The 69,912-nt window shown below is 56.6% G+C and overlaps 1 protein-coding gene across 2 annotated transcripts; it reads left to right on the top strand.

Annotated features, from left to right (window-relative positions):
* Window positions 1–17,106: 17,106 nt before the first annotated feature.
* On the top strand, window positions 17,107–66,649 carry IGSF9 (immunoglobulin superfamily member 9). Of its 2 annotated transcripts, none has more exons than XM_032779496.2 (20): window positions 17,107–17,243; window positions 18,346–18,537; window positions 34,402–34,554; window positions 38,362–38,513; window positions 39,632–39,749; window positions 40,214–40,355; window positions 43,063–43,208; window positions 43,745–43,887; window positions 43,980–44,120; window positions 51,543–51,659; window positions 51,991–52,141; window positions 53,238–53,361; window positions 53,688–53,863; window positions 55,113–55,363; window positions 56,200–56,284; window positions 56,594–56,764; window positions 57,722–57,767; window positions 58,132–59,649; window positions 64,475–64,620; window positions 65,947–66,649. In XM_032779496.2, exons 1-20 carry the CDS (start codon window positions 17,186–17,188, stop codon window positions 66,174–66,176), a joined length of 4,260 nt encoding a protein of 1,419 aa, XP_032635387.1. In that variant the 5' UTR covers window positions 17,107–17,185; the 3' UTR covers window positions 66,177–66,649. The 2 variants fall into 2 exon arrangements, with proteins under 2 accessions (XP_032635387.1, XP_032635385.1); XM_032779494.2 differs by having other exon boundaries at window positions 64,472–64,620; window positions 65,947–66,266.
* Window positions 66,650–69,912: the final 3,263 nt, after the last annotated feature.

Here is a 69,912-nt window from a genome sequence, read left to right as displayed (position 1 = left end):
CGTGCTCTGGAGAGGGCAAGACTTGTCCTGGGAGAAGACAGTTCCCCAGCCCCCCCCCCACATCTAGAGCACATCTGTGGGCATTTGCTGATTGGCAGAGCACCGAGGGTGAGGGTATCTGTGCTGGCTTGGGCAGAGCCCACTTCCCCTGTATTTACAACATATGTGTAGCCTGTTCTCTGGGCAGGTGCACTCGCAGCACAGGGCGAGGGCTGCCCCTCTGCTGGCACCGCTGGGAGTTTTCCAGTCTTCCCATGAGGAATTTCTATTCAGTTCAGCAAGGACAGAACCCTGTCTTCCTTCCCCTCCCCGCACCATGCCCTGTGCTTCTTTCCAGGGGGCCTCTGGGCCGGGAGGTGCCAGCAGAGACGGCTCTGGGGAGTTCATGGCATCGGGCCCTTGTGGCCAAAGCTTCTATTCCAATGGCTGGTTACTGCACAGGGCAGACCCATACAGCAGAACTGCTGATGAGGGAAGGAGGGAGGGAATGCCTCGGCCATAGTGTGGTCCCTGTTGCTACCTAGAGTTGACAGCTTTCTATTTGCAGAAAACTGAACACTCTTGCCCCACCCCCTGCCCCACTCTTTCTCTGAGGCCACACACCCCACTCACTCTATTCCCCCTCCCTCCGTCACTCGCTCTCCCCCACTCTTGCTCACTCATTCATTTTAACCAGGCTGGGGCAGGGGGTTGGGATGTGAGAGGGGTGAGGGTTCTGGGGTGGGGCCGGAGATGAGGGGTTTGGGGTGCAGGAGGGGAATCCGGGCTAGAGCAATGGGTCGGAGTGTGGGAGGGGGCTGAGGGCTCTGGCTGGGGGTGCAGGCTCTGGGGTGGAACCAGAGATGAGGCATTCGGGGTGCAGGAGAGGGCTTCAGGCTGAAGCAAGAGCTTGGGATGTGGGAGGGGGATCTGGGCTGGGCAAGGGGTTGGGGTGCAGGGGTGGGGTGAGGGCTCCATCTGGGGGTGCAGGGTCTGGGGTGGGATTGGGCTCAGGGCTGGTGCAGGCAGGGGGTTGGGGTGTGGGAGGGGGTTGGGGGTACAGGCTCCGGGTGGAGCTTACCACCGGCTGCTCCCCGGAAGAAACTACATCTCCTTCCGGCTCCTAGGAAGCAGGTGCGACCATGTGGCTCTGTGCACTGCCTGCAGCTGCAGACACTGCCCCCTCAGCTCCCATTGGCCACAGTTTCTGGTCAATGGGAGCTGCTGAGCTGGCACTGGGGACGGGGACAGTGTGCAGCTGCAGAGACCCCATCGCTGTCTCTCTGCCTAAGAGCCAGAGGGAGATATCGCTGCTTCTTGGGAGTCGTGCAGAACTGGGTAGGGAGCTGCCAGCAGGGGCGGCTCCAGGCACCAGAACGCCAAGCATGTGTCTGGGGTGGTAAGCCACAGGGGGCGCTCTGCCAGTCACCGCGAGGGCGGCAGGCAGGTTGCCTTCGGTGGCATGCCTGCGGAGGGTCCGCTGGTCCTGCAGCTTCAGCAGAACTCCTACAGGCGTGCCGCCAAATCCACGGGACCGGGGACCTCCCGCAGGCAAGCTGCTGAAGGCAGCCTGCCTGCCGTGCTTGGGGCGGCAAAATACCTAGAGCCGCCCTTGCCTGCCAGCCCCTGTGCCAACCGGACTTTTAACTGCCTGATCAGTGGTGCTGACTGGAGCTGCCAGAGTCCCTTTTTGACCGGGCATTCTGGTCAAAAACCAGACACCTGGCAACCCTGCTGTTATAGCCACTCTGCTGCAGTGCTAGGAGCATGTCCTTTTAGTGCTGAAGGACGCAGGTTTCAGCCCTGCTCCTGGCCGTGCTGCCCAATGCAGCCAGGCCCTGAGACTGCACAGAAAAGAGCAAGGCTGCTCAGTGGACTCTGCCTGCAGGGAGGAGGCGCATGCAATGTACCAGCACGGCATGTGAGCACGGTGCCTCAGAGGTTCGTGGGCTGAGGACTGCTGCACCAAGGGGGATGGGTCCATATAACTAAGTGGCAGGAGCCAGGGCCTTTGGAGCCCAAGGTCTGGCGCTCTCCTCCCCAGGACCTGGCACACCATGATGCTGGCTAGCTGGGACAGGCTGTCCATGCATGTATGAGACGTGGGGGAGCTTCCCTCTATCTAATCGGTACCCAGCTATCAGCGTGCTCTGGGCAGCGAATGTCACAGCCTTTCTCCAGTGCAGGGCCTTGTCTGGCCTGTTGTGCTCACGGCAGAGTGGTCAGAGCAATGGTTGTGTGCATGTCCCTTCTGTCCTGTTGTGGCCCCACAATGCAGGGGGTGGTTGGCATTTGCTCTCCAAGGCGTATGCTTCGTCCAGATGACTAGCTGGTAAGGATCTACCCAAGGGCCCAGGTGCTGTGCTTTGGTGGTCAGGAGATAACTCCCCACTGACTGGACAGCGCTGGCATCTGCCTACGCCAGCACGGGTGGGTGGAAGCACTGTGCTGGCAGAGCTATTTGCTGGCCTGTCTGGAGATTTGCTTCTGGGTTTGTGCTACACCTCCGATGGGCTAAGAGAAACCAACAGGCATTTAAGTAGCATTAGTGGCTTGGCTGGAGCCTATCTCCTGACGTGTGTTATCCGTGGCTCTGTATCCCAGGCCAGCATGTCTGTGTGTACCTTCCCAGCAGACACATTACGCTGGGCCTCTGCTTTCATACAGTCCATGTAGTCACTGTCTGGCCTCAGGGGGCTCTCCCATGGCAGGAAACACAGCTGGCTCCATTACGTGTAATTGCTCTTCCAGCTAAACAGGTGCCACTTGGAAGTAGCAGTGCCCAACTTGTGGTGTCACTCTCTGGGCTTGGCTGACAGGAAGCTGGGCTGCCATGTATTGGCTTATGAGCTAGAACCCTGCAGTGGCACTGGGATCCCACTGGTTCTCCGGGACCCGCTGCCATAATAGCGGGAGCAGGTTAAATTTGCTTTATGGGCGGGAGTGGGTGGGGAAAAAAAAACAACCCAGACTGCAGGAGTTTGCAGGGAAAACACTAAATCACTAGTCAGTGTCATAACCAGAATGACAGCAATAGAAAGCAAGTTTTTTTTTCTTTTAAATAAAGATTTTATTACTTAAATTTAAGTGAGGGATAGAAAGAGCCGATGTCTGTTATAACAGGAGTTAAAGTATTTTTACATGGCTTAAGCAAGATTTGTTTTATTCTTTTCATGATAAAAATGATGTCTGAATTCGGTTTATAGATATCAGATATTAACCAACCGTTGGTTTGCGTGTTTTTAGTAGCATGGGGGAATTTGCAGGATCTAAGGGTTTTGCAGGTGGGAGTGGGATAAAACTGCAAGAAACGATGTGCTGGGGGGGAGGGGGAGGGAGTATTGTGGGGTGGTTCAGGAGTGGGATTAAATAAACAGTCTCAGGCAGGGCTCTGCTATGAGGGTCAGGGTGGCTGGACGTTGCTGAGCTGAGAGTATGGCCCATGACAGGCCCCCTCTGCTGGGCCAAAACCACATGCTTTCCCATGGGGTTTCTCTGTTCCCAGGATGACCCCCCACTCCCGGCTCCTTGCCCTGGGCGCACAGAGGCAGTGCCAACCCCTGCTTGGCACATGCATCTCCTGCCCCACAACCTTGTGGATGCCCTCCCATGCTCTGGCTGCAGGGAGCCAGCAGCCGGGTAGCCTCCCCCTGCCCCACCTACGCCTCCCCTTCCCCCACAGACTTCCATGTCCCTGTCCCCCAAAGAGGATGCTGATCTTCTGAGGCTTGTTCCCTCCCAGGCTATGTCTACACTACAAAATTAGGTCAATTTTATAGAAGTCAATTTTTAGAAATCGATTTTATACTGTTGATTGCGTATGTCTCCACTAAGCGCGTTAGGGCGGCAGAGTGCGTCCTCACTAGCGTTGACTTACAGAGCGCTGCACTGTGGGTAGCTATCCCACAGTTCCTGCAGTCTCTGATGCCCATTGAAATTCTGGGTTAAGAGCCCAGTGCCTAATGGGGCAAAAACATTGTCGCAGGTGGTTTTGGGTACATGTCATCAGTCGCCCCTCCCTCCGTGAAAGCAACAGCAGACAATTGTTTCACGCTTTTTTTCCCTGTGGAGATGCCATATCACGGCAAGCATGGAGCCCACTCAGCTCACCGTCACCACTGCTGTTGTGGGTAAGTCTACTGTGGTGGCTGCTGTGATCCAAGTAGCCAGTGCAATCGTTGACATTCTGTTATCAAGGGCAGTGACTCTGGGAAATGTGCGGGCCTTTTTAGATTTTAGGTGCATCATATTCCTGTCCTTTGTCGCTGGTGAAGAAGTCTTGCAGCCGTACATTCCAGTCCAGTCAGCGCTGCAACACCCCATAGCACTTCTGTGGTTGACGCATGTAACAGCTCCAGGGCTCTTGCTCTTTTGCCTTGGCCAGGTACCTTGCCCTACCTGGACCTCCAAGCATTCGACACAGAAGCACCTGCAGCAGCTGGCGTTGCTACACAGCAGCAGCTCCTTGCCTTCACAGCAGAAGGTGCAGTTGGACTGGTACCTGTCCTCATTGGACATGTAGCTTAGCCGGGGGTTCTGGGAACGTCTTCCCTATCCAGCTCCTAGCAACCTCTAGGGCATGGTGTACAGCTCCACCACTTCTCCTGCAACTCTGCTCTCATGCTCTCTTCTCTTCTTTAAGTTTTGTCTCATGGAGATTCAGTCCTGCCTGGAATATCATGCAAGCTGGAGGCTTCTGCCTCAGGCTGCTCTCCCAGCTGGCAGCACTGCGCAGTCGCACCTACCCCTTTCTTCCATGGCTCATGAAGCCTGGACAGTAGAAAGGAGCAGTTCAACTATAGGCTGAGCAAGCACAGAATGGTGGTGGAATGTGCCTTTGGACGTTTAAAAGCTCGCTGGTGCTGTTGGTCAGACCCCAGCGCAGCCAACATTCCCATTGTTATTGCTGCTTGCTGTGTGCTCCATAATCTCTGTGAAAGTAAGGGGGAGACGTTTATGGCGCGGTGGGAGATTGAGGCAAATTGCCTGGTGTCCAATTTTGAGCAGCCAAGCATCAGGGTGATTAGAAGAGCACAGCAAGGTGCGCTGCGCATCAGAGAGGCTTTGAAAACCAGTTTCATAACTGGCCAGGCTTCTGTGTGACAGTTTTGTGTTTCTTCCTGATGCAAATCCGCCCCTTTGTTGATTTTAATTCCCGGTAAGCCAGCCACCCTCCCCTCTTTGAAATAAAGTAACTATTGTTTTGAAACCATGCATTCTTTCTTTATTAATTAAACCAAATGAGATAATGGACAAGGTAGCCTGGGCGGTGGGGGAGGAGGGAAGGACAAGGCCACATTGCTTATTGTAGCCACACTAAAAATAAAACTGTTTGAATGACAGCCTTCTGTTGCTTGGGCCATCCTCTGGAGTGGAGTGGCTGACTGCCCAGACCCTCCTCCCCCCCCCCCACGTTCTTGGGCATCTGGGTGAGGAAGCCATGGAACATGGGGAGGAGGGGAGGTGGTTATACACTGGATGCAGCAGGCATCTCTGCTCTTGTTGGCTTTCCTGCAGCTCCAACAGACACTTCATCACGTACATTTGCTCCCCCAGCAGATGCTTCATTGTGTCTGTTTGCTCCCTCATGAGTCTCAGCATTGATTCCTGCCTCCGCTCTTTGCACTCACTTAATTCTTTCCTGGCCTCTGCCACTGAATGCCTCCATGCATTAAGCTGTGCCCTATCAGTGTGGGAAGACTGCATGAGCTCAGAAAACATGTCATCGTGAACGCATTTTTTTTCGTCTTCTAATCTGCGATAACGTCAGGGACAGAGATGATAGGGGGAGCGTAGAAACATTCTACAGTCTATGATTCTGGGGGGACTGCATGGTCATCTGTGCTGCTGAGTTCGCCACACTGACCAAATAGGAAATGAAATTAAAAAGTTCCCAGAGCTTTTCCCGTGTACCTGGCTAGTGCATCGGAGTTCAAAGTGCTGTCCAGAGTGGTCACAAAGGAGCACTCTGGGATAGCTCCTGGAGGCCAATACCATCAATCAGGACCAGCTTTAGGACATGCGGGGCCCAATTCGAAAGAGCTGGCACCGAAATGTGACTAAAGATGGCAGCAATTCAGCAGTAGCTCAATCAGTTGCCACTGTTTCTGGCAGCACTTCAGCGGAGGGTGCGATGCCCGATTCCTGGGAATTGGGGGAATCGCCCTAAAGCCAGCCCTGCTGTCGATTTACATCCGCACTACCCCAAATTAAACCCAGCAAGGTCGATTTTAGCGCTACTCCCCTCGTCGGGGAGGAGTACAGAAGTCAATTTTAAGAGCCCTTTAAGTTGACAGAACGGAGTTGGTTGTGTGGACACAGTCATTTTTAAGTATCAGAGGGGCAGCCATGTTAGTCTTGCTCTGTAAAAAGCGACAAAGAGTCCTGGGGCACCTTATAGACTAACAGACATATTGGAACATAAGTTTTCATGGGTGACGTGGGTATTCACCCACGAAAGCTTATGCTCCAATACGTCTGTTAGTCTATGAGGTGTCACAGGATCTTTGTCACTTTTTTCAGTCATTTTTAAATCAACCTAACGTGGCTAAATTCGACCTAACCCCATAGTGTAGACCAGGCCCCATTTAGTGACATCATAATTAATCCTGTGTCCACTGCATCGCAGCTGTGACCTGGCTGAATGGATCTGACAGGATGAGGAGGCAGCTTGTTGGCAGAGGGGCTGCTTCTGTTTAGCCCCGGTTCCCCAGACCACGTGCCCTAGGGGTTTAGGGAAGGTTGTGACCGGAGGGAAGGCCGTGAGAAGGGCAGGGCTGAGCCAGAAGTCATTCCACAAGCAGCCTGTAAGCCCGCAGAGCTGCCTGACTCACATGGGCCAGGAGATGCAGGAAAGCTGCTTACCCGCAGTATTAGTTACTCTTAACTCCTCTAACTGGAGCTCTGTCCTTAATAGTCTCCTGGGCTCAGAGTGATGGGCAGGGCAGTGACGCAGGGAGGGCCGGGCAGCGGCTGCTGCCCACTGCAGGGCAAGGCATGAGCCACTGTGTGGTGTGCCCCTGGCTCCACTCTCAGACCTGCCATGCGTGCAGATGGGCTGGACAGGGTGTGCAGCGGAAGCAGCGTTACAAACACTGCCCGTTGTGCTGGAGCAGCCAGTGCCCACAGTTCACAACAGCTTCCACATCAATTCAACTCCAGCACTAAGCAGCGCCCAGACCACACACGAGCACAGCCTAGCTGCCACCCTACACATATAGATACCCCCCCCCCCCACACACAAACACACGCGCCCATCCTGCATGCACATGGACACACAGAGACGTGCAAACCTCCTGCACACAAACACACAATAGCAATTCTGTTCAGGACCAGATCCTTTCCCTGTAACAGCTCCATGATTAGGCCCTTGCATTTGCTCCACTGGCTGGATCAGAGCCCAAGGCCACACTCCCTCCCAGAACTGGGGCAAGAACCCAGGAATCCTGACTCCCAGCTTTCCTCTCCCCCACTCCAATCTGCAGACTGCCCTCCTACCTTTTGGGAATCCCTTTCTCCTTCCTTTTTGCATCTGATGAGAAAAAGAAAGAAAGAAAGAAAGAAAGAAAGAAAGAAGAATTGAGAGTGGAGGCTGAGATCTCAGTCCCATCAGCAGTGGGGCCATCACCCCACTTCCACCTTCGGAGCTTCCAGCCCACTCACAACTCCCTGGAACACTTTGAACCCAGGTGATAGGGTGCCAAACCTTCTAGTTCTGCACCATCGCTGCGCCCAGGGAGCCACTGGCAGCACCTGTGCCCATCTGTCCTGGTTGCTAGGCCCAGAAGGATAGGGTGCGGCAGGAGCAATAGTCCCCTCTCCCTGCAGAGCCATGTAAGAGGGGACTATGCAGGAACTTCCTTGGAACAGCAAAGATCAGTGAACAGGGAGGTGCGGCAACGGGCACCGCACAGCCATTCACGACCCTGGGGACAAAGCGGACACTCACAGCTCCGGAGGGGGCACTCAGAGCCCTAGGGATGGGGGGGGGGGCAGGGCAAAGAGTCACTCACAGCCTCAGAGATGGGGGCAGGGACAATCACAGCCGCAGGGGACTGGGGGGGCACTCACAGGCCAGGGGGGCGAGGGGAGCGGTCACAGGGGGCACTACTATCCTTGGGGGCAGGGGGGCACTCACAGCCCCCAGGGGAGGGAGGGAGTGCTCACAGCACCAGGGGGCACTCCCATCTCCGGGGACATAAGAATGGCGAGACTGGGTCAGACCAAAGGTCCATCTAGCCCAGTATCCTGTCTACCGACAGTGGCCAATGTCAGGTGCCCCAGAGGAAATTACGGTAACAGAACAGGCAATTACCAAGTGATCAATCCACTGCAGACAGAGGCTAGGGACACCATTGTCATTGATGTCCTTATTCTCCAGGAACTTATCTATTTCTTTTTGGTACCCTGTTATAGTCTTGGCCTTCACAACATCCTCTGGCAAGGAATTCCAGAGGCTGACTGTGAGTTGTGTGAAGAAATACTTTTGTTTGTTTTAAACCTGCTGCCTATTCATTTCATTTGGTGACCCCTAGTTCTTGTGTTATGAGAAGGAGTAAATAACACTTCCTTATTTACTTTCTCCACACCAGTCATGATTTTATAGACCTCTAACATATCCTCCCTTAGTCATCTCTTTTCCAGACTGAAAAGTCCCGGTCTTATTAATCTTTCCTCATATGGCAGCCATTCCATACCCTTAAATCATTTTTGTTGCCTTTTTCTGTACCTTTTCCAATTCCGATTTCCTTTTTTTGAGATGGGGCAACCACATCTGTACACAGTATTCAAGATGTGCACGTACCATGGATTTATATAGAGGCAATATGATATTTTTTGTCTTATTATCTATCCCTTTCTTAAAGATTCCCAACATTCTCTTCACTTTTTTGACGGCCGCTGCACACTGAGTGGATATTTTTAGAGAACTATCCACTTTGAGCCCAAGATCTCTTTCTTGAGTGGTAACAGCTAATTTAGACCAAATCATTTTATATGTAATGTTGGGATTATGTTTTCCAATGTGCATTACTTCATCTGCCATTTTGTTGCCCAGTCACCCAGTTTTGTGAGATTCCTTTCTAACTCTTCGCAGTCTGCTTTGGACCTAATGATCTTGAGTAGTTTTGTATCATCTGCAAATTTTGCCCCTCGCTGTTTATCCCTTTTTCCAGATTAGGGGTTCTCAGGACAAATTTTTAGGTGGCCTGAGAGTGCTGCCACCAACTCTTGCTGGTGGCTGCTCTCATATTTTTTTCCTAAAATACTTGATTAGCTTTAGGAAAAACTAATAAATATGCACATACACATGTCCAAATGATTGTAATTTATTCATTGCTAGGTAGTAAGTCTGTTGTGAAAAGTGATACCTGTATGTTTGTTAATATCACTTTTCACAGCAGACTTACTCAACCCTAGCAAGCTTGGGGACAAATTAAACCCTAGATGGGGGGCACTCAGCCCCAGAGACAGGAGTACTCCCTGCCTGGGGGGGGCACTCCCAGTCTGCGGGGGGGGACGACACTCCCATCCCTCGGGACAGGGGGCATTCACAGTTCCCAGGAGATGGGGGGAGCACTCACAGGCCCAGGGATAGGGAGGGGCACTCACAACCCCAGGTGATGGAGCCGCTCACAGCCCCAGGGGGAGGGCACTCCCATCCCTGGGGTTGGGGGGGGCGCTCACAGCCCCAGGGATAGGCGTCGTGGCAGGGTATCCCAGCCCCAGCAGATCTGCAGGAGGTGATCCTGGCCCCAGGAGGAAGGCAGGCTGATCAAGGGTTCTGTGCTTCCCTGGGGCGCATGGCCAGGTGGGATATGAGTCTCAGGGGCTGTCTGAGGCATACGGCCCTCCCAAGGCTGTAGCACAGGAGCCTGCTCCTGTGGGCCTTACAAAGTGCTCAGCAGAAATGGGCAGCACCTGTCTCTGGTCAGAAACCCCAAGCTCTCAGCTGCCCAAGCTCACTGCCCCCTGCTGCTCGGTACATCACAGGCTCAGGCTGAAATTCTCAGGGAAAGGATGTGATCTTTGGGAGTAGGAAGAAGTCAGCTGCCCCCTGCCTTCCACCTCTCCCCATAGCCCTGTATCTCCTGAGGAAAGCAGGGCAACCCACTCCAACGCACCAAAGGCAACCAGGGAGTGCACCCGCTGCTTCAGCCCTTGGGAGGGCAATGGCCCTGTGCTGCACTCCCCACCCTGGGAGAGGCAAGGGGAGGGCTGACCTCTCTGCAGCATGCTGACTCAGGTAGATCCAACATGCCAGGCTTTGCTGGGTACTGCGCTGCCCCGCTGGGGAGATTTGGTCATGGAACTCACTTCCCCTAAGCAGCTGCTTCTGAAAATGCATCTACTCTCTTCTGCTTAGACAGGCTGGCAGCACCAGGAAGGATGCTGCTACCAAAGTCACCAGGGCACATTGAAACGTTCCACCTGGGCCTGGCCTCACCTGGCCATTGCAGCCAAATGGTTGCAGCTGTTCCAGAACCCCTCCAAGGCCCAGTTGTGCCAAGTGCATGGCATGTCACGTGCAACCTGACACATCGCTGCTATCTCCCATCTCTGCTCTGGGAAGGAAAACGGGTCACGGCTCTGCTGAGCACAGCACCTAGATCTACACTGGGAATAGCTGCTAGGGTGCTGATGTTGCTGGAGTGGTAAAGTTGCAACCCTGTCACCCTACCCTCAAGAGCAAAGATTCATGGATTCCAAGGCCACAGGGGACCAGTGTGATCATCTTCTAGTCTGACCCCCGTACAACACAGGTCGGAGAACTGCCCCAACTAATTCCTAGAGGAGAGCTGTTAGAAATACATCCAAACTTGATTTAAAAATTGACAGTGACAGAGAATCTACTACAACCCTCCCTAAATTGTTCAATGGTTAATTACCCTCACAGTTAACAATTTACACCTTATTTCAATTCTGAATTTGTCTAGCTCCTCCTCCAGCCATTGAATCATGTTAGACTTTTCTCTTCTACTTGAAGAGCTCATTAGTAAATATTTGTTCCCCATGTAGGTACTTACAGACTGTAACCAGGTCACCCTTCAACCTTTTTTTTTTTTTAAACTAAACAGATTGAGCTCCTTGAGTCTATCACTATCAGGACTGTTTTCTAATCCTTTGATCATTCTCATGACTCTTCTCTGAACCCTCTCCAACTGATCAACATCCTTCTTGAATTGTGAACACCGGAGCAGAATTCCAGCAGCAGTCACACTAGTGCCAAGTCCGGGGGTAAAATTATCTCTCTATTTCTACTTGAGATTCCCCGAGTAGGCATCCCAGGATCACATTAGCACTTTTAGCCACAACATCGCACTGGGTTCTCATGTTCAGCTGATTATCCACCACAACCCTCAAATCTTTTTCTGAGTCACTGCTTCCCAGGGTAGAGTCCCCCATCCTGTAAGCATGGACTACATTCTTTGTTCCTAGATGCATACGTTTACATGTAGCCATATTAAAATGCATATTGTTTCCATGTGCCCAATTTACCAATTGATCCAGATCGCTCTGTGTCAGTGACCTGTCCTCTTCACTATTCGTCACTCCCCCAATTTTTGTGTCATCTGCAAACTTTATCAGTGATGATTGTAGGTTTTCCTCCACATCATGGATAAAAATATTAAATAGTCTGGGGCCAAGAATTAATCCCTGCAGGACCCCACTGGAAACACATCCATTCAATGATGATTCCCTATTTACCGTTACATTTTGAGGCCTATCAGTTACCAGCTTTTAATCCATTTCATGCGCGTCATGTTAATTTTATATCATTGTCATTTTTTTAATCAAAATGTTGAGTGGTACCAAGTCAAACACCTTACAGAAGTTCTATTACATCAACACTGTTACCTTTTTCAACCAGACTTGTAATCTGATCAGAAAAAGACATCCAGTTATATGCACAGGATCTATTTTCCATAAACCCATGTTGACTGGCATTAATTATATTACTCTCTGTTAATTCTTTATTAATGGAGCCCTGTATCAGCTGCTCCATTATCTTGCTCTGCTCCCAGCCAGCACATACCACTGGGGAGACAGCAGCTTAACTAAGCCTGAGCTCAGCTACCAGGGCAGTGAGTGACCCTGCTTCATGAGTTGCCAGAGCACAAAGCAGCCCCATGGGGATAGCTCCTGAGAGAGAAAGAGACAGAGACAACCCCTAGGCACCCATTGTCTCCACTGCACCCTAAGCCCTTTCCATGTATGCAACCAACAAGGACAGCTCCAGGGAAACACACATCACCTTGAATCCCAGGCAGGGCCTAATACAGGGCAGAAAGGCACCTCCTGGCATCAGCTCATACAACAGTGATTCCTCAGATATGGACCTCTGGAGAATATCTATCACTGGACACCTTCACTATCTAGCTATCCAACCATCTATCCCCTACACATCCATCTACCTATCCCTATACACCTCCTCTATCTCTATACCTATCTATGCCCACACCCTTGCTCTACTGGTTTGGTAATAGTCTGGAGCCCATCACGGAGTGATCCGAGTGTCAGAGTATATTCACACAGCAAGCATCTCTGGAGGGGGCTGTAGGATCATTCACTCTCATCGTACATCACTGCTGCATCTGGCCTTAGAGTGAGTCTTAGGGTATGGCTACACTGGCACTTTACAGCGCTGCAACTTTCTCACTCAGGGGTGTCAAAAAACACCCCCCTGAGCGCTGCAAGATACAGCTCCTTAAAGCCTCAGTATAATCAAGCTGCAAGCTACACTTGTAGAGGATGTGGTTTACGTGCAGCGCTGGGAGACCTCTCTCCCAGCGCTGGTGCTCCGACCACACTCACACTTCGCAGCGCTGCCATGGCAGCGCTTTGAAATTTCAAGTGTAGCCATACTCTCAGGGGTTGGAAACTCAGGGTGGGGAACACATACATTTCAGAAATGCTACACCCCCCATCTGGGATGCCACCTGATGTACTGGGGTTTCACTGAGCCCCTCTGCTCCACTAGCCTGGATTCCCTCTGCCTGGTTCACTGAATTAGGCTCTTTTGCAACACACACACACACACACACACGTAAGGCCACATCCAGCTGCACACAGACTGAAGTCAGCTCTGTGTGAGAGGATTTACCCAGCACTCATGTGCACAGCCCCTTTGGGGAATAAACCCAAAATAATACTGTCTTGTGTTGCATAGAAAATTCTGCACAGCACAAGCTCATAAAAATTTGCCCTCTTCCTCAATGTGGAGAGAGATACACACAGCTTCTTGCCTTGCCCCTACCAGTTAGAAATTGCGCAAACTAGATTTAATAATAAACAAAACACATTTATTAACTATCACAGGCTGATTTTAAGAGATTATAAGGGATAGCAAACAGAACATAGCAGCTTACTAAGCAAATAAAATAAAACGCATACTAAGCTTAAGATCTTAAAGAGACTGTCTTCAAGAATAATTTCTCACTCTAAATGTTATTTTAAACAAGTTGCAGAGTTTCAGTTATTTCTTCTTACAGACTGGACCCCGTCTGAGTCCGGACTCAGCCCTGCCTTCCCCCTCAGGTTAGTTCCCTTGTCCCTTCAGGTACTTTCAGCAGGCTTTCTTCTTGGGTAGGCAATGGTAGAGAAAGTCCTGTTTTCCTTACTCCCCAGCCTTAAATAAGATTTACATAAGGCAGGAATCTTTTGTTTCCCTGTCTTGACGTCCCCCTCCTTTTAGTGGAAAATTATTAGACGTCCAAGATAGGGTATAGTACCAAGTGACAGGACCACCTGACCTACTAGTGTCACAGCTATGTCCCTGGACACCTCTCAGGAAGGAGAGAGTATCTTTAAAGTCTTATTGTGTCTTCCTAATGGCCCATCAAAGCTGATGGCCTGTTGTCTGGTGGGGGTCTCCCAAATACACACACAGCGGTGATTGTTACATAGTCAGTATTCCTTACTTTAGATACATGCATAGAAATTGAATAATTGCATTCAGTAAATCATAACCTTTCCAATTATGTCTTACATGAGCCATCTTGCATAAAGTATCTGAGTTATGCCATATTCATATTTAACTATATTTCTATAAAGAATATGTAGCGTAACATCACAGCTACGAATGGCACAGGGCATGGAGGAGTGTGCCCACCCAGCATGACAAGATGAGTGTGTGCAGGCTTGCAGTTGCCTTGGTGTCAGGATATGAAAGAGACAGGACGGTGAGATAATACCTGTTCCTGGACCAGCTTCTTTTGGTGGAAGAGACAGACACAAGCTACACAGAGTTCTTCAGGTCTGGGCTGTGTGGTATGTGCGTGAGAATGCAAGGTGCCATGAGGCCTACTGGACAACAGCTTGGAGTGGGGGAGGAGCCCGTTCAAGGCAGCTGGGGTGGGAGAATGCGAGATACCAATCCTGGTGACAGGCAGCACCAGGCAGGATGAAGGGAGACAAATCTGGTCCCTCCTAAGATCCTGTGATTCTCATGGCTAGGTCTCGAGCAGCCCTTGGCTTACCTTGGGGACAGCTAGCTTAGAACATCCCCAGGATGGCAAAGCCCAGCTGGCTCACTCCTTCACACACCCTTCCTAGCTAGAGAAAGGAGAACTCACTCCTAATCACCAGTGCCTGGTTCAGTCTCGTTTCAAATGTCCCAAAGCAGTGAGGCAGGTGGATAGTCTCCCAGGCCAGTGGCTTATCTCTCTGCAGGGGGGAGGGGCTGTTCAGGGGAGAGCGCCCTGCATGGGGCTGGACCATCTGCTGGTAACTCCCCAGCCGACAATGCTTCACTCTGCGGCTGGGCTGGGCTTGGGGGGCGGGCTGGGGTTTGACTGGGAACGCAACCCTGGTGTAGCAAAGACCCCACTGCCCGGCGCTAGCAGGAATGTCTGCAGCCGCACACGCTCACGTCCTAGCTCCCTGCTAGTTGGGGAAGTTGAGGCACCGAGAGTGGACGCGATTCGCCCGAAGTGCCAGCGCTAGGGCCCGAAGCCAGGAGCCCTGACTGGTCCCGGCACCTGGTCAATGGCTTCCCACGCTCAGCCAGGGGGTCCCGGCTGGCTGCGCTGCCACCACCTAGCTCAGATCGGAGCCAAGCGAACGTTACACGCCACCTGCTGCGCTGCCAGGGCGGCGATGACCCAGACCCCGGCCCGCCCCGCGGTGCTGGCCCGTCGCGTCCCGTGCGCGGCGAGCTGCGCGCTGCGCCCCGCCCAGAGGCGGCCTGCCGCCCCACGCGCTCGCCAGCGGCCCCGCGCAGGCGGACGCGAGCCACCAGGCGAGCCCGGGGCCCGGACGCCACTGCCCGCTCCCAAGCAGCGAGCAAGCGGGCAGGCCGGGCTTGGAGACGCCGAGGGCGCCGGAGCTCTCAGCACTGACAGGCATTTGGCGTCTCCATGGCAAGGCGGCTTGGTGGGGAGCGGAGGCACCGCCCCCTATTGTGGTGCTGGTTCGAGCGGGGCTGAGCAGAGATCGGGCCACCGGGACGTGCAGAGCTCCCTGCTGCGCGTCCCCAGCGAAAGCAGCCGCCGGGCTGGGGAGCGCCTGGGCCCCGAGGCCGCGTCGCCGCGACTCGCCGCCCGCCGGAATGCGGGTGCCCGGGAGAGGCCCCTGCCGGTCCCGAAGCGTGTCCGGGCGCAGGCCGGGGGGACTGGCGACCGGACCATGGCGCCGAAGCTGCGCTAGCGCTCGGGGTGCGCGGGGCGCCGCGGTGCCAGCGGAGGAGCCTTGTGTGCCCGTGGCGAGCGCGGGTGCAGGTACCCGGGGGGCGCCAGGGCGCAAGGCAGTTGTGCTGGCGCCGGACTCCTGGGTTCCATTCTGGCCCGGGGTGGGGGGTGTCTCTAGGTAGCAGGGATGAGGGTTGCGAGGACTCCTGGGTTCTGTGCCTCCGCTTCGCCGTTTGTAGTGACCCAGCCTGTGGGGGAGGCGCTGAGATCCCGTGGGAAGGGTGAACGCAAGAGGTGCAAGGGAAGAGGCTGCGGTGGGGGGCGAGCCTGGCCAATGGGGGCTGCCCGCGCCAGGCGCCACAGTGTTTGTTTTTGAATGTTTTGCACCGGCGATGGCTGCAGGGCGGGGCGGGGGTGGCTGGGCGTGGGCAGGGGCTGGACTTTGCCGTTGGCTGCAGGCACATTCGATCCCCGCAGGAAAGTTGGTTTGTTTTCCGCATAAAAGCAGGGAAGAGCCCTGCATGGCAATCGGATCCGGGACCTAGAACAAAGGCAGCGGCCAGGTAGGAGCTCGGCTTAGCGCTGCTCCCCTTGCATATGCCCAGGAGCAGTGGCCCCTGGCAATGCCAGAGACAGGGAATGGGGCTGGTGCGAACGGACAGTGAGAGCCTCCCCTGTCGGCATCTTCCAGGCCGCATGCCTAGATCCCAGCACTAGGGCAGTAAGGCCAATGCTGCTCCAGGGCACTGAGCGGGCACTGCACCAGGTTCCTGCTGGGCATATGCTTCTTATTAATGGAGTCATCAGCTGGGAAGAACCCCAGCAAAGCAGAATGCAAAGGCTCCCAGCTGCCAGAGGACTGGAGGAGCAGGGCTGTGCCCCCACCCCCATATCCAGGGGTCCCTGGGCTGGGGATAGGTAATGTACCTGAAGGGACAGGTTGGCTGAGGGCTCCGTGCCTGTCCCTAAGGGGGCTCTTGCTGTACCCAGAAGAGCACAAACTCTGGGGGAACTGGGTGAGAGAGAAGTGATGTAAAGAGAAGAGCATCCCGTGCTGCTGTTAACAGAGCAGGGGGAGAAAGGGGTGCAAATAGGAGGCAGATGCTTTGTGAGCGCTTGGCTGTGCAGTGTCTAGCTGAGGCAGGGACATGTTGGGACTCATGGCCCCTCTGCTCGGCCCAGGTGTTGAGCTGCTCCCTAAGGGCTTTGTGCTGGTTTATTTCCTAGGTGTTTCTCGGAGCTCCCTATAGCCTGCAGGAGACCAAAGGGCAGCTGGGAGCTGAGACAAGCTGGATCTTGCCTGAACTGCAGCGCCCAGTCTGTGCTAGCCAAGGGATCCTGGTTTGAGGAGCCGCACTTTCCAGTCAGGCCACCACAGCACAGAACCTAGGAACAGTGCCAAGGAGTCCTGTGCTCCTGGCCCTAACGGGCCCCACCTGGGGGCCACCAGACCCTTCTGCCCCGTTGCACAGCCATTCGGTCCTTACCTCCCAGCCCCGGCCTGGTCTCTAATTGGGCAGTGCAGCGAGCCGGAGGACTTGGGACAGGTGGTGCAACGTGGTTGTTGGGGGAGCTGTGCTATGAATTGGTATTTATGGATTGCCTACCTCAGCCTGTCCGCCAACAACTTTGCTGAAGGTAAGCGGGTGCGCATGGCATGCTGTACTGTGTATTGTCCACAGCTATATGCACCAGGGACCTGACTCGGAGCCACTGAACCCACTGTCTGTGGCTTTGAATTGGATTTGATCAGGCCCCAGAGCTTGGGGTGTGCAGTGGGGAGGGTGCAGGAGCTGCTGAGGTCATGATTAGAACAGCAAAAAAGGCTAATGTTCCTCGAGGGGGAGGGGGGGACCATGTTCATGGAGAGCAGAGACAGTGATGCTGCTGAACTGCCAAAGAGGAGGGCATGGGAGGGATTGCCGGGGAGGTGATGCCCTACCCAGCTGCCCAGGCAGCAGGTTACATTAAGGGAGCTCCACTGGGGATGCTCAATCTCACTGACCATAACGACTGGATCTCTGAGGGCCCCTGGCACTGCCCCTGCCCTAGAGTTCCAGCAAGCAGCCTGCAGAGCTGTTCGAGAAAGTTATTTCCTGCTGCAGAGGGCCTGGAGTGGGAGATGCATCAATCCCCCACGCGCTTACTCCATTCCTTTCTCTTTGACCCTGCATTCTGCAGTGATGTAGATGTGGATATCTACAAACTTTGTATCCATGCATAGCTCTAAAAAGGAGGGCAAAGATGGTGCTCTTCCTCTGTGAAGGGTGCTGGGATGTGGGGATGGAACGCATTGTGTTGTTGGTGCACACACAGCAAAGCCGGACAGGGTGCAGTGTTAGCTCTCACCTTCTGCCTTATGGGACCATGAGCTGCACCCCATGGGGCTCCCTTATCCTCAGCAGAGCAGTGTGAGGCACTCTCCAGGAGTCACTCTCCAGGAGTCACTCATGGCCCAGAAGCCGTTCCCTTTCAGGGTTTTCGATCCTGCTCTGAGAGCACCATGCCCTGGATGCTGGGTGTGATGGGCCCTGCCATGCTGCAGGGTATTGGGCTGGGCAGGGCACACAGGCTCTCCTTGCATAACTTGGACACTTGTGGGGCTTGGCTGGCTGATGCGGGGCCTATTGGTGCTGTGTCTGAGCTCTAGGACATAGCAGGGGCTCCACTGGAGACTGTGGGCTGCAGCTCATGGGACATCCTCCCCATGAGCGTGAAATCTCGTGTGCTGGCCCTGCAGGTAACGGCCAGGTGGAGTCTCAGGCTGTGGTTGGGCGTGTTGGAGAGAGCGTGATCCTGGGCTGTGACCTCTTGAATGCAGAGGAAGCACGCTCCCATCTCTACGTGATCGAGTGGGTCCGCTTTGGCTTCCTCCTCCCCATCTTCATCAAGTTTGGGCTCTATTCCCCACGCATCGATCCGGAGTTTGTAGGTGAGTACATGCTGGGACAGCAATGGAAAGGGGAACCCATTGGGAGGACCCGGGGGCTGGGAGGTGGCGGAGGGAACGCTGGTGTACATTGGGGTAGGAGAAGTCAGGGGTGGGGCTGGGAGTTAGCGGAGGGGATGTTGGTGTATATCGATGTAGGTGAAGTCCAGGGGGAATGGGATGCAGCAGATGTATATCAGAGTAGGGGAAGTTGGGGGTGGGGCTGGGAGGTGGCGGAGGGGACGCTGGTGTATATCGGGGTAGGAGAAGTCCAGGGGAGCTGGGAGGTAGCAGACGGGACACCGGTGTATATTGCGAATGGAGAACTGCGGGGGGCGGGGGGCTGGTAGTAAGTGGGGGGCGGTGTGATGAGTGGGACAGTACGGGGTTGGTGGGGGCCGGGATTAGCGGGTGCACGCTGCTGTATATCAGGGCAGGAGAAGTCCGGGGTGGGCTGGGATGTAGGAGAGGGGACATTGGTGTATATGGAGGTGGGGGAAGTTGGGGGTGTGGCTTGGATGTAGCGGAGGGGATGCTGGTGTACATTGGGGTAGGAGAAGTCAGGGATGGGGCTGGGAGTTAGCAAAGGGGATGTTGGTGTATATTAATGCATGAGAAGTCCAGGGGGACTGGGATGTAGCAGATGTGTATCAGGGTAGGGGAAGTTGGGGGTGGGGCTGGGAGGTAGCGGACGGGACACTGGTATATATTGAGAATGGAGAAGTCAGGGGCAGAGGGGGCTGGGATGTAGCGGGGGGGCTGCAGTGTAGTGGGATGGGACAGTCGGGGGGGCTGGGATGTAGCGAAGGGGATGCTGGTGTATATGGAGGTAGGGGAAGTTGGGAACAGGGCTGGGACGTAGCGGAGGGGATGCTGGTGTATGTGGAGATGGGGAAGTCGGGGGTGGGGCTGGGATGTAGAGGAGGGGATACTGGTGTATATGGAGGTAGGGGAAGTTGGGGACAGGGCTGGGATGTAGTGGAGGAGATGCTGGTGTATAGGAAGCTAGGGGAAGTCGGGGGGCTAGGGCGGCTGGGATGTAGCAAGGAGGGGCTGGTGTATATCGGGGTGGGACAGTCGGATGTAGTGGAGGGGATGCTGCTGTATATCAGGGCAGGAGAAGTCCGGGGGTACTGGGAGGTGTCTGAGGGGATGCTGGTGTATATCAAGGTAGGGGAAGTCAGGGGTGTGGCTGGGACATAGCGAAGGGGACACTGGTGTCTATGGAGGTAGGAGAAGTCGAGGGTCTGGCTGGGATGTAGCGAAGGGGACACTGGTGTATGTGGAGGTAGGGGAAGTCGGGGTTGGGGCTGGGACTAGTGGAGGGGATACTGGTGTATATGGAGGTAGGGGAAGTCGGGGTTGGGGCTGGGACTAGTGGAGGGGACACTGGTGTATATGGAGGTAGGGGAAGTCGGGGTGGGGCTGGGACGCAGTGGAGGGGACACTGGTGTATATGGAGGTAGTGGAAGTTGGGGGTGGGAGTGGGACTAGTGGAGGGGACACTGGTGTATATGGAGCTAGCGGAAGTCGGGGGTGGGAGTGGGATGTAGCAGAGGGGACGCTGGTGTGTGCGGAGGGAGGAGAAGTCTGGGGGTGCTGGGAGGTGTCTGAGGGGACACTGGTGTATATGGAGGTAGGGGAAGTCGGGGGTGGGCTGGGACGCAGTGGAGGGGACACTGGTATATATGGAGGTAGGGGAAGTCGGGGGTGGGGCCGGGACATAGTGGAGGGGACACTGGTGTATATGGAGGTAGGGGAAGTCAGAGGTGGGGCTGGGACATAGTGAAGGGGACGCTGGTGTATATGGAGGTAGGGGAAGTCAGAGGTGGGGCTGGGACATAGTGAAGGGGACGCTGGTGTATATGGAGGTAGGGGAAGTCAGAGGTGGGGCTGGGACGTAGTGAAGGGGACGCTGGTGTATATGGAGGTAGGGGAAGTCAGAAGTGGGGCTGGGACGTAGCGGAGGGGATGCTGGTGTATATGGAGATAGGGAAAGTCAGGGGTGGGGCTGGGATGTAGAGGAGGGGATGCTGGTGTATATGGAGGTAGGGGAAGTCGGGGGTGGGGCTGGGACTAGTGGAGGGGACGCTGGTGTATATCGAGGTAGACGTCTGGCAGGGTGAAATGTAGCAGAGGACATGCTGGCCTGTCTCAGGGCTGGAGGCTCCCTAGGTGAGACACAGCAATGGGGGAGCAGTAGGGCAGTGGCTGGTTCTGTGGTATTTGATCCACTGGCTGAGGTGCCAGTCGGGTGGCTGGTCTTACCCAGCTGCATGGTGTTTGCCTTCCCAGAGGAGTTTCCTGGCAGGAGCCATGGGTTCCTCCCGTGACTGCAGTATCTAGTGACTGGCCAGGCCCCAGGAGGGTGAGGCCGTGGCATTCCCTGTGCTGGACTTGCTCTGGGTCTTCCTGTGTGTACAGCGCACTAGTGCTCTGCCTGCCGTGCACTCCTCCCCACCCCCCTGGCTGGGCCCCAGCCGAGGGCTGCTGCTGTCAGGCTGCATTAGTCATGCCCCATGGGCTGCATGGTGCATCAGGCAGGGCTTTCCCCCTGCCCAGGGCGGCTGAGGGAAGGGATGGCCATGGGGCAAGGCAGGGAGGTGAAGGGGTCCGTCCCTGCAGCTTGGACTGACTGGTCTGACAGGTAGAGATGGGGGTGTGGAGGAGGTGGGGGTCAGGGGGGCTGGGAGGGGCTGCATGGCACCAGGCAGGGTTCCTCGCCCACCCTCATGCCTAAGGCTTTGTGCTGAGGAGAGTGTGGGAGGCAAATCTGGCCTCAGCCACACACAGCCCAGCTGATGGCTGAGTGTGGGGGAGGGGATGGGGCTGTGCACACAATAATGGTCACCTGTTGCGGCAGGAAGCTCCCATAGCGTGACCCTCCCCTTATTGATGTGTTGGTGGCCTCTGCTTGCCAGGAGACTCTCCTCCCTCCAGCCTGGGAACAGGCCTGTCTGGTGAGACAGGTGCACTGCCAGGCTCTGAGCCCGCGTCCATGCACAGCGTCACCTGTCTGCGCTGGAGTGGGAGTGTTTCAGTGGCTCGGTGGTACATCTTTGCCTTGCATCGGAGTGTACTAGTCTCTCCTGGGCTGTGTCTTGCCGCCCAACGTGCATGCGTCCTGGGAGGGAGCGAGAGGGAACCAGGAGGAAGTGTCTTGCCCTGCACTTTCCCAGCCAGAGCTGCCAGGGACCCGCGTTTTCGGGGCTCGGCTCTGGAACAGCGCAGCAGGCCACACGAGGAGCTGGACTCCTTGCAGCACAGAACCTTGCGGGGGCACGTGGGGCTGGGGCTGCTGGGAGAAGGGCAGGCAGCAGATGTAGGTCCAGGCCTGAACAAACCGCTAGCTCCTTTGTGCTGTGTGCAGGAGATGGGTGCCTTGGGCCTGGGCCACACAAAAGTTCTTTCTTGCTAGGGTCAGAGGTCAGATTGACGCTGCTCCTGGGATCTTTGTTCCATTCTAATCCCATAATCCCAACTGGGGCCTGCTGCTGCCAGGGGAAATTCATGCTTGGACGCCAACTGCCACCTGGGGCTCTGGGATGAGCTGGGATCCTGTGGGAGCCCTTGGCACAACCTTGAGTGTGGACTTGTTTGTGACAGTCAGAGCCCGTTCCCTTCCCCAACTGCACTGCTCCTGCATCACAGCCCCCGGCCCACACACACTTCTCTTCACAGCCTCCTGGCTCCTGTTACAACCCCTGAGCTGCCCCATCCACAGTGCCCTGTGTCACTGCCCCGCTCCCGAGTCACAGCCCCCCAACTCCATCTACACTGTACCTGCATCACCATGCCCACACCCCACCTGCACTTCTCTTCACAGCTCCCCCATCCCTGGCTCCTGTTACAATGCCCCCCTCACACACACACACTGCCCTGTGTCACAGCCCCCCACTCCTGTGTTACACCCCCCGTGCCCCATCCACACTGCCCCTGTATCCCAGCCCCTGCCCCACGCGCACTGTCTGTGTCACACTCCTCCACCCCATCCATGCTGCCTTGTCTCACAGTGCTGCCCATCAGCTGCACCTACCTGGTATGTCCAATATTCCTTGCTCCCCACTCCACCCTTGTTGCCCTGAGTACCAGACACCTCCCCTTACAGGAGAGGACTAAGTCCTACAAGACCATGGAACTGGACACTGTCCTGCCTGTTCAGGCCCCAACCAATCGCAGCTCTGAGAGTCTACTCAGTGTTTGGGGACAAACAGAACTAAAATCTCCTTGGGAGACACGGACACACATACACACCCCTCTCCCTCTCCCAGGCCAGCCCTGGGTTAGGATCTCTGTGCCTGAAGGGTCCTCTACACACACACCCCCGCCCTGCGCGCACACACGCACACTCACTCACACTGGGACTGAGCCAGCCTTTCTCCACACTTTTATGGCTTGACTGCTGCTGGAGCCCTGGGGCTGTGTGTGCTGCCTGCTCAGCCCTGCCTGGTGGGTCACTTGAAGGTTGAGCTTGGGAAGGGGATTTCAGCAAAGCTGCTAATTGGCAGTACCGGGCGGAGTGGGATTTGGAGCGAAGCTGCTGGAGAGGGGACAGTGGCGTGGGAGGGGGATGTTCTCCAACTCAGAGGGTATTTAAAGTGGAACAGTGGCAGATTTTCGGGGCTCTTTGCAGACACAGAGGCGTGAGCAACAGGATCTTCTCTTAATGAAAGGGAAAGGATTGGTGTCTGTTGCACAGAATGCTGAAAGCTTTGGCTTGGGGTGGAGTGGGAGGGCTGGCTATGGGGCTGGAGAGTGACGGCCCTGAGACCAGGGCTGAGACTGATGGCACTAACACATCCCAATAACGCAAAGCACATCCCAATAAAGATCTGTTACAGCCAGGCTGCAGGGGGCAGGGTGGGACAGAGCTGGGGCACCCAAACTTTGCCTGGACAAGGCTGCATTGGCAAGCTATAGCAGGAGTATCCCTCCAGCATGAGCAGGGCTGGCTGCAAAAATATTGCTGGACTTTGTTTCAAAAGCAAAAATTTAAAAAAAAGTAAATCCCTCCTGTGCCCAAGCTGTCCAATGAGAGCTGGTGTCTTGGACACCAAAATGCAGACCAAGAAAAGCCTGTGGCCAGCAGGGTGGCCCTGCACCCACGGAAATCACAGCTTTCAGCATGGGTTGAGGTGGGGAGGATTTAGGCGAAAAATGATCATTATTTTAGCCAGCTGTAAGCATGAGAGAGACACTGCAGTGGGGGAGGGGGGAACTGGCCCAGCTCTGCTGCTCAGGTGACAAATATGTGCTGCCCCTAGGCTCCTGGGCAAGTCCCACTGGGCTCTCCTGCCCACTCTCAGATTACCCAGCAGGAAAGACTCTGCCTTCCCAATGGAGCTAATTCCACCTGTCTGTCTCCTAATGCCTTTAACCCCATCCCCAATGCCAGGATGAAGCACAAGCCAGACTGGAATCCAGCTCCTCTCCTGTGGCTGTGCTGTCTCTGCAGGGCTAATGAGGGAGCTGATGGGACTCTGATGCCTGGATAAAGGGAGCGATTTGCCGAGTGGCACACCTCTCCAAGGCCTCTGTCTCCAAGTCTGCCCTGAGGTCTGGTTTCTGGGGATGTGGAAGGCATTCCTGGTGGGCTCTGGTTCACTGATTGGAGAGCTGCCCCAGCTGCCCCACTCAGCCTATGACTCAGAACTGGCTCCTTTCTCCGTGCAGCTGTGGCTGCTGTTCCTGGTATGTGAGCTGCTGAGGCCAGTTGTCTCACCAGGGCCCTGGAAAGCAGGGTTCAGTGCTGCTCGCAGGCATCTCTACATCAATGAGGGGCTCCCCTGATGCTACCTACTCGCCAGGCCTGAAAGCACAGCAGCTTGCAGGGCCCCTCAGGGACAGCCCAGCCAAGGCTCCCAGCATGCTACAGGCAAGTTTGTCACTGGTTAAGTGCTTAGCTCCCTGGAACAATAATGCGATGCCAACCTGTCAATGCCTCATCTTCCCATGGCATGATCCTGGGCCTGTAGGTCTCTTGGAGGAGGATTTAAAAGCCTTGGTTTCTGTCTGCTTTGTATAGACAGTTCAAGATCCCAGGCAATTCCTTTTGACACTAAACATTTGCTCTGTTGACCAGTTGCCACCTCCCTGGAGGTGGCTGCACTTCAGTACTTCTGTATGCATCGGCCCTAATGCAGGTGCAGTGCCATGCATGGAATAGTGCACCAGCGGCAGAGACCAGTTGGGGGGGGATGATGTATTTCTGGGTGGATTGGGATACTGACAGGATGTCTCTGCTCCCAATAGTGATTGCAATAAGAGCACATTTCTTCCCTGCCCCAGCCAGCTCTGTGGAATGCAGCAATTCCCAGCAGCCCTGCATGCTCCAGGAGCCGCTCCTGTGGGTGCGGTGGCAACACAACTGGGGAGAAGTTGCAGTTGGCCACACTGAGGCAAAAGGGCCACCCAGGACAGCGAGAGGTTTGCAGAGCCCCTCTCCTGGTACTAATGAGGGAAAAAGATGAGCCTGGTTTGACTCATGGAGTGCATGGAGCGAGCCTGTGGGCTGGCACATGGAAAAGCTGGTTGGCTGGATAGATACTGACCAGAGGGATCCAATTAAAGCAGAGGGGGTGCAGCTGTGAGGTCATTGGCCCCAAGGCACAGTTGCAGTGTGATGGGGTGCTGCCAGAGGCACTCGGCCCAGAGCTGTGCTGGGGGGAGGGTGCTGGGCCCAAGGCTGAGCCATGCTGGCAGGATGGGGCAGGGCTGGGGGCTGGACCAAGGGTAGAGCCAGGAGCGGGAAGGGGAGGGCTGGGCCCTGGATGGAGCCATGCTGGGAAGAGGGGGACTGGGAGGGTGCTGGCCCAGGGGAGAGCTATGCTGGCGGGAGATGGCAGGGCCGGGGGCTGGGCCCAGGGCAGAGCTGTGCTGAGGGGAGGGGCTGGAAGGGCAGTGCGCCCAGGGCAGAGTCCTGGGGCTGCTCAATGACACCCTTGTTCCCATGGCAACTGGCTGCTTATTTTCAATCTTCCCTGGGGGATGGGAGTGAGTTAGGAGTGGGGTGGGGGCGGGGCCTGCCAAGGGGAAGTGTCTGTGGTTTCACCAGGGAGGTCAGACTGGGATTTCAGTCCCGTTGCCACAGTTCCCATGTGGTGCTTTTCAAACAGCTCCAGCCGTTGGTGGGAGCAGCTGGATGGGGGCCAGGAAGAATCTCACATACACCCCTGCATGTGGCATGCCCCCTGGGGCCGTGAGCAGGGGAGGGCAATCGCTTAGGATGTGGCTGCTGCTGGTGAGGCAGGTGCATCTGCTGGGCCTGGGGCAGGCCATGACTCTTGCTGTCTCCTGGAAGGCTGCTTCCTCCACGGTCGTATGTGCTGCTAGTCGGGCTCCCTGTGAAACAAGGTGGGGGCTAGGAGTCACTCTCTCTGCCCAAAAAGAACAGGAGTACTTGTGGCACCTTAGAGACTAACAAAGTTGGTTGGGCAACTCTCATCTTTTCATGTTCTCTGTATGTATAGCTATCTCCTCACTATATGTTCCATTCTATGCATCCAATGAGCTGGGCTGTAGTCCACGAAAGCTTATGCTCAAATAAATTTGTTAGTCTCTAAGGTTCTACAAGTACTCCTGTTCTTTTTGCGGATACAGACTAACACGGCTGCTACTCTGAAACCTAACAAATGTATTTGAGCATAAGCTTTCGTGGGGTAAAACCCACTTCCTCGGATGGACAGTGTGGAAAATACAGTAGGAAGCTATATATATACACAGAGAACATGAAACAATGGGGGTGACCATACATACTATAACAAGAGTGATCAGTTAAGATTTGCTATTACCAGCAGAAGAAGAAAAAAAACTTTTTGTTGTGGTAATCAAAATGGCCCATTCCCAGCAGTTGACAGGAAGGTGTGAGGAACCATGGGTGGCGGGGAGGAAATAAACAGAGAGAAATAGTTTTAAAGATGCAGGATCTTAGTGCCACTAAACAAAGCAAGCCCTCTTAATCTAGGCCTTAAAGCCTGAACCATGGCCCCATGCCCCCTGTCCCTGCCTGGCAGCTGGGTGCAACCACATCCAGACAGGACTGGCTAAGGCAGGGCATGGAGTTCCTCTCTCCCTAGGGTTTTGTGGGGCTAGTGGCAGGTGGCCTGATCTTGCCAGCCTCTGTCTGCCTGACTTGGGGGTGGCTCCATGGGGGCTGCTTTGGGGTGGTGTTTCGAGGCCCCTGGGAATGGATTCAGTTCAGACTAAGTTGCTGCCCAAGTGGTGTCTGCATCATGGACAAGGGTGAGCAGAGCGAGGTCCAGGGGAACTGCTTCTGGCCCACTGCAAAGGATTGAGTGTGGGGCCCTGAGGGGTCAGCCGCTGAGCCTCAAGTAAATCCCCACCTGGGACAAGGAGGGGGCACCAGTGCTGCTGCCTGGTGGGGATGTGAACAGTTCTTCCTCTCTCTCACCCTCATTTTCCTCCTCATTTCCCCATCTCCCCCATGTCAGTGCAGCCTCTGTCCCCCAGCTACCCTGCTTTGCCCTGCCACTCCTGCTGCCAGACACAGAAGCAGCTAATGGGGAGTCTGCAGCCTCACTTGTATCCCTTTGAACAGTGGTTGCTAAGCAATGGGAGGCTGGGGTTGCTAAGGTCAGTGATGTTTTGTTGCCAATCCTCTTGGTGAATGAGGGGGAAGGAGTGGGCAGAGCCAGTGCAGGGGATTATGAAGGGGCTGGGGGAGGGGGTTGGGGAGGGGTCCCCAGTGCACTCTTTTTGCAGGGTTTAGTTCCTTCCAATGGGGCCTTTGTTTAGGAGCCTGGCTGCTGCTCCAGGGTGGGGGAGGGGATTCCCCTGGAGCTTCCCCCCGCCATCACTGACTCTGCTAGTCACCCCCACCTGGCCCTGCCCATGCGTGATACCCATCACCCCTCCTCCTTGCCTGGAGGCCTTGGGCCTCTCAGCTGGCAGGCACAGAAAGGGTAGAATGGGATGGGGGAGAAGGGGACTCCTGGATTCTAGGCAGCCCTGGGCCTACATTTGGGCAGTCCCAGGAGCTGCTCTAATTGACCCAGGCTGCAGACCAGTATTGCTGGAGCATGTTCTCCTTTGCCAGGCAGTTGCAGGGGGCTAGCAAAGGGGACGCTGGGCCTGTGCTGCACATACGCTGGGCACCATTACAGCAGGGCTGGGATCTGGCCCCTTGTCTATACTGGCAGTTTGCCTCAGCTCCCCCAGGTGTAGCCCTTCTGGCAACCAGTCACAGCTGGGGGAACACTAGGCATTCCAGCATTACTGGCTCACCTGGGCCTGCTCTGAGCAGTGTTAGGCCACATGGCCATTAATGCGCTACTGGCTGGTCTATGCTGGAGCCCTTTGCCATGGGTGCCTCAAATCCGGTCGTGGAGCTGAGAGTAAACTTGGATAAACTGAGTTTACCCGCTTCTTGTCTGGGGATGGTGGCATTTAGCTCAGGTTAGTTTAGCCACTTCATTATTTATCACTACAACCCTGCACAGGGGCTGGTGCAGGGACAGGAAATCCCAGCAAAATGCTGGTGTGTACCCAGCCTGAGGGGATTGTGAGCGTAAGGCTTGGGGCAGAGGACTGGTGAGCACACACATGTTCATGAGAGTGCAGGCAAGTCTGGGGGGGGGGGGGTGGAAGGCAGGGGAGTGTATAGCAACCTGCCACCAGATCAGGAATAGGCCCAAACCCAGCAGGACATCCTCCTGGTGCACATCTAAGCCCTGTGACTGGGGTCTCTGTGACATGCTGGCTGTGGCCACACTAGAAAGGGTTTGCCAGTAGAGGTTAGAATCATAGAGTTAGAAGGGACTGCAAAGGTCATCTAGTCTAACCCCCTGCCAAGATGTAGGATTTGTTGTGTCTAAACCATCCCAGACAGATGGCTCCAGCCTCTTTTTGAAAACCGAGGCAGTCTGCTCTGCTGTCCTACTGTTCTTACCATTAGGAAGGTTTTCCGGAGATTTAATCTAAATCTCTATGCTCTAGTTTGAACTCATTGCCTTTTGTCCTGCCCTCTGTGACAAAAAAGAACAACTTTTCTCCATCTTTTTTATGGCAGCCTTTCAAGTATTTGAAGACAGCTATCATGTCCCCCATTAATCTCCTTTTCTGAACTAAACATACCCAGTTCCTTCAGCCTTTGCTCAGATGGTTTGCATTCCATCCCTTTGATCATCTTTGTCACTTGCCTCTGGGTCCTTTTCAGTTTCTCTTCATCCTTTCTATATATTGGTGACCAAAATTGGACCCACTACTGCAGCTGAGGCCTAAACAGTGCTGAGTAGAGCAGTTCTATCACTTTCCGTGGCTTGCATGCTATGCTTCTGTTAATGCAACCTAAAATTGCATTTGATTTTTTGGAACAGTTTTGCATTGCTGACTCCTGTTGAGTTTGGGATCCACCACAGCTCCCAGATCCTTCTCAGCAGGGCTGCTGCCAAGCCAGGTATCCCCCATTCCATATTTGTGCATTTGCTTTTTCTTCCCTACGTGTAGCACCTTACATTTATCTTTGTTTGATTTCATTTTGTTGTCTGTAGCCCAGTTCTCCAATTTTATCAAGATCCTTCTGAATTTTAGCTCTATCCTCCAAAGTGTTGGCAACCCCCTCTAGCTTTTTGTCATCTGCAGATTTGATCAGTATGCTATCTAGCCTTACATACAGGTCACTGGTAAAGATATTAAATAACACTGGACCCAGAACAGATCCCTGTGGAACCCCACTTGAGACCTCACTTCACTCCAACATCATTCCATTGATAGTTACTCTTCGTTTGTGATTGTTTAACCCGCTGGTTCTCAAACTGTGGGTCGGGAACCCAAAGTGGGTTGCAATCCCCTTTGAATGGGGTCGCCAGGGCTGTCTTGGACTTGCTGAAGCCCGAGTCCCACTGCCCAGGGCTGAAGCACTGGGTGGCAGGGTTCAGGCTTCAGGCCCCCTGCTTGGGGCTGAAGCCCTTGAGCTGTAGCTTTGGCCCCCTTTCCCGGAGTGATGGGGCTCAAGCTTTGGTCCCCCACCTGGGGCAGTGGGGCTCAGGTAGGTTCAGGCTTCGGTCCCCCCTCCGGGGGTCGTGAAGTAATTTTTGTTGTCAGAAGGAGGTCGTGATACAATGAAGTTCGAGAACCCCTGGTTTAACCAATTATATATCCACTTAATGGTAGTTCGGCCAAGCCTGCATTTCTCCAGCTTACTTTATCAGAATGTCATGTGGGACTGTCCAAAGCCTTGCTGAAATCCTGGTATATTTTGTCCACCAAAGAGTTACCCTGTCAAGAAGGAAATCAGGCCAGTTTGGCATGATTTGTTCTTGGTAAATCCATGCTGGCTGCTAGTGATCACCCTTCAGCCTCCAGGTATTTGCAGAGTGAATGTTTATACATTTCTCTGGTAGCTTCCCAGGTATTGTGGTCAGTCTGACTGGTCTATAGTTCCCTGGCTCCTCCTTTTCCCACTTTTTAAATATAGGGACTACATTAGCCCTTCTCCAGGCTTCCAGGACCTCTCCTGTCATCCATGAATTTGTGAACATTATTGCCATTGGCTCCAAGATTTCTTCAGCTAATTCCTTCAGTACCCTCAGGTGAATAGCGTCCATCCCCACTCATTTGAATTCATTCAGATTGGTCAGAAGATCTCTGATATGTTCTTTACTTATCCAAATCTGCATCCCTTCCCCTTTTTTATCTGTGGTAACTTCGTAAGTCTCAGTTCCACAAACCAAATGAACTATCCCATTGAAGGACTTTTTTTGACAGTATAGCTCTGTCTACACAGGAGCTTTTGCCAGCACAGCTGTGTCCATCAGAGGTGTAGGATGGTTTCTACCCCACACTCCTAACAGAAACAGCTGTGCCAGCAAAACTTTGTAATGTGGACCTGGCCTGTGATAGCTTTTTAAGCCAAGGGAGTCTTGTGGAATGGGATTGTGCTGAGGTGGTGGAGAGTGTTTCTCAATGAACTGTGCAGTGATCCCATGGTGCAGAGTATTCCTCTCAACCTGCAGAGGCCTAGTACAGATCTCACCTCCATGTAGGAGAGGGATTGGGTGACTACCTGTAGCTTCGTGGGGCTCTGGGGTGTGCTCTGGCTCAGGGGAGGGATCGCTCAGTGGTTTGAGCATTGGCCTGCTAGACACAGGGTTATGAGTTCAATCCTTGAGGGGTCCATTTGGGGTTTAGTTGGGGATTGGTCCTGCTTTGAGCAGGGGGGTGGACTGGATGACCTCCTGAGGTCCCTTCCAACCCTGATGTTCTATGATTCTATGAACCCACGCAGCCCGAGTCAGCACCACTGTTAAAATGGACAAACCTCAGAGGCTGCAAAGTGAGGAGGCCAGTGGGGGTGTGAAATGAGGGATAGTTGAGCAGTGACCTATGTTGAGAGAAAATGTGTGTGCTCACACACCTTTATATGAGTGTGTACAGGTAGAGGTAGGTGTATGTGTGTAGGGATCCTGGTGTGTACATACAGGAATGTGGCCACGGGCAAGGATATGTTTGGTGTGCATGCTTGTGGGTGGGTGGCAATACATGTGTGTTTGTGGGTTACATGCAAGTGTGTGGCATACACGTCCTAAGCAGATGTCTCTCTCCCTGCCAGAGACACTGTCTTTTTTTTATTTTTTTCTTTACACTTTGTTATCCATGAAAGCTTATGCCCAAATAAATCTGTTTGTCTTTAAGGTGCCATCAGACGTTGTTTTTGTGGATACAGACTAACATGGCTACCCCTCTGATACTTGTGTAGCTTGTCATGCCAACGATGTATTATTGAATTGTACTGTATGTGTGTGCATATCGGTGTGTGAACATAAAGACATGGGTCTGTATAGGTGAACAAAGTGTGTGTGGTATATGTGTATTAGGGTGTGTGCGTATATGTCTGTACCTGTGTGTGTGTTGGGTTGATGTATAAGATATTGGTGTGTGTAGGTATATGTATCAGGGGTGTGTGTGTATCAGGAATGTAGCAGTGTGTATTGGGGGGGTGTAGCATTGTATATTGGGGTAGCTGTGTGTATTATGTGTGTGTCTAGCAGTGTCTAGCAGGGTGTGTGTGTAGCGGTATGTATTGAAGAAACTGTATGAGGAGAGTGTAGCAGTGTGTCTTTGTGTGGGGGGCATGTAGCAGCGTGTAGCGGGGGCAGCTGTGTGAATTGGTGATATGTAGCCATGTCTAGCGGGGGAGGGGGTGTAGCAGTATGTATTGGGGATAACGGTGTATTGGGGTGTAGCAATCTGTATTTGTGTAGATGTGTGTAGTGGGGGTAGCTACTTGTATCAGGAGGATGTGTAGCGGGGGGTGTTTAGCAGCATGTATTGGGCTAATTGTATAGGATGGCGTAGCAGTGTCCATACGTGTGTGTTAGGGAGTGTAGCAGTGTATATTTGTGTCGGGTGTAGCGGTGTGTAGCTGGGTAGCTACGTGTATCAGGAGGATGTGTAGCAGAATCTAGCGGGGAGTGTTTAGCAGTATGTGTTGGAGTAACTATGTATGGGAGGGTGTAACAGTGTCCATATGTGTGTGTCGGGGAGTGTAGTAGTGTATATTTGTGTCGGGTGTAGCAATGTGTAACTAGGTAGCTACGTGTATCAGGAGGATGCGTAGCAGAGTCTAGCACGGTGCGTTTAGCAGTATGTATTGGAGTAACTATGTCTGGGAGGGTGTAGCAGTGTCCATATGTGTGTGCTGGGGGGTGTGGCAGTGTGTATTGGTGTGAGTGGCAAGTAGCAGTGGGGTAGCTATGTGTGTTGTGGGGGGGTGGGTGTAGCCATACATAGCAGGGTGCATGTACACGTAGGGCATCACAGCCCCTGCGCTGAACCAACTGCCCGCTGCGCTCCTGAGCCGATTATGGCTCTGATAATAGCCCTGGGGATTAGGGAGTTGCATTTACTGCTTCTTTAGGGTTCTTAGCCTCTCGCTCATGAAAGAGGGTGTGCACTGGGCCACCAGTTGGGCGCCTTGCAGCCCCAGACAGTGGGACTGGGGGCAGCCCCTGCACCTGGCTTTTTGGCTCCTGCCAAAGCTGCCCCCACCGAGTTCTGTCCCAGCCTAGGGTGTGTGTTCGGGGGCAGGGAGGTGGGGATGCAGTGCTCGAGGCCTGCAACCCCCATGGGGAGGCTGGGTGGGAGATGGGGTCAGGCTGAGGACCAGCTGCTCAAGTGGCTGGCAGGGGTGGGAATTGCTGGGGGAGGCAGAAGTTACTGTAGTGGAGGAAGGGAGGTTCAGACTCACAGGGGTTCAGTGGGGCTCCAGGGATATGGGGGGAGGGGCAGAGGAGAATGGATTGACCAGAGCTGAGGCAGGTCGAGGAGCAAGGGCTTCCTGGCGATGCTGGGGTGGGGGTGCTGCAGGCCAGAGGTGAAAGTAAGCCCGTACGGTCCGGTCCGGCGTACCAGCAAGAGCCAGTACGCTGTGCCGGACTGGATCAGCTTCCACTGTGGTGATTTAAAGGGCCCAGGGCTCCAGCCGCTTCGGGGAGCCCTGGGCCCTTTAAAGTGCCACCGGAGCTCCGGCAGCCGGGCTTGGGCAGGGATTTAAATGGCTTGGTGCTCCTGCTGCTGCGGGGAGCCCGGAGCCTTTTAAATCCTCGGCAGAGCTCTGGCAGCTGGGCCCCTGCGGTGATTTAAAGGGCCTGGAGCTCTGTGGCGGCTGGAGCCCTGGGCCCTTTAATTCTCCCCTGAGCTCCGGGGCTCCCAGCCACCTCTGCAGCTGAGCTTTTCGAGGTGATGTAAAGGCCATGACAGGCCTTTAAATCTTGAAAAGCCTCGCCTCTTCTGGTTGAGGCCATGCCCCTGCCCCGCCTCTTCTGGTTGAGGCCATGCCCCAGCTCAGGGCTCTGGGGTGCTGGTAAGTCCTTTAAGTTACTTTCACCCCTGCCTCAGGCTCACAGGGAGGTGGGTTAGCAAGGACTCTGAAGGGGAGGGGCAGGCCAAGGATGGGAGGTGGGTTTTGAGTGGGGTGGCACTGGTGGTTAGTGGGGGAAGGGGGCTGGAGGAGGAGAGCTGCGCAGAGGGGGTTGGAGCTGGAAGGAAGGCTGGCTGGGTGTGGGACCCACACGGTCCAGAGCCTGGGAAGGGGGCTGGAGGAGGAGAGCTGCGCAGAGGGGGTTGGAGCTGGAAGGAAGGCTGGCTGGGTGTGGGACCCACACGGTCCAGAGCCTGGGAAGGGGGCTGGAGGAGGCTCCCTGAGGAGGCAGCACCTGCTGGGGAGGGGGCACTCAGCATACTGCAATCTGCAGGACTTGCGTCCAGGGGCACCCATGCCATAGCAGGTAGAGAGGCTGGTACTAGGGGCAGGGGTAGGCCCAGGTGGGGATTATGGAGCTGGGGATGGTTCTGGGGCCCCTCATTAGAGCCTCTGCCCCAAGCCACCTTTCTGCATCTCCCCTCCCCTGCTACGTCACCCCTCCTGTCCCGCTGGGCCGGCGGCGATGTGTCTAATGCTGGGTCTGTGTATCTGCCCTCCGACCCGGTCCCCAGCCAGGCATTTGTTTGCCTGGCAGTTCCCAGCTCTCCATCCCAGCCGGGAGCAGGAGCAGGGCCGGGAGGGAGGGAGTTGAGCTGTAGGGCCTCGGCCTGGACCAGGAGCCAGCTGGCCCCTTTGGATGGACTGGGGAAGATTGTGGGGAAGAAGCTGGGGTGCTGTGCTGGGGGAGGCCAGGATGTGCTGAGTGGGGATTGGATAGAGCTCACTGCTCTGGAGCCTAGGGGGCTGTGAGATACTGCACAGTAGGGGTTGGCGCAGGCTGGGCATGTGCCCTTCAGCACACGTCTGGCCCAGGCAACTGCCTCAGGTGGGGGGTGTTCTCAGGCCAGGCAGCTTCCCCTGCGGATGCCTGGCACTGCCCCCAGGCAGCTCGGTGGCTGAGTGACAGGCTGGCTCTGTGTTGGCAGGTCGTGTGCGGATCCAGGAAGGCGCTTCACTGCGGATCGACCTCCTGCGCGCCGAGGACCAAGGCTGGTATGAGTGTCGCGTCCTCTTCCTAGATAGGCACAACAATGACGACGAGTTCCAGAATGGCACCTGGACCCACCTCACTGTCAACTGTATGTGCCAGGCCAGGCGTCGGTGTGCTCTAGTGGGGAGGCCGGGCAGTGCCACAGGGAGACAGGGAGAGAGAGAGGCAGTGCCAGCCGTGACCAGCTCCCTGCCCCTCATGCCAGACGTCTATGGGTCCTGGTGCCAGTGAAACCAAATCCCCCCCCTTCCTAGGGCATATGAGGTCCTGATGCCAGGCATGATCACCCCCTGTCCCTGTGCCAGGGCACTCTGGGTCCTAGTGCCAGTCATGTCTAGCCCTTGCCTGTGTTGGGGATCTCTGGCTTCTGGTTCCAGGTATGACCAGTCCCTCCCCTGTGACAGGGCACTCTAGGTCCCCACGCCAGGCATGTCCAGCCTTCCTCCATGCAGGGGTGCCCTGGGGCATGACCAGTGCTCCCTCCCCATGCTGGGCACAAGATTTGCCTGGCACCAGCACTGACACTGGTCTCCCCAGCTCTGTGTGAAGGAGGCATTGCCTCCCCTATGTACGGCCTAGGTTTCCTTGAGGCAGTGCTCTGGGTACCTGCCTGCGCCATGGCAGGGGGCAGTGCTGGGCAGGGCCTGCTGGGGCCATCGTGGCCCCATGCTGTGTCTCGGGCTGGGCCTGCTGGCATTCCAGGGGGATTGCAGGTGTTGGATCCCAGTTCTTGTATTGGAATGGAGGGCTCCCAAACCCTGTGGCAGACTCGAAGCAGCTGTGACATGGTGTTCGAAGCAGGTGGGACCGGACGGGCAGGATGCAGCGAGGGCTGAGTGTGCTGGGACACTGGGGGTGCAGGCTCGTCTGCATTTGGACATGGGGCTGGGCTTTAGACTTGACACCTCTCCCCACTTTGGCTGGTTTGGCAGCAGTGGGGCTGGCATGGTTGGTGCGACGTGTGTAGGGCTGCTGAGGAGCAGCGGGAGCTGGGCTGGGCTGGGCCATGGTAGGGAGTCCTGGCGCTGCCCAGGGCTTGCTATCTGCAGGCCTTGGTTACCTTTCCCCCTTGCTGTAAATCTCTCTTAACCAGCCGCATGTGACCTTCACCCTGAAGCCTATGCTGGGAGGGCAGGGGAGGCACCAGGCTGCTTACAGAGAAGTTTAGCAGTGAGCTAGCCTCTGGCAGGGCAGGAAGGGCACTCGCCTCTGCCCTTCCGTCCTTCAGCTCTTCCCTTACCTCACTTGTCCTGTCCCTTAGGGACTTGCTCTGGGTCTGATTCTCCTTCCCTGGCTACACACTGTGCTCTGGGTCTGATCTCTGCTCCATACCCCCTCCCCCCAGCTGCACTCTGGGTCTGATTCTCCTCCTCAAGGTACACACCGCATTATGGGTCTGATCTCTGCTTCGTGCCCCCCTGCTGCACTCTGGGTCTGATTTTCCTCCCCCGGGTACACACTATGCTCTGGGTCTGATCTCTGCTCCTTGCTCTCCCCCCTCCCGCTCCCCTGATCCCACACTCTGGGTCTGATTTTCCTCCTCAAAGTACACACTATGGTCTGAGTCTGATCTCTGTTCCCCACCCCCCCACTGCACTCTGGGTCTGATTCTCCTCCCCCAGGGTATACACTATGGTCTGGGTCTGATCTCCGCTCCCTGCCCACCTGCTGGGTCTGATTCTCCTCCCCTGGGTACACACTGTGCTATAGGTCTAATGTCTGCTCCCTGCCCCCACTCCCCCCCACCCCCTGCTGCACTCTGGGTCTGATTCTCCTCCCCTGGGTACACACTACTCTCTCGGTCTGATCTCTGCTTCCCCCCCTCAGCTACATTTTGGGTCTGATTCCCCCCACCATTCCCCAGGTATGTTCTGGGCCCAGTTTCCCCCCTGCTTCCTCCCAGTACACTATGGGCCAAATTCCTCCCCACGCTGGGTGAACCCAACACTCTTGGCTCAGTTTTCCCCCCACCCCTCCCCCGGGTACGCTCTGGGCCTGATCCCCTCCCCTGGATATGCCCTGGGCTCCTCATGTAGCCCTGAGCAGAATGAGCGCAGGGTCAGGGTAAACGCAGCCGAGTAGAGTGAGACCATCACATCCACACTGGCTCTGAGCACATGGGCCCCATGGCTGGGTTGCAGGGTCCCATTCCAGTTCTGTGCAGCCCAAGGAACTCAGCATAAGTGGGCGGGGGGAGCCACAGCGAGCCCCTAGCCCGGAGGGGATCACCCTGCCTTGGCCTGAGGATGCTGTCCCTGGAGCAGACACAGCCCTTGCAGGGCCCCAGCCTCCACTTCCTCTTGCCCATAAGCCTTCCCGGAGAAGGCTGTAAAGGGACCCAAACTGCCTGAGTAAACACTTGTAAAAGGCCCAACCTAACTATTAAACCTCCAAGGGGGTGGGCCCTGACCCTTGGACCCCAGGCAGCACACAATGAGCCTTTGTGCTGAGCCTCCTCTCTGTTTGTAGCATCAGGGGGTGGGGACTGGGAGGCCTGGATCCCAGGGCAGGTCCTGCCCTGCTCTTGGCCTGCAGGAGCCACCCCGACCCTGTACTTCATGCCTTGTGGGCTCTCCCATCCCATCCATCTGGGCAGGCAGAGGAGGTACCCGAATGCCTGTTTTCCGCTCAGCCCAGCAGCCCTGGCCTGGGGGCTGCAAGCACCTGCCCAAGGGAGCAAGGCCCAAGGGAGCAAGCCCTGCTCTCCACGGGGCGTTTGCACAGTCTGTGCCTCTCCTTTGCCACAGAAACCCAGCGGCTGCCCCAGGGGCCAAGCAATCCTGGACCCATGGGGACCGGCAGAGCTGTGCGCCTGGGTGCAGGCTGGGCCATGGGTGTAGTATGGAGAGTGTCCTGGGCATTCTACAGCTGAGTGCAATGGACACAGGCCGTGCCCCAAGGAGTCGGCCATCTCCCTGCAGACAGGCGCTGCCCCATGGCTAGTGCCACCCACAACGGCTGTGCACTGCGTGTCAGTGTGCTGCACTCCCGTCGGAGGAGTGTTCAGCACCTGCTGCGCACAGCAAGGGTAGGGCGTGTGTCTGCACCAGCTGCTCACTTTCCTGAGGGGCTGCTTGACCCCAGCTCCCCTTGCGGGGGATGAGATGAGCGCAGTGTTCCTGGAATTCAGGATCCCAGAGACTTAGAGGCTGACTCATTCACTTCTTCCAGCTTGTGTGCACACATGCCCCTCCCTGCTCCTCCCCACACCTCAGGGTCACTCAGGCTGCTAAAGGTTATAAGGGCCTGCTCCTCCTGTGGCCATTGTTTGGGGATCTGGCCCTTCATTTCCTGTGCTTTTATTTAAAAAGATAATAGTTTAAAGCATCTGGAAACAAACAGTCTCATTCCATGTCGCACAACAGACTGTTCACCCCGAAACAAATCTCTTGTCTTTTTCCATTTCGTGACGTTTCTTGGTGTTGATGGTTTCGGTTTGGGCTGAATCAAACTTTTTCCAGTTTATTTATTTTTTTCAGCACTGCCAGTGAAGCCCCCATTCCATCCTCGGCCCCGTTCTGCGCCTCACTTCCCCACACGCTCCCTGCACAACACTGCACTGAGGCTGGCAGGGTTACTGGGGGGAGGGAGAGGAAGGAATTTGCCCAGCGCCACAGACAGAATCGGACTCCAGATCTCCTGCCCCCTGTCTATACCCTCCCAGCACCCCTTCCCTGAGCCCGGAACGGAACCCGGGAGTCCTGGCTCCTAGCCCTTGGCTCTGACCCTCAGATCACACTCTCTGCCTCGTGCTGCCAGCTCACCAGGACTAAGCAGAGTGAGTGCCTGGGGCTCTCTGCAGCAGAACCAGCTGGTGTGGCTGCATGAGGGAGCCCAGCTTGCCCTGGGGCCAGCAGCTTGGTTCTGAAACACTGTTTCCGTGTCCTCTCCGCAGCTGCCCCCACCTTCCTAGGGACCCCGCCAGCTCTTATCGAGGTGCCAGAAAAAGAGCCCCTTAGTCTCACCTGCTCAGCCATCGGCAGCCCCCAACCCGTCATTGTCTGGAAGAGAAATGACCTGGCCATTGAGAGTGGAGACAAGGTGCAGGTAAGGGAAGGGCAGCCCCAGAGAGGGAGGAGATCAGGGAGCTTTCCCAGGCTGTCTCCTGCATCTCCCCAAGTGCTGCTCACTTGGGGCTTTCTCCCCTAGCAAGCCCTAAGAGGGGGTTGGGGCTTATGCAGACAGAGGGGTGGCACTGTGTGGGGAGGAGAATCCCCCTATCACCACTGCAGAGTTCTCCCAGCCCAGGGGGCTGAAGCTTTTGAGGGGGAGGTAAGTGCACCAAGGGCCTGCTTTGTCACCCCTGAGGCATGGGCCCCTCTCTGCCTGCCTCGGAGCTGCCCAGCTCAGCACAGAAACCAGGGTGAGGCCAGTCCCCACAGACCACTTGCCCCAGGCACTGGCTACAATCCCCTTTCTCCACAGCAGGGCAGAGCAGGGAGAGCCATTCCGCGTGGCCAAGGCTCTCGTGTCCTGACACCCACACTGACCCCTAGTGGCCACTCTGCAACAGGCAAGAAATTCCTTCACCTTCTGCCACTCCAGGCTGGGGCTGGCAAAGGAGGGATGGCAGGACGATTTTTTTTAATCCCGCTACCATCCTGCTCTCCAATACCCTTATCTTGCTCCCACCTGCAAAATCCTTAGATCCCACAAATCCCTCAAGAGAGGCGGATTCTCCTGTGCTACTAAAAAAACCCCCAGTGGTCAGTTAATGTATGATAGATATAAACGGAATTCAGACATAATTTTACCACTAAAAGAATAAAACAAATCTTGCTTAAACCATGAAAAAAAACCCTTTAACTCCTGCTATAATAGGCGTCACATTTCTTTCTATCCTTTGCTTAAATTTAAGTATTAAAACCTTTATTAAAAAAAAAAGAAAGAAAAACTTTCTTTACACTGCTGAAGTTCTGTTTATGACACACTGATGAGAGAGAGTTTTTCCACAAATTCGCACACTCTGTTTTTTTGCCCACCCAGTCTTGCCTGCAATAAAGTACATTTTATCTGCTCCCCTTATTATGGCAGTGGGTCCTGTGGGACCCATGGGGTCCTAGTCCCACTTCAAGGCTCTAAGAGCAAGGCTCTGCTGCTAGAATGGGGTTGCCTGGGGACATCCTTCCCTGCACTCCCACCTGTACTGCCTTGTGCCTTCACAGGTGAGCAATGGGACGCTGAGGATCACCAGTGTGGAGCGGGCCAGCGCTGGCATCTACACGTGCCATGCCTCCAGTAAGGAGGGCTCTGTCACCCATGCCACCCGGCTGCTCGTTCAAGGTAAGGGAGGGTGCTATATCTGGGGCTCCTGATTGATCAGGGGCAATCTCCATAGGCAGTGAGGTCCTGTCATCTGGGCACGTCTTACCTTCCACTGCAGAGACCAGCCTGTCAGAGCAGGAGCTGGGTACATGTACATGTGTTTACACGCCTGGACATGCGCACATGCAGTGAGATGTGGGAGTCTGCTAGCAGAACTTGGCTTCTCTCTGCACACACTTGACCCAAGGAAGGATCTTGCCGGGGTAGTCCTCCCCCTTGCCCCTTCCCCTCAGGCCCTGTTAGGCCCCCACACCCACCGCAGCCTGCTCACTCCCCTCTCCAAGTCTCTGCAGAGGAATTGAAGCCTCTCTGGGAATCTGTTCCCCATGTCCTATTGGTCCAGTCAGCACTTCCCCTCCCTGTCAGAACGAGCTGGTTCCCCCTTCCTCCCAGAGCCTCACTCTGTGCCTTGTGTGTGCCAGGGCCGCCGGTCATCGTGGTGCCACCACAGAACATCACAGTCAACATCACCCAGGATGCCTTCCTGGCATGCCAAGCCGAGGCCTACCCTGGCAACCTCACCTACAGCTGGTTCCAGGGCAGCAGCAACGTCTATCACCTCAGGTACACAGCGCCAGGAGCCAAGGGGGTGGCACGAGGGCAGTGGGCAGGTACTGGGGCTCTGAACTGCCTGGCACAAATTAAGCACTGCAGGCCACAGAACCTCGCTCACCCATTCCTGCAATAGGCCCATAACCTCTGGCTGAGTTACTGATGTCCTCAAATCATGGTGTAAAGGCTTCAAGTTACAAAGAATCCACCATTTATACTAGTTTAAACCTGCAAGGGACCCGTGTCCCACACCGCAGAGGAAGGTGAAAGCCTCCCAGGGTTTCTGCTAATCTGACGGGGGTGGGGGGGATTCCTCTCCAACCCCAAATATGGTGATCGGTTAGACCCTGAGCGTGTGGGCAAGACCCAGCAGCCAACACCTGGGAAAGAATTCTCTGTAGTAACGTAGAGCCCTCCGCATCTACTGCCCCATCTCTGACTACTGGAGAGATCTGCTGCTAGCTGTTGCAGATCGGCTACATGCCATGGTAATCAGTCCCATCACACCATCCCCTCCAGAAATTTATTAAGCTCAGGTTTGTTGCCAAGTAGGTTTTTTGTTCCCTCAGCTCCCCATGGGAGGCTGTGCCAGAACTTCACTCCTCTGATGGTTCGAAACCTTTGTCTAATTTCAAGCCTAAACTTGATGGTGCCCCACACAAACATCCATTAGCTCACCACCACACACCCGTGCACTCACATGCTGCCTCCACACACACATCCGTTGGCTCATCTCCACGCACCTGTGCACTCTCACACTGCCGCCCCCACACACATCCATTGGCTCACTGCCACACACCTGTGCACTCACACACTGCCTCCCCACACACATCCATTGGCTCACCGCCACACACCTGTGCACTCACACACTGCCTGCCCCACAAACATTCATTGGCTCACCGTCACACACCTGTGCACTCACATACTGCCTCCCCCCCACATCCATTGGCTCACCGCCGCACACCTGTGCACTCACACACTGCCCTGCCTCCACACATCCATGGCTCACCACCACACACCTGTGCACTCACACATGCCCCCCCCATCCATTGGCTCACTGCCACACACCTGTGCACTCACACACTACTCCCTCACACACATCCATTCACTCACTGCCACACACCTGTGCCCTGACACACTGCCCCTCCCACACACATCCATTCACTCACCGCCACACACCTGTGTACTCACACAGTGACCCCCCCACACACACATCCATTGGCTCACTGCCACACACCTGTGCAGTCACACTCTGTCCCCCCCACATCCATTGGCTCACTGCCACACACCTGTGCACTCACACACTGCCCCCCCACATCCATTCACTCACCACCACACACCTGTGCACTCTCACACTGCCCCCCCATGTAGACATCCATTGCCTCACCGCCACACACCTGTGTACTCACACACTGCCCCCCCCACACACATCCATGCACTCGCTGACCCACACCTGAACTCCCCTCAGATATGCACACTTGGGCACATGCACGCACTCACCATACACAGACACACATGCACTGATTCATAGAGAAGTGCATACACCATGAGATATACACTTGTACACACACACACACACACACACACACACACACACACATATAGATACTGACACACAAACACAACATGGAGGTGGAGGTACTGCTGCACATGCACACACGGAATGTTGTGGAGATGTATGCATGCAAGCACACAGTGACACACTCAGTTGTGCGCACAAAGCTGAAGAGACGTGTACACACAGATGTATAGTTGCTGACATACACGACGACATCGGCTACACACCCAGAGATGCAGGCTTGCACACAGTACTACAGCAAGGGAGATGCTCAGAGCCACAGCTAAGCACACAGATACATGCAAGAGGGTTACATGCACACGGATGCCAGCCCACGCATTACTGTGTGACACAGGCAGTATGGTGCTGGCGCTGGTGACAGGAGTGGTGGCCCCAACTGGGTCCCTGTGATGTGCCCATGCTGGAGGGAGTGTGGTGGCTCCCTGTTAGGCCTGGTGGTGCTGAAAAGGGGACTCAGATCCTCTGGTGGCCTGACAGCTCAGACACGGGTGATGACACACAGCCTGTGATGCCGGCAGCACATAGAGCCCAGGGCTGCAGTAGAGTAGGGGGAGGAGATCGAGGCAGGGACCCTCCCACAGCACGGTCCAGATCATACACACCTGGCCAAGGGCTTGCATGGTGAGTGCTGAGGGGGTGATTTGATTGGCTGGTGGCGGGAGGGTGAAGTGGTGCTGCTGGAGTCATAGGAGCGAGTGGGACAGTCAACAGTGACAAGAATGTGGACAGGGCTGTGGTGATGGCAGCTGTAATGAAGCTATGGTGGTCATGGCAGAGCTGTGGGACTGTGGGGAGAGTGGCTGGGTCCCAGTGGTGGTGCCATGGCCTGGCTGGCCCCAGTGGCCATGGCTGGACCTCGGGGGTTTGGCTGGACAGTGGCGTGGCTGTGGTGGCAGTCACCAGGCCCCAGTGTCAGGGCTGTAGGAGCAATGACTGGGTGCTAGTGTCAGGACCGTGAGGGCAGCAGCTGGTCTTGGGGGTGCTGCTGAGCCGATGCGAGTGCTGGTTGTGATGTGTTGGGATCGAGTTGCTGTGGATGCTCCCTGAGCCCTGCATTGGGGGCCGCCAGCAGTTTGGGTGCTGGCTCGTTGGGACAGCTCCTGCTGGGCTCCTGACTCTGCCCCCCTCCCTTCCTTCCAGCCATCTGCAGTCTCGTGTTCGTGTCCTGGTGGACGGGAGCCTTTTGCTCCAGAAAACGACCCCAGACGATGCTGGCAAATACACCTGTGTTCCCAGCAACGGGCTGCGGAAGCCACCCTCTGCCTCAGCTTTCATCACAGTGCTGTGTAAGGTCCCACTACCCCTGTCCTCCCTGCCACACCTGCCCCACGCCGCTCTTTCTCTGGGACCCTGCCTTACCCAGACATCCTGGCTCCTGAGCTGAGCCCTGGTGGCCCCACTTGTTTGATGGGGGCAGAGAAACGCTTTTGGCCTGTGACCTCCCCCTTTGTGGCCTGGAGCCTGGGAGAAAAGGGCCCATTTCCTGCTGTGGCCCTCAGCCAGCCTCCCCATCCGCCTGTCTCCCACCTGGCCCAGGTCTCTGAGCTGAGGAGCCCATGTGACCACGGCCCAGATGCACCCAGGGAAGCAGTGCTGAATTGCCAGGAGCTGGGCTCCCTCTGTGGGCAGATCTAGCGTGTCCCTAGCTTTCCGGGGGCTCTGCCATGGACAAGCCCATCACATAGAGAAGGCACAGCCTCTGGTGCTGCTCGTCCCAGCCCCGCAGGCTGGCAGCATATTGTGCATATGGTTGCCATACCCCACTCCCTGGTCCCTTCGCTTCGGAGCTCACCCAGGCCTTGACTACGTCGGTGCCTTGCAGATCCAGCCCAGGTGACCACCATGCCACCGGAGACCCTCTTGCCCAAGGGGATGCAGGGCATGATCCAGTGCCCCACCAAGGCCAACCCACCTCTTCTCTCCATCAGCTGGACCAAGGACGGGCATCCCCTGGAGCTTGATAAGGTACCGACTATGCCAGGCCTCCCTGGAAACTCAGCCTCTGCCACACACCCACTGTCAGGGGGCCGCATTCTGACCTGTCTCTCCCTCTGCAGTTCCCTGGCTGGTCCATGGCACCCGATGGCTCCATTGTCATCGCCACCGGGAACGACGACGCTTTGGGGCTTTACACCTGCACCCCCTACAACAGCTACGGCACGGCTGGTGCCTCAGCACCCACCCGCGTCTTGCTCAAGGTGAGGGGGGGCAGCCTGCCCGCCACACTGGCTGAGTAGGGGCATGGCTGGGGCGGGGGAGCCCTTCTCTGGTGCCCTCACACAAACACACACCCGGATGTATTAATTTTGGTGTAACAAGTGGGCCCAGAGAGTCAAGGTGTGAACGTGACCCTGTCATTGTACAGCACTAAACGTTCAAACATGGTCAGGGCTTTTGAGTGCAGAGATCTCCACCTGCTTAGGTCCATGGCAAATTCCCAGGGATATTTTTAACCATGTATTACAGATACATAAGAAAACAAAAAAGAGTTTCTTAATATTTCACATTTCAAATTATTAAGACTTTCATTTTAATAGTAACTCTTGTACCCTTCCCATTTAGCTGTAGAGAATTTTTACCTGGAAAAACATCCTTGTTTATAGTTTTTTAGATGGTATTAAAGATGATGATAACTGTCCTTGGGGGAAGGAAAAGAAGTTAGTCGAGATGGGCTGGAGCTGTTGCTGCTGCTGTTGAAGTCCGATCCTTCTTCCTTTTAAAACAAAACAAGACAAGTGCACAAGACGGGAGAGAAAAGATCAGCAAAGATAGAAAATGCAGCTTCTGTCTGTGGTGCTGACTCTTACTTGCAACCTCACTGCTGAAGAAACGCAAGCCTAGCCCATGGTCTGATTAGCTACTCCAAGCCCTGGCAAACTTGTACCAAGCCATTGCTTTTAGCTGCCTCTCTGGTCATGGGCTTACAGCAGTGTTGCAGAAAATGCCATTGTCTTGATCGGCTGAACCAGACTCTTGTTAGAAGGTGAAAGAGAGAATGAGGGCTTAGATTTTCCAAGTCATTGCCCCTATGGGTGCTCCATGTGAGGATACCTACCCATAAATTCTCAATCACAGGTTTTTCTGCTAGTAGTGCCCAGTGCACCCTCCTCCCCAAGAAAGGGACCCTAGAAGGCAGCAGATGTTTGACCCAATAGCCCTGGCCATGGGGTCTAGCACCTTTCTCTTAAGCCCCTCCACAGTGAGCTTTCTGGAAATCCTGGGCTCCTTTTGGGGACCAAGTCTACAGGGTACCTTTACGTGCAAGAAATCCTATCGAAATCTCTTCCGCCAACAACTGGAAGCCTCCTTACTCAAGAGGAACCATCAGTGCATTCAGAGTTGAGAATTGATGGGGAGGTGCCACCATCCTCTTTCTCCTCAGATAAGGCAACTGTGCCCCCACTGCCATCTAATGCGGATGACTTCAGAGCCTTTCCGGGCTTGATGAAATGCATAGCAGAGGCTTTGCAGAATCCCCTGGAGGAAATCCAGGAACAGCAGCTCTCCCTGGTGGACGTCACCCATGCCTCTACCCAGGGCAAGGCAGCCATACCTATTAATGAGAGCCTCCTCTTGCCAGCCCACACAGCGTGGCAAACATTAGCCAGCATCCCATCCACCTGTAAGAGGGCTGTTAAAACGCACTGTGTCCAGCCAAGGTCCCAGAGTACTTGTTTACTCATCCTATGCCCAGCTCCCATGTGATCAATGCTGCCAACAAAAGAAGTAAGCAACATTATTTCAAGGCAACAACATCTAACAAGGAACTCAAGTGTCTGGACCTTCTAGGAGGGAAGAGCCACAGTTCTGAGGCGCTGGCTCCCAAGCCCTGATGGCGAATGTGACTTTACCAACTAGAGTAAATTTTCTCACTAAATTGAGTTTTTGCCTTAGGACAAGACAGAGCTGTTTCGTGCTCATATTACAAAGGGTCAGACAATAGCCAAAGCCCTTCTGCAGCCTCCCTGGACATGGCGGATATGGCCTCTGTTTAATCGTGTGTCAGGCCTCCTGGCTACAATCCTCCAGCCTGCCCAGGGAAGTGCAGAATACTGTGGAGGATTTGCCTTTGAAGGACCTCAGCTCTTCAATGGCACTACGGATGGTTCTCTTCGCTCATTCATGGATTCCAGGGTGATGTTGCACACTCTTGGTATCTACACTCCAGCTACAAAGAGAAAATACAGCAAGTCTCAGACAGCACAATGCTGCCCCAGAGAACTGCTGAGCTGCCCGGAAAGAGGTTTAGACCATACAAGAAAGGCCCGTCCTCCACTGTCACCTCCCAGGTGGCTGCCTCATCCAAACAACCATTTTGATACCTTGGTTGAGGCCCACAAACCCTCCCTATTGGATCTTCGGCTACATCACTCCATTCACCCACTCTTTGGAGACCATCTTGCCCATGTCTTCCCTTCTGCCCAAAGCCCTGGCTGAGATGATTTAGTTGGGATTGGTCCTATTTTGAACAGGGGGTTGGACTAGATACCTCCTGAGGTCTTTTCCAACCCTGTTATTCTATGATTCTTGGGAGCGTATCACCTCAGACAAATGGGTACTGGCAATAATCTTGACTGGCTACTCCATCCAGGTCAGCTCCATTCCCCCTCTCTGTTCGTATTCAGGGACCCCTCTCAGGAGGGGCTCCTTAAACCAGGAGGTAGAATCCCTCCTGCTTCCAGGGGTGGTCAAATCCATTCTTCCAGACTTCATCAGTAAGTGTTTCTTCTCCTGGTACTTCCTGGTCCTAAAGAAAAAAGGAGGGTGGAGACCGAGTGCAGACCTTCCATCTTTAAACACTTTGATTCACATGCAGCACTTCCGGATGGCCACCCTAGTGGCCATCATTCTGTTGTTAGATCTTCGTCAACCTTGACTTCCAGGATGTCTATTTCCATGTAGCCATGTACTCAACACCATAGTGTTTCCTCATGTTTGTGGTGGGCACTGACCATCACCAGTACTGTGCCATCCCTTCTGACCTTTCAGCTGCCCTGAGGGTCATTATGAAAGTCCCCTCCGTCATCACAGGCCACCTTTGGCATCTGGAAACAGTAACTTTTCCGTGTCTGGACAACTAGCTCTTGAAGGGCCATCCTTCCGGTGAAGGTCAGTCCACCACCAAGAGGGACCTAGGTCTATTCCACTCCTTAAGCCTTCACCTCAATGTAGAGAAATCAACCCTGTGCAACACATAGACTTTATCGGGGCCAGCCTGGACTCTGGCAGCTAAAACCTACCTGCCAGTGGACAGGTTCATCTCAGTGTCTCACTTGATCTCCGCTTGACAGCAGAGCCCACAAATCGTGGCGTGGGTTTGTCTTTAGCTCCTGGGATGCATGGCAGCCTGCACTTCCATAACCTCCCATGCAAGCATGGCTTAGGACAGCCTACATTCCCTGCAAGCACAAGCTGTCCAGGGAGGTATCAGTCCCTTGGATGGCACCTGACTCCCTCAGTTGGTGGAAGGACCCTCAAAGAGTCTGCGTAAGTCACATTCACCTCCCACACGTCATCCCCACAGACTCCTTCCTTCTAGGCTGGGGCGCTCACCTACAGAATCATACAGCACAAGACAGATGGATTCTTTGAGAATTGTCACTACACATCAACGTCCTCGAACTTCGAGCCATCTGTGATGCCTGCCTTTGCTCCCTACCTTACATGGGGCCAGTCAGTCAAAGTGAGGTTGGACAACCAGGAGGTCACGTACTATATAAACTCCCAAGGAGAAGCAAAATGCTAATTCTTAGGTGAAGGGTCACTGAGACTGTGGAACTGGTGCATACCCCAGTGCACAGATATCTCCATGATCTAGCTGCCAGAATCACAGAACACCATCGCACATTCGCAGAGCAGAATTTTCCATTAAGACCATGAGTGAGAGCTGACCGATGTATTCTTTGAAGAGATCTGCTTTACCTGAGTTCTTTGCCACAACTTCCAACTCAAGCTGGAGGGAGGGATAGCTCCGTGGTTTGAGCACTGGCCTGCTAAACCCAGGGTTGTGAGTTCAGTTCTTGAGGGGGCCATTTGGAGCAAAAATCTGTCTGGGGATTGGTCCTGCTTTGAGCAGGGGGTTGGACTAGATGACCTCCTGAGGTCCCTTCCAACCCTGGTATTCTATGTCTTCCCCACCCCCTATTTTCAAGGAGGGGACACACAGTCATGACTCCCTGGGAGATGCACTCCTTGCCTCTTGGCCCCAAGGTCTATTATGTGCCTTCCATCCAACTCCACTGATCCACAAAGCCCTGCTTAAATTGAAACAAGAGAAAGCAGTGCTAATTTTTATGGCTCAGGTGTGGCTGAGATGGGTGGTTCCCGACCATGATCCATCTGGCAAAATATCTGCCTCTGCAACATCCTCTAATGACAGACCTCCTGACCCAGGAGTTGGGCTCCATAACCCATCCTAACCGATCATCCTTGCATCTCAAGGCCTGACTTTGCAATGGTTCTCGGGCCTAGAACAGGAATGTTCTTCTGAAGTTCAGTCAGTTTTACTGAATAGCAGCAAACTAACCACTTGAAGGACTCTCCTGGAGAAGTTGAAGTGCTTCCAGATCTGGTGCACCCACCACTCTATATCCCCTACTGATTTTTCCCTTGGCATCCATCCTCACCAGCCGACTAAATCTGAAATCTCTGGGACTGGCCTTGCGCTCTGTCAGGGTTCATTTAGTTGCTATCACAGTATTCCATTTGCCAATCAAGGGTTTCTCGGTCTTCACACATCCTATGACAGCAAGATTCCTTAATGGCCTCCTTAAATTGTTTCCTCCAGTACAAGACCCCACCCTACCCTGCAACCTCAATTTAGTGCTTAACCCATTAAAAGGACCTCTCTTTGAGTTTATGGCAACCTACTTTCTTCTTGTGAAAGTCCCCTAAGCTAGAAGGGTAGGGGAACTAGCTGACATGCTGTAGACAGTCCTTTATCTGGACAACATTATGCTGTGTCCTACCTTAACTTCCTCCCTAAAATGTCATCAGAGTTCCACATCAATCATTCAGTTGCTGGTTTTTTATTCCAAGTCCCACTCATCCAGAGAGGAGACCCAGCTCCATACACTGGGTGTAAGATGAGTCTTGGCTTTCTGTCTTCATGGAAATAAGCCCTTCAGGGTTTCCCCCCAGACTCTTCGTTTCCTCTGCGAGCATGGGGCTCACCCATGATATAAGCCTGTATTTTGGCAAGCTGCAAGTCCTCTTGGATGCATCCCCTCCTCTCACTCCACCAGAACTCAATCCATTTTGTTGTCTTCCTTAGGAAGTTACTCATCAAGGCAACCACTTGGTCCTCTGGTCACACATTTTCACAGCCTTTGGTGAATCATAGGTTATTAGGGTTGGAAGGAACCTCAAGATATCATCTAGTCCAACCCCCTGCTCAAAGCAGGGCTAATCCCCATAATTCCTAAATGGCCCCCTCAAGGTTTGAACTCACAACCTGGGTTTAGTGGGCCAATGCTCAAACCGCTGAGCTATCACTCATACCTGTTCTATGCTCTGTACCGGATCCACATTAAGGTACAGTTCTGGAGTCTCCACGCATGAAGCACTCAGAGAGACAGTAACTCTGTGCTAGGTAAGTAACACACAGTTCCTGGAGATGTTTTATCCCGATGAGTGCTCTAATACTGGCTCTCCTCTCGCCTCGACTTGAGAGTTTTACCAAGCTCTGAGGCTGAGAAGGGAATGTGGTGATGTGGGTCCAGCCCTCTCTGTAGCGCTCATACTGGAGCATGAGAGGCGTAGCTAGCAGAAAAATTGAGTGCATGGGCACACACATTCTGACTTGGAGCAGCCATGGGGACAGAACATCTCAAGCTGCGGTTGCTGTGTAAGGTAAGTAGCCTGTCTTTTGTGGCAAACTGGGGTGTAAGTCTGTCCTGCACTAGCCTGCAGGACACTTAACTGGCTGTGTGGTCCCTGCTGCAGTGCACTAGAAGTTCTTCTTCGAGTGCTTGCTCATATCCATTCCAGTTAGGTGTGCGCGCGCCACGTGCACGTTCGTCGGAGAACTTTTACCCTAGCAACACTCGGTGGGCCGGCAGGTCGCCCCCTGGAGTGGCGCTGGTATGGCGCCTAATATATACCCCTGCCGGCCCGCCCGCTCCTCAGTTCCTTCTTACCGCCCGTGTCGGTCGTTGGAACAGTGGAGTGCAGCTTAGCTGTTCTCCACCTCCCTAGCGATTCGCTCGTGCTTTAGCTTTTTCGTGTATATAGTTTTTCTGCGAACCATTACGCATTGGTCCAGCAATCTAGAGACGATGCCGCCTTCGGCTCAGCGGTCTTGCATTCCGCAATGTCTCTCTCCGACCCCACCGCCTAGGTAAGGCTTGGGAATCACCTAACTGGAATGGATATGAGCAAGCACTCGAAGAAGAAAAGACAGTTACTCACCTTTGTAACTGTTGTTCTTCGAGATGTGTTGCTCATATCCATTCCACACCCGCCCTCCTTCCCCACTGTCAGAGTAGCCGGCAAGAAGGAACTGAGGAGCGGTTGGGTCGGCAGGGGTATATATTAGGCGCCACTCCAGGGGGCGACCTGCCGGCCCACCGAGTGTTGCTAGGGTAAAAGTTCTCCGACGAACGTGCACGCGGCGCGCACACACCTAACTGGAATGGATATGAGCAACACATCTCGAAGAACAACAGTTACAAAGGTGAGTAACCGTCTTTTCCCTAGTGCACGTGGATCTACCCTGGTTTGAAACGGGACTAGCGTAAAGCCCGCTAGGGAATCTTTAGTGCATGGCATCCCGGTCCACATGGACACTTAATGCAGGGTAGAAGTATACCCCAGCCAGCCATGACCTATGTGTTTGTATAGACAAGTCCTGAGAGATAGGAAAGCGAAGAAGTAAGGTGAGAAAGGAAAAGGGAGGGGGCGACAGCCAGATGCTCTTGCTCTGGCCTGCTCTGGTCAGGACATCTCAAGCTTAGAACAGTGAAGGCCTAGTGGAGTCACAGCAACTCCCAGGCTCTCTGGAGATGGCAAGGGTGGCAACCACGATGGGGAACCTCGCTCCTGTTGGTCCATTTCCCAGCCAGCTGCTAATTTCATTTGAAGGACCTCAAGCGGGGGTTGGGTGAAATAGTTCATCCCCTCCTAATCCCCAGCACACCCATTCTGGTGCATTGATTTCTGGTCCCACACTCCTCTTGTTTACCAGATGTGAACATAACACAGTTCTGGAGTTCCAGCAGGAGGGCTTTTTACTTGTACTAATCCAGCCTGTCTGTCTCCCTGTTGTACCTTTCCGCATCAACACCCATGGTTACAGGTGACTGAGACATTCTGTAACCTTGGATTAAGCTCACAATTGGGGTAGGCCTGCCAGGCCCCAGTTATTACAGTACCCACCCTATCTGTGCACCCCACAGAGCAAACTGGGTAGCAATGCTCAGTCTGGTCTCTTCCCTGCCCTGAGTGCCACTGTGCAGGGCCCTCTGTCTGCTCTGCTCCCTGGGACTGTTGGATCTCATGCCCATGAGTCCAGACCAGTATCACTTCCCACCTGAGCCGCTGAGCCGTGACCCCTTTGTCTGTCTGTCTCGTTCCCCCAGCCCCCAAAGTAAGATGCTGAGCTACCCGTGTGTCTGTTCCAGGACCCTCCCATGTTCGCCATGCGCCCCAAGGAGGAGTACTTCCAGGAGGTGGGCCGCGAGCTGGTGATCCCATGCACAGCCCAAGGAGACCCCCCACCCATGGTCACATGGACAAAGGTAGGGGGGCTGCAGCTCTGGATTCAGATGGGGAGAGGGACTGGGGAGCACTGGCTGGATACTCCTCAGCCCTGATCTATGCGTGTGGCCTCCCTTTTCTCCCCAAGCTGCACTCACCCAGCCTGGCGCCACCCTATATCCCCTCCAGTCTGAGCATGCCTGCCGGCCCGGCCCCCCCACCTCCCCCAATCTGCATGAGTTGGGCCCAACCCCCCTCAAATTTGTGCTCACAGCCCAGCCCACTTTAGTCTCTCCCCTGGTGGTGGACAATGGCACTGGTGGGGGCGGGCTGGGCTGCCTGTGTCAGTGTGGCTGTGCCTTTGCTCTGCAGCTGGGAAGCACAGGGAGGAACGAAGCCCAGGTGGATGGGAACAGCAGCCTCGTCTTCTGGCCACTGGTTAAGGAGCAGCACGGGGCCTGGGAGTGCACAGTCAGCAACCAGGTGGCCCGGATCAGCACCACCACCTCTGTTTACGTGTTGGGTGAGTTGGGCCACACCAGTACCAGCACCAGCTGCCCATGGTGGGTGGGAGGCCTGACCCAAGGCCTTTGGGCTCTGAGAAGGGAGCTCTGTGTGTGTGTGTATGTATGGCGGGGATGCATTGGCAATGTGTCTGTGGGGCTCAGGGTGGGGGTTGGTGGTTGTGTGGGGGGGAATGGGGCTCAGGATGGGGCTGGGCAGCTGTATGTGTGTGTGTATGAGGTTCAGGGTGGGGGTGAGTGGTTGTGTATAGGGTTTGGGGTGAAGGTGGGCGGCTGTGTGTGTGTGAGGCTTGGGGTGGGGTGAGTGGTTGTGTGTGTATGGGGTTTGGGGTGGAGGTGGGCAGCTGTGTGTGAGGCTCGGGGTGGAGGTGAGTGGCTGTGTGTGTGAGGCTCAGGGTGGAGGTGGGCGGCTCTGTATGTGTGTGTGTCTGCGCGCACATATGAGGCTCGGGGTGGGGGTGAGTGGTTGTGCGTGTGGGGTTTGGAGTGGAGGTGGGCGGCTCTGTGTGTGTGTGTGCACGTGCGCATATGAGGCTTGGGGTGGGGGTGAGTGGTTGTGTATAGAGTTCGAGGTGGAGGTGGGCAGCTCTGTGTGTGTGTGTGTGTGTGTGAGGCTTGGGGTGGGGTGAGTGGTTCTGTGTGTATGGGGCTTGGGATGGGGGGCTTTGTGCCTCCCGAGGGGGGTGGAGTTGCATTGGCTGTCCATGGGAATGCCTGGTGGAGTGTACATGAGACGAACACCCAATCTCCACGTCCCAGACCCCGTATCGCTCTGGAATCCATGTTGGATTCGGCCTGTGCCCAGCTCCATTGGGCACTGCCAGGGACCCTGCAGTGTGAGGCCAGCGTGCCCAGGTGAGCAGCATCCCAGTCGCTCTCCCGAGCACAGCAACTGCCCATTAGGAGCCCACAGATGCAGGTGCCTCCCCTGCGGGCACCCTGTGGATGGTGCCTGCCCATTTCTTCTGTGGGGAGGGGCGTTTGTGCTGGCCAGGTGGCGCTCTGCCCCCAGCAGCTCCCACCCAGTGCCTGAGCCATGGGAGGGGCAGATCAGAAATGGCCCCAATTCACTCCCCACACAACTGTCTCCATCAGGCACCAGCCCTCACGCTGTCACCAACGTCTCGGTGCTGCCACTGCTCCTCGCAGCCAACGTCTCCTGGCAACCGGGGTTCGACGGGGGATACTTCCAGAGGTTCAGCGTCTGGTACACACCACTGTGAGTCCCATGCTGGCAGGGCTCTCCACTCCCTGGGGCACCCCCTGTCGACCAGCTCTGGAAGTGGGTTGGTGCGGCCACAGGGGCACAGAGCCCATGGTCCAGGCTAGCCGTGGGTGTAAGGGTGGGGATCTCTGCCCCATGCAGGACAGACAACACGGGGAATTTCCAGCTCTTAGCACAGTTGGAGGCTGTGTCCCTGCACCATCATGAGGGGTGAGTGCGGGGGCTCTCAGGCACAGGCCCTCACTCAGGTGCATATGGAGAGGGTGTGGGGGGGGTTGGGTTCCAGTGCTGGCTCCAGCTCACCTGCTTTGTCTCCTCAGGGTGAAGCACCTGAACCGGCCGCATCATGACTGGGTGTCGCTGATGGTGCCTGTGGGGGCTGAGTACCTCCTGGTGGAGAACCTGCAGCCAGCCACTGGCTACCAGTTCAGCGTCCTGTCCCAGAACAAGCTGGGTAGCGGCCCCTTTAGTGAAATCGTCACCTCCTTCCCGCTGGGTGAGAGAGCCTCTGGCACCCCCTCCCCCTGAGTACCGCCCCGCCCACCAGCACCCCTCGGAACTGAGCTCCCCTCTTCCTCAGCCTGCACCCCTGAGAACTGAGCCCCCCATGCCAGCCCCGGGAATGGCCCCACCACCGCCAGCACTCTAGAGAACCACCCCACCACCAGTCCCAGGAATGGATCCCCCACTACCAGCACCCTGGGAAAGTTCCCCCCCAGCCCCGCCCACACCTCTGAGAACCAGGCTCCCCTTTCTCCACTCGCCAGCCCCAGGAATGGCCCCACCACTGCCAGCAACCCTGAGAATCAGCCCCACCACCACCAGCCTCAGCAATGGGCCCCCACCAGCAGCACTCCCCGCTTAAAGATCGGGGTTCCCCACTGCCCGCACTTCTGAGAACTGCCCCCCCCCCCCCCCCGAATGCCCCCCCCCCCATTGCCAGCATTCCCTCCCTTCAAGAATGGGGGTCCCCCTCACCAGCCCTGGGAATGGCATCCCCCACTGCCAGCACCCTAGAGAACCACCCCAGCCCCAGGAATGCCCCCCCCCATTGCCAGCATTCCCTCCCTTCAAGAATGGGGCTCCTCCCCACCAGCCCTGGGAATGGCTGCCCCTACTGCCAGCACCCTAGAGAACCACCCCAGCCCCAGGAATGCCCCCCCTCATTGCCAGCATTCCCTCCCTTCAAGAATGGGGCTCCCCCCCACCAGCCCTGGGAATGGCTCCCCCACTGCCAGCACCCTGTCTTCTGGAAATATTCTCCTCTTCCTTCCCCCAGCCTCCAGGAACAGCTCCCCTACACCTAGGAACAGCTCCTCCACCTAGAAGAGGGACCTCACCTGTAGGGGAACCTTCACCTTCGCCGGCCCCCCAGAAGGGCATTCCCAATGGCCGCCTTTTGGGAGGGATCCCCGCCCCCTGAACTCCTGGGAATGGAACCCCCACCCTTCAAGTGATGCCTGGAAAACGCCTGGGCTCTGGGGCTGCCCCTTCCCACGTCCCCTCCCCAGAGCTGGTCCCGCCCTGTCCTCCAGGGAGGTTCCAATCACTAAGGGAGGAACATGCTTCCCAGCCACCCACCCGAGCTGACATGCCCTGAGTGTCTGCCCTGGAGATCCCCCCAGCACCCCCCTGAATGGCTGTCCTGGGGCTGCCCCCCCATTCCCCCCGAAAGACTGCCAGGAACTGCCCCTCCCCCTGAATGGCTGCCTGGTTCCTTTCCTCAGTGTCTCCTTTTCTTTCAGGTTTCCCAACGACCAAGATGCCTCCCGAGCTGTCCACCACAGCCACACGCGTCTTTCTGTCCCCCCCACACTCCCTGACAGCAAATGAGACATCGCGCGGGGTCCTGCTGCAGTGGGAGCCCCCGTTGCAGTTCTCCATGGCCCTGACAGGCTACGCACTGGAGTTACGGCAGGACCAGGGCAGCTGGGAGGGGCTGGATGGCTCCATCCCCAGCACAAAAACCCAGGTCCTGGTGCCAGGACTCATCAAGGTTGGTGTGGGGGGGTTGAAATGCCAACCTCTGGGTCTTGCATTGGATGTTTCTGCACCAGGTCTCTGCCTGCCCCTGCTGAGATTGGCAGCCCAAGCCGCTGGCATTGAGCTGTGAAGGATGCAGCCCTGGGCTCGAGCAGCAGCCCCTGCCTGGCTGGGTGGCGCTAGCTGACGGCAGGCCAGGCACGTTTCATGGCCTCCTCATTAGCGCTGTGCTGATGTTCCTGCTCCTGGCTGGCTCTGTAGAGTTTGGAGACCCCTGCCAGGCGGGACTCCCGGACGGAGAGGGGAGAGTTGCTCTGCACAAGCAGGGGGCTGGCGGCCCATGGGTTGAACAGTGGCTCCAGGCTGGTGCCTGGTGCTCCCTCAGGGTGGGAAGCCCTGGGCCCTGGCTCGCAGGGTTCACTACGGCGCCTGTGCCCTGGTGCTGCAGGCTGCTGAGCTCTCGGGACAGCAGCAGGCCCCAGAAGGGCTCGAGGGGCCTGGACAGCCTGGTCGGGCACAGGCCAAGTTTCATCATGGGAGTGTTCTCTTGCCCAGCAGGCCACTGAGGGTGGAAATGGGGCTCTGCTCTGCACTGGCACTGGCCCCCTGATGGTGAGTACTGCATGGACGTTTCTGGCCAGAAGGGGCTCTGCTTGTCCCCAGGTGTCACTGCACCTGTCAGAGGTGCTTTGAGACAGGGTGCGTCCGGTGCTGGGATGGAAGCCCTCAGCTCGCTGCACACATGGCTGCAGGGCCTGTGTCAGGAGCTGCCTCTGGTCTGTGCCCCACGTCATGGGGGAGAGCCGGCAGGCGCTGGCCATAACACTAACGTAGCCTCTGCTCTCCCAGGACGCCTGCTACGAATTCCGCCTCGTGGCCTTTGCTGGGAGCTACATGAGTGACCCCAGCAACACAGTGAATGTCTCTACGGCAGGTAAAGCTCTGTGCTGCCCTGGACAGCCAGCCACGCCCTGGCAGGGCCCTGGGTCCCCTTGGGGTGCAGGGGAGGAGACCTGTACTGCCACAATTCCTGTGTTGCTCCCCATGGGCCTCTCTCCATGCACCCAAGCCAGGCCAGTCTGGGTGTGACAGGGGCAGGAATGGAACTGGCCATTGTGCCCAAGCAGAGGGCCCCTCCCCGCTGGTAGGTAAGTGTCTATGGGCTGGTTTCCCCCTAAGGGAGAAGCACGGTATCCCCTCACCCTGCTGGCTGTCTGAGGCCTCTCCCCATCGCCTTGCCCAGGTATGGAGGTGTATCCATCCCGCACTCAGTTGCCTGAGCTCCTGCCGCAGCCTGTTCTGGCTGGTGTCATCGGGGGCATCTGCTTCCTCAGCGTGGCTGTGATCTTCAGCACCATGGTAGCCTGCATCATGAACCGCCGGCGTGCTGCCCGCCTCCAGAAACGCAGGCAAGGTAGGGACCCAGCCCTGGCACAGGCACACAGCTGCCGAGGTCAGGAGCACAGCAAGGGGCTGGAATCCTCGCTGGGTGGCCCAGAAACACAATGGAGGATGGGGTGAGGTCTCTCAGTGGGGTCAGGGGTCATTCCCTACATGGGGTAAGGGGTTGTAGCCCAGGTGGGGGGCACAGGAGGTAAGAGACATGAGGTTGTAACCCAGGTTGGGTGACAGCCCCCTCTGGGTTGGTTGGGTGGGGAGCTGAGGTCAGGCTGGCATGGGACACTCGGAACCCCAGGACTTGCGCAGCCAGAGGGGTGAGTTCAAAGTGGTTCCGTTAACTGGGTGCCCTGTTGGTGGGGCTGCTCTGACTTTGGTTTGACCCAGGCTAGTGCAGGTTAGCTACAACCAACATAGGCTAAACAGCAACCAGCCACCGTGATGAGCCACAGTGCTGCCCCGAGGTCACTGAACCCCTGGGGTTACACCGGTGCCACTTTCCCTGGTCAACAAGGCCTGGGAATGATGAAGGCCCCTTGATCCCAGCCTCTTTACCCCTCCCTTCATCTGCTGCTTGCTCCTGGAGGAACAAAACCTGCCCAGGGCATGTCCTCCTGCTGGAAACGGGGCTGTGGGGAAGGGGAGCTGAGAAGCACAACGCCTTCAGGTCAAGGGACTGGCTGGGTCGACAGGGTGGGAAATGGGACACGGGGCCTTTCCTTTCTAGGGAGCACCGACTCTGATCTGGCCCCAGAGCAAGAGGGACTGTAACTCGTCCCCCGATGGCTGTCTGGTGGCCCCTGGGCATTGGTGGGTTTCATACTGGTTGTCAGAAGCAGGTGATCACCCCCACAACCCATGAGGGCCCTCAGGGCTCAGCGGGGGTCAGGGGTGGGCATGGGCCACTGCAGTCTCCTCATCTCATGTTGAGTTGCTTGCCATGTGATCCCCTTGTGTTCTCATGACCTTCCAGATCCACCAATCGTCTTCTCCCCCAACAAGAAGCTTCCACCTCCGCAGTAAGTCGCGCCATTCCACGACATCTTCCTGTCTCATCACGTTCCCGTGCGATGCTGTTCTCCTTGCTTTCCCTGTTCGCTCCCCGCTGGCTCAGGGTGGGGCTTCAAGTGGGAGGGAAGGGGGCTGGGTCCTGACTGCTGCCGGGGGCTGTGGGAAACGGGCCACCCCTCCATTGGCCATGCTCTGGTGTGGGGCTAGCTCCCCGGCAGTGCACTTTGACCCTTCCCTCTGGAGGCTGGGGGGTTGTCCTCAGTTCTTGGAGTGAGTATGCAGGCCAGGTTGGATGAGGGGAACAAGTAGGCAGGGGCTGCCCCGTGGCAGAAGGCAGGGGGATCCCCCATTAATCCCTCTCTTTCTCTGCAGAAATTCTCACAGCTCTGGTAGCCCAGACAGCACCATGAAGCTGAAGCTGCAGGCCTCCCCGTACCAGAGCTTGCGCCGGACCCTGCTGTGGGGGGAGAAGGCTGGCACCAGTCTGTGCCTCACCATCGCTGGCGGCCCTAGGACCAGCTCCAAGTACACGGTGTACGAAAGCCACATCGGGGATGCGATGCCCCTTGAGCGCATCTGCCGAGGCCCCGATGGGCGCTTTGTAGTGGAGACAGACAGGCTGCCCCAGGAGGCCTCCCCCTGCACCCTCGAGACAGAGCTGTTCCCCGAGCTCTTGCAGCAGGATCCCTCCTCCACCCTGCCTGAGCCCAGCCCACCATCACCCTACCTGCAGGTGTACACTCCCCCAGAGGCAGAGGAGCCCATCTGGAAGAGGGGAGTGCCGCTGCGACCCAAGGCCACAGGCCAGGCCCACAGAGAAGCCAGATCCTCTGGCTACCGCCAGGGGCGCTACTTTGGCTACTGCAGCAGCCCCACAGACGAAGGCAAGCCCTTGTGCAGCATCAACCTCAGCCCTGTGGCCTCTCCAATGCCGCTGCCCCTCAGCACAGTGGAGGAGCCGCGGGATGGCATGTGTGGCGAGGGGCGCTGCCAGAGCACTGTCAGCACGCTGCGCAACTCCCCAGGGCCTGGGGGCTCCCCTGTGCTCAGCAGGCTGCTGAGCGCCCCAGCTCTGGCCAGGCCCAAGCCACTGGGCTCTGGGTCTACGAGCAGCCAGCGGAGAGCCAGCTCCTCAGCCCAGAGTGGGATCCTCCAGTACCTGAGCCTGCCTTTCTTCAAGGAGATGAGTGTGGATGGGGACTGGCCACCCCAGGAGGAGCCCTGCGAGCTCCAGACCCTGGGCAGCACAGAGCCCACCCGGCTGGGGGAGGAGGGTCCCACGCAGAGCACGGAGGGAGCAGTCTGCCTGGACTACATGGACACGCGTGGCACTGCAGAGTCTCCTCTGGAGCAAGCGCCCAGCAAGGGTCTCCTCAAACCACCAGAGCCACAGATGGGCCCTGTCAAGGCTGCCCTTCCTGGGAGCACGGTGTGGCCAGGCTACCTGGGCCCCAGCTCCGACCCCCTCCTGGCCAAGGACCAGGCCCCCTGGGGCAGGGCACCATCGCCCTCGGACAGCAGCAGGACCGAGCTGATGTACACAGCGGTCTCCTCAGAGTCCAACTGGGCCTTGAGCCTGCCCGAGCAGCCACTGTCTGCAGAGCTGCTGGAAGCTCAGGTGCCCGAGAAGCACCAGGTCCCGGGGACCCTCTTCCTGCAGGGGCCACCTGCTGAGAAGCTGCTGCGGAGCAGCCTGACCAGCCAGAGTAGCGGCCGGGGCAGTGTGTCCTTCCTGAGACCCCCCTCGTTGGCACTATCATTAGGGGGCACCTACCTCAGCTCCCCGCTAGGGGAAACAGCAGGCTGGCAAAGCGAAGGCGAGTCCCGGGGCTCCATGGCAGAGGAGGGCATGCCAAGGAAGGAGCTGGCCGTTGCCACTGTCAGCAAGAGGTGAGCCTCATGGTTTGGGATGGCGAGTGGAAGAAACTCCAGGACTCCTGGGTTCTATTCCCAGCTCTGCTGACTCATGCGGTGACAGGGAATAGTAACCCCAGGACCTGGTTTGTAGCAGGGATGCTGAGAGCCCAGGGCAGTGGCTATGGGGAGTTATCCGAGGGAACCCCAAATCTGTCATTACCAGCCTGGAAACCAGCTGCACTTACCCACCCAGGCCCTAAACACCCTCAGCTCTGCCCTGCCCTGGCTCCCGGGGAGAATGAGGGATGAAAAGCCCTTCTCTGTGTAATGGAATCGGGGATTGTAAAGTGCCCCCCTTGGCACTGCCAAACGCAGGGGCTGGAGATGGACCTAAGCTGCTATGAGCAGAGCTCCTACCGGCCTCTCCCCTCTTGTGAGTGATTCTTTTCCACCTGGTGTTCACAAGAGCCGATGCCCAGCTGCTAGGCTGTTTGTCCCCTATGGCATGGGAGGGTGAGGGAGGTCCATGCTGCCATGCACTTTGTTCTGGAGCAGGGTGTGGGAGCCTGCCAGACCCCTGCAGAGAGTGGTAGACAGTGCTGGTGGCTGGTCCATTGGGTGAAGAGGAAGCTCAAAGGCTGTGAAATTCCTGGAGACCTGGCATGGGGCAGGCTGTCCTAGACTCTAAAAATCATGGACTGAGCAGAGACAGTGGATTGATGGCTTATTACACCAATTTGTTTCCCACTAAGAACTCCCCTGTCCCCAGCTGCTTTCTTCCGCACCTTCCTTTCCTCCCTAGGCTGGAGGAAGGTAACGAGTGTGTTAACCACTTATGCTAAACTCTCTGATCCCCCTTGTATTTTGCTGTGACGCTGGGGGTACCTTTCCCAGCCCCGTGTAGCTCGAAAGCTTGTCTCTCTTACCAACAGAAGTTGGTCCAATAAAAGATGTTACCTCACCCCCCAGATCTCTCGAACATCCCCAGAACAACCAGTTAGAGAGGCCTGGGGGGCAGCATAAGCCCCGAGAGTGTAAGAGCCATCAGCCTGCAGCATGGCCAGAGTGATGCTGGTTCTTAAAGTAGTTTCGTGTTTGAGCTCCAGAATCTCTTCATCGCTATGGGAAATGTCTGAGCCTCCTGGCTATCAAGAGCCCTCAGGCTGGCCACAAGGTGGAGCTGGCCTATTGCTCTGCAGGCAGCCTGGACCGATAGCTCTGAGAGCAGGGGGACTGTTCTAGCTGCCTCAAGGTGGTGTTGACTCTGAACCCTAACAAGGGCACATCACTGCTGATTGCTTTAGCAGCAGCCCCCTGTTAGGGTGCATTCCTGAGACTGGTGAACGCAGTGTCAGATGCCCAGCTGGGAGCAGCTTGTCAGTCTCAGGGATCCCGGGGCTGATGCCATCCTAGCAGCCAGCTGCCTTGTGGCCCTCACTGGGTGTATTGGGGGAAGCCCCTCAGCAAATGAAGCAGAGCTTATATCCATGCCCTGCACGCCACCCCCAGCACAGGTCTCCTGGCAGACCATGGCCAGCTCCCACCATTGCTGGAGGTCAGTGGGGCCATGGGGCATGCACGCCTGTGTTGCCCCTGGCCTGGATTGTCACCAGAGCATCCGTCGCCTCCCAGTGGCCACTGTGTTACCTGCTGCTGTGTTCCTAGCTTGCTCTGGGCTCCTGTCTTGTGCTAGGGTTGCAGGGGAGTGGGTCAGGTCTGGCCCAGGCCAGGCCAGTGGTGGCACTGGGCTCAGGGACACTGTGTGGCCCTGTCTGGAGTGTGTTATGAGATCACACCTGAGCACCCTCTCATGGCCAGAGGTGGCTCTACAACCCCTGCTCCAGCTTTCCCCTTTTTCAGGGCTCCTCAAACCCAACTCAGGCCAAAGGAAATTAATATTTCCCACTGGGCTCCACTTTACTCAGTCGTCAGTGTGTCCCTCCCTTAGCTGGGGGGTTCCCAGAGCTGGGCACAATTCAGTGTCTCTGCAGGAGCTGGATGGGCTCCCTGCAGCCACTGCTTCAAGCCAGCTGCAGCTCCTCAGGCTTCTGGCTCCTGAGCATCCACCTCACTGCAGCCACCTGCTGCTGTCTGCTCACCCAGGTGCACCTCCTTTGGGAAAGGGGTCTGGCTAGCCACAAGCCACCAGCCCTGCCAGGGGGGCACTCCATGCCGGGCTCAGCTTGCTCCCCTAGGATGCTGGAGGGGCACTACGTGCCCAGCTCGGCCCGCTCCCTCAGTGCATTGGGGCGGGGGGGGGAACACACTCTGTGCTCGGCTCGCTCCCCCAGGGCGCTGTAGGGGGGGCACTATGTGCCTGGCTTGGCTCGCTCGTCCAGGGTGTTGTGAGTGGGGGGCACTCCGTGACAGGCTCGGCTCGCTCCCCCAGAGCTCTGTGAGGGGGGTACTCTACGCCCGGCTCGGCTCACTCCCCCAGGGCGCTGTGAGGTGGTGGGGGGACTCCGCCCCCGGCTCGGCTTGCTCCCCTAGGGTGCTGTGAGGGGCGGGGGCACTCCATGCCGGTCTCGGCTTGCTCCCCCAGGGCACTGTAAGGGGGGGGAAACTGCGCACCCAGCTCAGCTCGCTTCCCCAGGGTGCCGTGGGAGGGGCACTCTGTGCCGGGTTCGGCTCACTCCCCCAGGGCGCCATGGGGGGGGCACTCTGTGCCAGGTTCGGCTCGCTCCCCCAGGGCGCTGTGAGGGAGGGCACTCCGTGCCCGACTCGACTCGCTCCCCCAGGGCACTGCGAGAGGGGGCACTCCGCGTCCGGCTCGGCTCGCTCCCCTAGGTCACTGTGGGTGGGGGGCACTCTGCACTTGGCTCGGCTCCCTCCCCTAGGTCGCTGTGGGTGGGGGGCACTCCGCGCTTGGCTCGGCTCCCTCCCCTAGGTCGCTGTGGGTGGGGGCACTCCGTGCCCAGCTCGGCTCACTCCCCCAGGGCGCTGTGGGGGTGGGGGGAACTCCACGCCCGTCTCGGCTCACTCACCCAGTGCTCTGTGCTGCCAGTTGTTGAGTGTTAACGGGCTTAGGCTCGTCCCGGATTCCCTGGGTTTTGTGGCTCAGAGTGGCAGATCTAGCTGTGGGGCAGTGAGTGACCCCTATGTGGCCCATGGAGCAGCATGTGGGCCCCATGGGGAAGGGAGGCTAGAGGTGACCCCAGCAGCCCAGGCAGAGTCACCGCCCCAGCCCTGGGGCTCTGCTGTGTAGCCTTGTGCCGTTGCTGACACCAGTGCACAGGAAGGCCCATCGCTCCCATGCCGGGGGACGCTCGCTTGCTGGCCTGGGGAGCGGCAGGGAGAGTCCAGCCCAGTGAGCTGGGAGGGAGTGAGGAAGATGGTGGGCTACATCACAGAGCCCAGGCCAAGCCCAGTGGCAGGCTGTGCTCCTGGGCCTGTCCATGAGGTGTTGCCCTGGGCCCAAGCCATGCCCCAGGTCTAGGATGGATGGGGCATTGGGACCTCGCCCCCATCCTGCATGCATGACCCCACCCTGCTGGACCCAGGGGCAGCCAGTCCCTGGGGGCCTGCTGGGTGCAATGCCAGGCCTAGGGCCCTGGAGTTGGAAGGTTGCTTGTCACCTCCTGTGGGAAGCATGAAGCTGGCTTGGGATAGAGAATCACAGAAGATTAGAAGTGGAAGAGACCTCAGGAGGTCATGTAGTCCAACCCCCTGCGCAAAGCAGGTCCTGCCCGAACTAAATCATCCCAGCCAGGGCTTTGTCAAGCCTGACCTTAAAAACCTCTAAGGAAGGAGATTCTACCGCCTCCCTCGCTAACCCATTCCAGTGCTTCACCACCCTCCTAGGGAAATAGTGTTTCCTAATATCCAACGTAAACCTCCCCTACTGCAACTTGAGACCATTGCTCCTTGTTCTGTCATCTGCCACCACTGAGAACAGCCGAGCTCCAGCCTCTTTGGAACTCCCCACCCCCCTCCCTTCAGGTAATTGAAGGCTACTGCAGACTAAATAACCCCAGTTCCCTCAGCCTCCCCTCGTAAGTCATGTGCCCCAGCCCCCTAATCATTCTTGTTGCCCTCTACTGGACTCTCTCCAATTTGTCCACATCCCTTCTGTAGTGGGAGGACGAAAACTGGACACAGTACTCCAGATGTGGCCTCACCAGTGTTGAATAGCAGAAAATGATCACTTCCCTCGATCTGCTGGCAATGCCTCCTACCTGTAAAGCCCAAAATGCTGTTAGCCTTCTTGGCAATGAGGGCACACTGCTGACTCATATCCAGCTTCTCCTCCACTGTAATCCCCACGTCCTTTTCTGCAGAACTGCTGCTTAGCCAGTTAGTCCCCAGCCTGTTGCAGGGCATTGGATTCTTCTGTCCTAAGTGCCGGACTCTGCACTTGTCCATGTTGAAGCTCATCAGATTTCTTTTAGCCCAATCCTCTGTTTGTCCAGGTCACTCTGGACCCTATCCCGACCCTCCAGCATTTCTACCTCTTCCCCCCAGCTCAGTGTCATCTCCTACTAGAGTCACACCCTGTACCTGACAGCCTCAGTCAGAGCATTTGCAACCTGAGTCTTCCCCCCTTCCCATTCCCCCCCACCCCAGTAGCCAGCCCCATGTCAGGATCCTCTCTGGTCTCCCTTCACCCTGTGCTGGGCATGGCACTGGGCAGTGTCCCCCCTGCTCTTGTCTCCCCGACACTGAGCATGGCAGTGGGGCAGCCAGCCCTCTGTGTCAGCATCCCCCCTGCTTCCCTCCCCTCCCCCCTGGTGGTGCTGGGGATGGCAGTGGGGCAGCCAGCCCCCCTGCTCTCCCTTTTACCCCTGCCCCTACAGCACTGGGCCTTGTCCCACATCAGTGCCCCAGCTCCTAACTCCTGCTTTTGCCCTCCGCCCAGCAGGAGGAACACATCTGTGGATGAGAATTATGAGTGGGACTCGGAGTTTGCACTGGAATCAGACATCCTGGATGCGCTGCAGCTGTACCGCAGTGGGGACCCCAAGAGACCCGTCTCCACCATCGCCATGCGGGAGCTGGAGCAGCAGAGTGAGTGAGCAGGGCCTCGGGCGGTGCCATGCGGCGCTGCAGGTTGCTCCTGCCTGCAGGCTGGCTGCCCAAGTCCCAGAGTCCTGCCCCCCTAAGCCCTCCCTGCTGTTCCAGGTGCCTGTGCGGCCTCCCTAACTCTCTGCCCTGGACTCCTGTACAGGGGCACAAGGGTGTGAGTATAAACAGCTGCCCCATCCTACTCCAGAGGTGGCTGCATCTCCATACGGGAGGTGAGCAGAGTCTGTGTTGTGTTTTGGGATCCAAGGGCCTCCCGTGTATCCCAGGGATTGACACAGGCCCTCCCCTCCAGGATGAGGCATGCAGAGAAACAGAAAGTTACAGCATGGTCCATCTTGGCCAGCACAGAGACCTCTGACCCCTCTTTAGTCCCAGCCCAGGAGCGTCTGCTGCTTCCAGCAGCCCACACTTAACAACCCCACCGAGCCTTTATTCTCCAGCTGGTCACACCTGGCTGGCTCCCTGCAGAGGGTGGGCCATCCATGGTCGTTAGTTGCCAGGTGCCAAATGTCCAGGCAGTGGGAGAAGCCATTGTCTTCTCAGACTCTCCCGTGGGCATGAGGCCCCAGGCCCCACACAGCCAGGCATCTGTCACACCTGGATCTCTGTAAGTAGAGACCTGTCAGCTGAACAACACTTTCCCACCTCCTAGTTAACCATGCACCACCTAGGGGAAACTGAGGCACATACAGTATTAATACAAAATATTACAAAAAATTCCCACTTTGCCCCAGGGCTGGCTTCAGACCAAGCCTCCCATGTCCCTGCTCCAGGCCTAGCAGTAGGGCAGCTGAGCACAGTGTTGTATTCCCGCCCCGCCACACAGGAGGCCACCAGGCCCAGTTTAGGTCCTCACCTATCCCCTGCTGGAGTCAGAGCCCCTCAACCCTATGGGGTTGCCGTTTGGTGCTGCTCAGTCCCAGCCGGGAGCCCCCGTGAGCGGGCCTGTGTGAACCGCACTGAGCTAGTCCCGGCTGGGAGCCCCCGTGGGTGGGCCCATGTGAGCCATGCTGAGCTGGTTTCAGCTGGGAACCCCTGTGGGTGGGCCCGTGTGAGATGCGCTGAGCCAGTCCTAGCCGGGAGCCTCCGTGGGCAGGCCCATGTGAGCTGTGCTGAGCTGGTCCCAGCTGGGAACCCCTATGGGTGGGCTCAGTGCTGAGCCGGTCCCAGCCGGGAGTAATTCTTTGCTTCCCTCCCCTCAGCCCTGGAGCAGCCTCCTGGGGAGCCCAGTGAAGGAGTGCAGGACTGGAGTGGGGGGTACTTTCTGCCCTCTCTTCCCTTGACACCATCCCCTTTGCTGGCTTGCAGGTGCCAAAGCTCCTGGTGACGGCAGTGGCTTCTCAGGAAACTCCAAGTCAGTGGATGCCCTGGAGGTGTCGGGCTCACCACAGGCCCTTGCCAGCCCAGAGGCTCGCTGCATGGCCCTGAGGGAGGAGTTCCTGGCATACCGGCGCCGCAGGGAGGTTGCCAAGCAGCGCAGGCAGAGGATGAGCAGACACGGCTATGATGAGCGATTTGAGCAGGCCACGCTGCTGTGAGAGGATGCACCCCCGCTCTCCGGCACGGGCTGGTGCAGCTGGGCTGGCAAAGAGTCTACTGAGTGGCAGGGCATCCCTGCAGCACCCCAGCTGGGCAGATGCCACACCCCACCATGGGCTTATCAGCACACCGGGGGCAGGACTCAGGAGGCCCCTGCAGTGGCTGGTCTGCCAGGCTGTCCTAGGGCCTGTGATGTGGGGAGCCCAGGCCTGGCACTCAGTCTGCCAGGTGCAGTTAAGCCTGGCCAGCCCTTCATACAGCACATGGTTGGCCAGCTGTGGGGACCGAGCTGAGCCCAGGTCCAGCCCCACGCTTACAGACAGCACTTGCCACAGGCTGCTTGTCCCTTCCTGCTGGCCCCAGGAGCTCCCACGGGCCGGGCCAGGGAGCACAGGGAGTGGGCCAAGAGGTCCTCGCAGGGGATGGGCAGAGGACAGAGGCATTTGTAACGGAATAAAAAGAGAATTGCACAGACTTTAGTCTCCATATGAGTGACAGACCACGTCAGAAGGGGAGACAGTGGCCAATGCCAGGCGAGGAAGCCTCCACCCCATCTGCCAACTCCCCTCGGCTGTGTGGAACACCCTGCGCCCACCCCCATCTCCCAGCCCCTGGCCCTGCAGAGCACCCTCCCCCATCTGACCAGGCACACACTTGGTATCAAGCCACTTTTTCTTGCAGGTCTGGCCTGTGGTTGGTTGGTCCTGCTGCAGGCCCCGATCTAGTTGACACTGCAGCGAGTGCAGGAGGCACTATGGCCCCTCTGGGCCAGCCTGGCGCTGATGGATGAGCTTAGACCCTCCTGCCTTTGCCAGCTGTGCCATGCCTGATGCTGCTGTGGGCACTTGGCTCCTGCATGGTGCTGGGGCAGCTGGGAATTTATGAGACCTGATGGCAGTGCAGGGCCCAGGCACCCTGGCCATCAGCCTCACTCCTGGCCTGAGGCTGTGCCCACCACAACCCTTCTGGTTCAGGTACTGTGCTGGCCATGGCCAGCGGTCACGCAGCCTTTCACCTCCAGCACCTTGCTGCTTCCAGCCACTCTGGCTCCAGAGGGCTGGGGCCTGGGCCTAGCTCTGGCTCGTCTTTGGTTGGCAGGTGCCCCCTCCCCTGTGGCATGAGCTGCTGCAGGCCCTGTGGGCAGAGAGGCAGCCGGCTGACCGGGCTGTGGAGTCTGCATAGTCCCCAGGACCTGGCAGCGTGAAGTCCAGCAAGGCTGATGCTGTAGCAGCCAGCAGGGCCTGTTGGGGTGATCTCTGGCCAGCACCCAAGTGAGGGGCAGGGCTGCGGTGCAGCCCCTGCCGTGGGGGCACAGGAGCTAAAGCTGGCTCCAGAGCAGCGCCTGGCACGGGCAGGGTTAACAGAGGCCACACCCGGCTGCCAGGTGGATGGGCTGCACTTCCTCTTTCCCCAAATTTGGCCAGGCTCAGGCAGGTCACTTGACTGGGGGAGGGGCTGGGCCTCGGACTCAAACCCTGCCCCATGGACCCCTTCCTTCCCCATGCTGGCTGCCTCCCTCAGCCCTGCCCCATGGACCCCTTCCTTCCCCATGCTGGGTGCCTCCCCCAGTCCTGCCCCACGGACCCCTCCCCCCCCCCCATCAGCTGCCTCCCTCAGCCCTGCCCCAAACACCCCTTCCGGGTGCCTCTCTTGGCCTTCCCCTCCATGGACCCTTCCCCACAGACTCCTCTGTACCATAGACCCCTCCAAACTCCCCCACCCCACGTGCCAGCCCTGTCCTGGCACCATAGACCACCCACCTCTGCCCGGCACCATGCGCCTCTCGCTGCCCTGCTCCCTCCACACACATCATGGACCCCTCCCCATCCCATCTCCACCCCTGCCCCATAGTGCTTCCCAAGTCCCCCCTCCCCCCCCCCATACACCTCTGCACCATGAACTCTGCATGGAGTCCCTCTGGTCCTCCCCCCTGCCCACTACCAACTTCTCCCCAGCATCCCTGGCCCTGCCCCAAAGACCCACTCCTGCCCCATCCATCTCACACTTCTCCCCCAATACCCCTGTGCCCCACCCCCATACCATTGACACTTCCCTGCAGCTCCCCTTGCCCAGCCCCCACTTCCTTTGCTCCCACTGCCCTGGGATTCTGCCACCCCCTCCCCCAACCAAGCCAGGACAGGAAGTGGGGGAAGAAGTGGTTTGGGGTGAATGAACTCAGGCAGCCCTGTCTGTCCCCCCCAGAATGCCACCTCCTGTGGGCACTGCTCAAGCCCCAGTGCTGCTGTTGCTGGGTTTGTAGCTGCCCCAGAGCTGGGGGAAGGGGGGGTGCTTGACCCTCTGTGCTGCTGTCCAGCATACACTGGGCAAGGACTCTGCCAGGCTGCAGGCACCAGGGGACAAAGGGCACCCATCACCGTGAGATCAGGAAACTGTTCCCTGGCACAACCCCACTGAGACTGGGAGCTGCTATGCCAGCCCAGCTCACGGGCCCCAGGACACCATGGGCTGGGAGCAAGGGGTTGCTCTGGCTGCTGGGACTGGGGACCCAGGGGAGCAACAAGCCTCCTTTAGGGATGAGAGTTGGACTCCACCATCCCCAGCTCCCATAGACTGCTCCCTGGCAGCACAGGCTGGGCACGTCCTCTGGAAGGGGGGCTGTCTCTGCTCCCTGCACTCCCCCTGCACCGAGAGGCCTGCTGGCAGGGGCATCAGACGAACAGTTGGGCTTCAGCATCTCCCATGGAGGGGCACGAGCATGGCCAGCCCTAGCACCCTGTGCCCTGGGGTGCGGTGCCCCCCACGTCATTGCCCACTCAGCTGGGCTGGAGGGCAGGGCTGGGGGAGCGTATAACCAGCCATTGCTCTAGCTCTATCCCCACTCCTGTCAGACACAAGCGCCAGTGCTCAGCACAGCATGAGTGTCCCCAAGCTCCTGCAGCTGCCTCAGCAGCTGGGACCTGCTCACAACAACCGCTCCATGAGGCTGCCTTCCCTCAATGCCAGGGCACCTGGCGGTGGTCCGTGGGGCTGACCCAATCTGCCCCCAATGCCAGGGCCCCTGGTGGGACTCCATGGGGCTGCCTTCCCCCAATAGCAGGGCACCGAGGGGGCTCCCGGGGGGCTGACCCAAGCTGCCTTCAATGCTAGGGCACCTGGGAGGAGTCCACAGGGCTGCCTGCCCCCAGTGCCAGGACACCAGTTGGAGTCTGGGCAGAGTTCAGCAAATGGTCATAACAGTCCCCTCTGGCTTTGAATCTAAGGTGATTCCCCCATCACCACGTGTGGCCTTTGTGGGGGCAGCGATAGGAAGATGGAGGGGGGCAGAGAAGAGCTGGGTTGAAGGGGAGGGCTGAGGGGGCAGGAGACTGGTGATCAGAAAGCAGAGGGGCTGGTGTGATGCCAGAGGGAAAGGAGTTGGACCCCTCTGCACCTTGGGAGGGAGGGTGAGTAGTCCAGGCAGTAGAGATAACACCTGTGGTTTTACATGGGCATTTAAGGTTGAATTCTGGCCCTGAAATCCTCCCTGCAAACAAAGACAGTGGTTGCCCCCAAAGGCTCAAATTGTGCTCAGAGCTAGGGAGGGCCGTGGGCATTCGGCTCTCAGGTACCAGCAGCACCTGCCTGGAAACTCTCCGAGCGCTAGTGACTGCAACAGGAAGCCATGAACCCAGTGACTGGACGCTGGGTGCCTGGGCCAGCCCTACCTGATCTCAGCCATGGGGCGGGGGCGACAGCAGAGCCTTGGAGTGGCTGGGCTGAGCAACGACTGGATTC

This window comes from Chelonoidis abingdonii, chromosome 11 (genome assembly GCF_003597395.2).
Source record: "Chelonoidis abingdonii isolate Lonesome George chromosome 11, CheloAbing_2.0, whole genome shotgun sequence".
NCBI classification, from domain to species: Eukaryota; Metazoa; Chordata; order Testudines; family Testudinidae; genus Chelonoidis; species Chelonoidis abingdonii.
The sequence above is the reverse complement of the archived record's forward strand: the minus strand, read 5'-3'. Positions and strand labels throughout refer to the sequence as shown.

Coding starts and splice junctions, on each gene's coding strand:
- IGSF9 (XM_032779494.2), top strand. CDS start 17,186: ATGAATTGGTATTTATGGATTGCCTACCTCAGCCTGTCCGCCAACAAC. Junction 38,514..39,631: donor AGAGTGGAGACAAGGTGCAG/GTAAGGGAAGGG, acceptor GTGCCTTCACAG/GTGAGCAATGGGACGCTGAG. Junction 51,660..51,990: donor CCATGGTCACATGGACAAAG/GTAGGGGGGCTG, acceptor TTTGCTCTGCAG/CTGGGAAGCACAGGGAGGAA.